Genomic DNA, 72,089 nt, shown 5'->3' on the forward strand with positions numbered 1-72,089 from the left:
ACATATCGGCTCTGGGTCTGTCGGCATGCAGACCAGGAGTAAAGTGAGTAAATTGTTGGTGGAACTCAAAGAAAAGCAAAGGAAAGCTTCTTTGCAAACTGAAGTATGGAAGAAGAATCATTGAGAACTACTGAAGTGAGAGAAGGTAGGCCTCAAAGACTGACAAGTTAATCTACTTTTGATTCTGTCTTTACATTTCTTGAATCTATAGCACATCAAATGGGTAACATGTCAACATAAATATCTACTCAGATTGACCATGGATTTATGAATATGACTGAAAAAATGAATAATATTTGTGAGGATGTCTCTTCTGTTAAGAAAGATACTTCTGTTGTTAAAGCTGATGCTAATAGATGTTTGAATATGGTGGATACAGTTCAAGATAATTTTAAGATAATGGAAGGCACCTTTCAAGACTGTAGAGAACAAGTGGAACGAAATAAAGAAAAAATGAAAAAAGGAAGATTCTTTTGTTGGATGGGAAATTCAGAAGAAGGATTTATTGAAGAAGATAGACTCTTTGGAAAATCAAAGTCGCCGGAATAATGTCAAGATAATGGGAATTCCGGAAGGAATTGAGGGTTTGGATCCAATAACATTTTTTTAAAAGTGGATCCCTGAAGCGTTGGGACTTGATTATTAAATTGTTTCAAGAACATAATGTTACGTATATTGACCTCCTAATAATAAAATCTGAAATTAGGAACTGCCATTCCTTTTAGACTTTTTAAGTTTTTGGGAACAACAAATACAGTTTTTCTTTAATATTAATTCCTCACCAACAATGTCTATTTTGATTGTTTGGGATACTTTGAAAGCCTATTTGAGGAGACAAATTATTTCATACACAGCTAATCTTAGGAAAAAGTCTAATACAGAAAATCTGGAATTGAGTAATCAGATTAAAGAAAATGATATATCATTTACACAAAATAAAGATCTGAAATTATATAAAAAAAAGTTAAACTTAATGTAAAGGTTAAAGCCATGTGTTTTTACCTTTTACTCAATTTTGTGCCTATCCCTTTAAGACATTGTTGTTTGTAGTGTTACCATAGTTACTATGATGATATATGTCCGAGTGGACAGAAAGTTTGTATATCATTCTTCAAAGAATTATGGAGGAGACATAAACTTGAGATATTTTTCTTTGAATTTATCTTAATCATCTTAATTTTGTCCATTTATTCTAATATCTGTTTAAAGATGAATATTGTTATGCTTTGTTTATTCATCATTATGAAAGTCTTAATGCCAAGTTATGCAAGATATTTATCCATTTTATCAATGAATAAAATCTACTTACAGCTGGAACTAGGAAGTTTGATTTATTGGATTAATAAGATAGTAATTTGGAATATTGTCATTTACATCTCTTTGAAGATGACTCGTTTGAAATTGGGAAATACTAGAACTTGGAAAGTGCCATCTATATTTTTATTCAAAGAAAAGTATTGTGAACTTTGTTCGGAAGAAAAGCTCGTAAAATTTGACTGAAAGTATTACAACTTGTTTGAAGCATTTAAACTTTAATGAGAAGTTCAATTTCCTATCTATGTCTATGTCAATTTCCATCATATGTCTATGATGTCTGCCAATTGAGTAGTTTAAAATTGAAAGGCCACCTGTGACCTTGGAGAGATAACATAGAGCTCTGGTTTGCAGAATTGGCATGTATCCCTGAAATGTTATTATAAATGTAAGATACCAGTTTCGTTTGCAGAATCTGGCAGGAAGCCCAGAAGTAAATATGTGTTCCAAAAAAAAAACACCTGAAACACCAGTTTGAGAAAAGTACCACAGATCCAAGACAATTCACCCAGAGAAATCCTCTTAAAGGAACCAAGCAAGATACAAATTTGTTGACTGTTCTCAGGATCCAGGAGAAGAAGAGAAGACAGGCTGCAGTGTGAAGAATCCGAGATGGAGAAGAAGTCTCATTAGGCTAAAGACCTTGAGCAAACAACTCTTCTCAAAGTTAAGCCAGCAAGGCTTAGTGGAACTCGAACAGATGAATGTACGTTGCAAAACCCCACAGGTGCTGTACTAAGCGAAATGCTGAAGATTGAGACACAATCAACAGTCTCTGAAAGTTCAGATGTGAATCTTGATGATAGTATTTTCAGGATTATGAGTGTAGGGAGATCTTCAAAGTCTTCAAAGGTATCTAGAGCAAGTATAGCTTTGTGTGCTTCAAGCATATCTGATATGCATGCTAAGGTGCGAACAGACTTGGCTATTATCTGTGCACAGCATGAGTGGTTGGAGAAAAGACGTGCTTTAGAAGGTATGGAAGCTGAAACAAAGAATCAGAAAAAAGAACAGAATAGATTATTGAAGAGAGAAAAGAAAAAAATTAGATCTAGAGGATCAACGTGTTATGAATATGGCCAAAGTAAAAGCATTAGCTCAGACATCTGCAAGATCTATCACTCAAAGGACAGGACCTTCGTTACTGCTGTGTCAGATACAAGCACAAGAAAGAACAAGGAAAGAAAGAAGGAAGATCAGACTGTTCACGAAAGCTGTTTGTATTGCAAAAATAAACATGCTTTAGGAAAATGTTCATGATTGGATAAAAAATGTATGATGAGAAATTAAAGAAGAATAGAATATGTTTGGGTTGTTTGTGTAAAGGACACATCAGCAAAACTTGTAATAAGTGACTCAGTTGTGATATATGCAGTTTAAAGCATCCCAAGTTGCTGCATACTCAATGAAGTTAAGTTGAGAAGGAAGTCAAACAATCTGAATCCAAGACTATCTAGACCACACGTCAAACTCAGACCCGCGGGCCAAAATTGGCCCGTGATATAATTGTATTTGGCCCGCAAGATCATATCAAATATGTATTAGAGCTGGCCCGCTGGCTGCCGCGCCAGTAGAGTGCATGCACAGCGAATACTACAAATCCCAGAATGCTTTACAAATGCTTTGGCGCCAGCCCGTCAGCCCACTAATTGCCCCCACCTCCTCTCTTTACTTTCATTAGCATCTGCCACCTGTCGCCCAACTCACATGTAATAAACCCCTTACGAAAAATGGCCAAACGAAAGACAGAAAACAGGACCTTTCAAGACAGGTGGGAGGCAGACTCTATGTTCATCATTTTAAAAGACAAACCTGTTTGTCATTGAAGCAAGTTGTTTTTTTTTGACTTGTTGGCTTGTGAAAAAAAATACATTTAAAAGGAGCTTAAAGGCTATAGAGAAATATTATTTATTGAATATTTTATTTCTCATTTGTTAATGCTTCTTCTGGAAAGTGTTTAACCAAAACTATTATTAAACATTTATTTTAATAAGAAAAAGTTTAACATTACATATGTTGAAAGAAGAGAAAACATGCAGATGTTGTTGAAAATTTTCAATAAATATTTAGTTTGGCCCACGACTTAGTCCAAGTTTTTAATTTTGGCCCTCTGTGAATTTGAGTTTGACACCCCTGATCTAGACAGTCAGAGAGGAAGCTTCAGCTTCAGTTCAGACAAGAAGTCTTAGTGGGGCTGGTGACAAAGCTCTCTTGATAGTTCCTATGCAGGTAAAAGCTAAAAAAGGAAGCTTCATACTGAAGACTTGTGCATTTCTTGATCCAGGAAGTACCACATCATTTTGTACTGTTGAATTAATGAATAAACTTAATCTTCATGATAAAAGATCTCAAATCTTGTTGAAGACAATGAATGATGAAAGGAATCTTGAAACTAATATAATTTTAGGTTTGCAGATTGCTGGATTGAATAGCAATGAATTTTGTGATCTTCCAAGTGTATACTCAGAAGACTATGCCTATTAATAAGGAAAATATTCTCTATCAGGATATCAAACAGTGGGCTCATCTAAAAGATGTTTGCTTACCCCAGATTGATGCCAAAATCAAGATGTTAATTGGATTAGATGCACCAAAAGCTCTTGAACCTCTAGAAGTAATAAGGAGTCAAAATGACAGATTTTATGCAGTGAAAACATTGCTCAGTTGGACAATTAATAGACCATTAGGAGGAAATATGAACTATGATCAGGAGTTGTTGAATGTTAATGTTAACAGAATTTCTGTTGTCAAACTTAATGATCTATGGGAACAACCGTTTAAAATTGTTTTCCCTGAATGTTGCAAAGATATTGAAGAACCTTCAAAGGAGGATAAGCAGTTTCTGGATTTAGTTTCAAATTCTGTTAAACATATTGATGATCATTACCTTTGAAGAAGAGAAATTTGTATGCCAGATAATAAGATAATTGCAGAACAGTGTATGCTGAATTTGAAGAGAAAAATCAAGAGAAATTCTTCCTTTCACTTGGAATATACCAATGCCATGATGAACATGATATCCAAGGGCTATGTAGAAAAGATATCAGAAGATATCGTGGAAGGTAAAGATGGTAGAAAATGGTATTTATCTCATCATGGAGTTATACATCCACAAAAGGAGAATCTACGTGGAGTATTTGATTGTGGATCATCATTTCAAGGAGTTGCATTGAATTATCAATTTTTACAAGGTCCAGACTTAACCAATACTTTAATAGGTGTTCTAATAAAATTTTGTAAAATGGGAGGTCACATGATGCGGGGAGAGTAGGAGGAGGCAGAACCCGAGAGCTCCCGGGATTTTTAAGTAAAATTAGGGTTAAAAACCTCAACTGAGTATTTAAAATCCTAGGAAAGAGCTTTGGAAAGGATTTCGAATACAGAATGACGAAAAAGAGCAGGCAGCTAAGTAAGAATATGATAGAATCTTCCCCAAAATGAGAGATGAAGCAAAGTATGCCTCGTGGTGGGAAAAATGGCAGGGCCGTACCGGGGCCCAAAGCGGGAGTTCTAATTTCAAACATGAAACTTACCAGATGGGATGAGCAGGACTCTGATGGAAATGGCCGACAAGTACCTGAAGAAAATTCCCCTGAAGCCTTTGGGGATGGGAAAAGGATCGGGTCCCCCCTTCCTCAATGGGACCATCGGACCGGATGCGCTCGTGGGGAGTATGAGGCCCACGAAGAGGTTGGCATCGGCAACAGTCACAGGGCAGCAGCGCTGAATCCCACAGACATCGGAGCGGCCCGACAGAAAGGGAACCGGCAAGAAATTGGCGTCAGTGCTGACAAAGGGATTGAGTTTAATACTTACCTCTGCCCCAGTAGCAGGTCCAGGATCGAGTTCTGCAGAGCAGCGGGTGTCAGTGCCATCAACAGGGATGACTCCAATACTCACCTCTGCCCAGTAGTGGGTCCGGGATCGAGTTCCACAGAGCAGCGGGCATCGGTGCCGACAACGGGGATGACTCCAATACTCACCTCTGCCCCAGTAGTGGGTTCTGGATCGAGTTCCAGGGAGCTGCGGCATTGAAACTAACAGACCAGCTGGCAGGTGCAGCACTATTCTAGAAGAGATCTCTAATACCGGCAGCTGCAGCAGTGGGGAGGGGCGGGGGGGTTGTCCAGAAATAATCTACAAATGCAAGACTCTAGCAAAGAGTGGAGCGGGGAGACCCGGAGAGAGAACTCTGCTAAAGAAGAGCCAGCAGGGGGGCTCCAAGCCCCTCCCTGCAAGATGTTATTGACAAGATGGGGCACATGGAAAGCAGGCTCTTTAGAGCTGTGGATGAAAGAGCCCAAGACATGGAGTGGGGGAGCTAGACAGGGTCCAGAGCACCCTATCTGGGCTAATGGGTAGGGTGGGTGAGTTGGAGGAAGGGGTGAGTCAGCATGAGGAGACTTATACCCAATATGAAATAAGGTAAAAATATTATTAAAGATGTTTGGAAAAATTTGGATGCCCTTGAAAATTTTAGCATAAGAAATAATATTAAGATAGTGGGGTTAAAAGGTGGGGTGGAAAGGCAAAATCCGACACATTTCTTCCAATCTTGGATCCCTAAGGTGCTGGGAAGGGAAGTGCTGGGAGAAAGGGTCGAGGTGGAAAGGGCGCACAGATCTTTTTTCCCCAGACCTGGTCCTGGACAAAGGCCGCAATCTGTCCTGGTGAGACTACTACGTTAAAAGGACAGTGAAAAATTACTGGGGATGGCAGTGATGAATGCGAAAAGCAGAGGGTTCCCCTAGAAATAGAAGGCAACAAGGTTTTTTCTACTTGAACATTAGCGCGACCCTCCTGAAAGCAAGTAAAGCATTTGAACCACCTAAAAGATTAGTTAAACAAAAAGGTTATGACTGTGTATTAATGTACCCAGCCACCCTAAAGGTATCGATGCCAGGGAGTACAAGAAAACTTATTGCAGACCCAAAGGAAGTGCGTGAATTCACCGAAGGTTTACCTGCAGTAGGAAACATAAAGGAGAAGTAGAATTTGAAGGAAAGATGTTCTAGATTATACTTATATGTTGTCTTACCTTTCTTGGTATTTAAATTGTTAAAGTATGTTTTTTTTAAGAGAGGGGTTATCCCAAATAGCTATAATAGTTTTATCTGTGACTTTTCCCAGGGAGCTCAGGTGATGGAGAGGGGATTAGATGGATGCCGGTGGTGCAATCTTTTTGTTATGGGGAATGGTTGAGAGCTGAAGGAGGCTGTCAGCAAAACGGGAGGGAGGGTGGATGTAGTATGGGGCAGAGGTTGAATTGGGAGGGTTATATGGGATTAAGGGGAAGTATGACTGTGAATGTCTTTTGCACTTGGTTTCATGTTGTTCTGCTCAGTTATTTGAATTATTGTCTTTGTCTTTGTCCCTTTGTTTTTTATTTGCTTATACTCACGGCTCGGGTGGAGCAGATCAAAGGTTGGACGGTAAGAGATTGGGAGTGCATGGGTAGTGGCAGCAAGGGGGAGGTACTTTGGGAAGAACCTGGAGATAATGACTAAGAGCATAAAGGTAGTCTCTTTTAATATTAAGGGCCTAAACAGTCCGGTGAAACAGAAAAAAGTCTTGGCACACATAAAAAATGGGGGTGGATCTGGCTCTTCAAGAGACATATTTAACTGAACAGGGACATCAAAAGTTAAAAAGAGAGTGGGTGGGCCAGGTTATATCCTCCTCATTTGGCTCAAAAGCAAGGGGAGTGGCACTTTTAATAAGGAAGAGTGTCCAGTGCAGGTGCAGAGGGTGACTGTAGACAAAATGGGTTCGTAATGGTGCATTGTCAAATATACTCAGAGTCCTGGACACTAGTTAATGTGTACGCCCCCAACTTTCATGATGAAAAATTTATACAGGACATTTCCCTATATTTGGCAGAGAGAAGTGAAAATATTTTGATAGGGGTTGATTTTAATTTATGCCTGGATCCTGTATTGGACAAGTCCACAAAACATATAACTAGGACTAGAGCAGCAAAAGCCACCATTGACTGTATGAGAGAGTTGAATTTAATAGATGTGAGGCGTAGAATGCATCCGAGAGAAAGAGAGAGGGAGAGAGACAACTCATTCTACTCGAAACAACATGACTCCTACTCTAGAATAGATTTCTTTTTCGGTTCGCCCATTTAGAGGGTAGGATCATGGAAGCCAAGTACAGAGCGAGACTTATCTCAGACCACTCCCCCTTGGTCTTGACTATGGACAAGCCAGCTAAGCAGGACACAGCATACAGGTGACGTCTTAACATTTTGCTATTGAGAAAGCTGGAGTTTTGTAGCTTTATAAGATCTTAAATAAATCAGTTTTGTGAGGACAACTCAACTGCTCCTCTACTCGATAAATTTCTTCTATGGGACACCTTCAAGGTGTACTTGATGGATCAGAAAATTGGGTATACGAAGATGATCGAGAAAAACTATATGAGGGAAGTGGAGGAATTTGAAAAGGACATTACCCAATTAGAGAAGGATTCTCAGGAATCAGGCCTAGAGGGCCATTACAGAGCTCTCACAAATAAGAAATTGGAATATAATATGCTTCAGATGTATAGTATGGAAAAAGCTATTATGAGGTTGAGACAAAAATATTATAAGTTGGGGGAGAGAGCTCATAAGATACTAGTATGGCAGTTGAGGGCAGAACAAGCCTCTAGAACAATTAATGCAATAAGAATGGGGAATGACCAGGTCTCGTACAAACCAAAGGAAATTAATGAGACTTTCAGGGAACTTTATGAAGGATTATATAAATCTGAATTGTCTGGGGACATCAATCAAGAGGACAAGTTCCTGGCCAATTTAGACCTCCCCTGCCTGAGCCCAGAGGATCAGGCAGGATTAGATCTTCCTTTTACTAGGGAAGAAATGGGTAAAGCATTGAGTGCGTTGCAAACAGGCAAGTCTCCGGGGGAGGACGGGTTCCCATCTGAGTTCTATTGAGAATTTAAGGACTTATTAATGCCTCTGAATATGGAGGTGATAGACCAGGCTAGGGAAACAAGGTCCCTGCCAGAATCTTTTATAGTAGCGATTGTTACGATGATTTTGAAGCAGGGTAAGGATCAACTTATGCCCTCTTCCTATTGGCCAATTTCTCTGCTGAATACCAAACAAGATCCTAGCCAAAGCTCTGGCAAATAGATTGGCATTGCATTTGCTGAAATTGATAAACAAGGATCAGACAGGCTTTGTGCAGGGAAGGCAGGGAGCCCTTAGAATCTAGAATCCCCTTAGATGCAGAAAAGGCCTTTGATAGACTGGAGTGGGAATTTTTATTCAAGGTGCTGGAGAAGGCAGGGCTGGGACCAATTTTTCAAAACTGGTTTAGGGTGCTATACCACGCACCCAAGGTGAAAATTGTAACAAAATTTACCAGATCTAGTAGGCAAGGGTGCCCACTCTCACCAGCTCTTTTTGAGCTGGCAATGGAACCGATGGCAGAAGCCATTCATCAGAATCCAGCCATCAAAGGTTATAGAGTGGGCCAGGAGGAACACAAAATTAACTTGTTCGCTGATCACGTACTGATATATTTGACAGACCCTGCGACTTCTCTGCCTAGACTCCATGAGGTTCTGGAGGACTATGGGGAACTGTCTGGGTATAAGATCAATTGGGATAAGAGCGAGTTGATGTCACTGACTTAGGGTAATTATAGTCAATTTAAAGAAATTAGTAGTTTAAAGTGGCCGCAGAAGGGGATCAAACACCGAGGAGTTAATATTGATAGTGACTTGAATAACTTATATAAGTTAAATCATGCCCCTTTTGCTGGGAAGAGTCAAGGAGGATTTAACAAGGGGGATGCCCCTGCCTATTACTCTGGTAGGCAGGGTTAACTGCATCAAAATGAATATGTTGCCAAGATTCCAATATCTTTTCCAAACATTGTCTTTGCCATTGCCCCAGGGTTTCATCAAACAGTTATCACATATGGTTAGGAGGTTTCTTTGGAATGGAAAAATTAACATGGGACTATAGTCTAAGCAGATTGAGATTGCCGGACTTCAAATATTATTGGGTGGCTCAGTCGAGATACATCATCTCCCTTTTTCAGAGAGGAGATTTACCATCCTGGGCACAAATTGATCTGCACCTGGTGGGCGAGAAGATAGCAGAGGATTTTATTTATAAATGGGACATTAGATTGTTGACAGAGAAGAAGCGCAACCCCATATTAAAAGAAGTGATTAGTATCTGGGCCAAAATCAACCAGTATTTGGATATTAACGTGGCGCTGTCACCAAAAACACCCTGGACTCTGAATAAGTTAATACCATTAACAGTGGGTAACAGGATTCTGGACATCTGGCTCCACAAGGGCAATTAATGTTGTTTGAACAGTTCAAAAATAAATATGATTTACTGAATAAAACATTCCACTGCTATCTTCAAATGTCTTTTCTACAGAATGTATTAGGTTCAAGAATGGTCTTACCTGGGGGAAGTCACATGATGGAGTAGTGACCGGTAAGAAAATACCAGCCCTCTCCAGAAAAGTTAAAAAAAAGTAAAGAAAAAGCAAAGCCACAAACACAGAAACCACAACAAATTAAAAATAAAAGTGTGGAGAAAATGGCAGCAAAGATAGAAAAACCTAAAACAACAGGAAGAAAAGAAGAAGGAAAGACATCGGAAGAGAAAGGTGAAGGCCTTACCTGTACGAGGAGGCCCGCCACGGAGAGAGAAGCCCGCTCCCTGAGGTCAGTGGAAACCCCGAGCGCAGGACTACAAAGATGACTCACGGAGCCAAACAGAAGTGCGCAACTGCGCATGCGTGAATCCTCGCGCATGTGTGATGCACGCGACAAAAACACTGACGGGAGGGGGGACCAGCTGAAGAGTGAATCTCCACAGCTTCAACAGACAAGAATAACCCGACAGCAAGACTCCCAACAGGAAAACATAGAAAATAACGGGAACAAGAAGGAAGAGAGTAAAAAAAAGGAAATCAGAAAAACAGCTGATGACCAACCCAGAGGAAGACGACCAACACCAAGACACCATTAATAAAAATAAGAAGAACAAAAATACCCAACAAAATAAAATAAACAACCCAACAAGAAAACCAGAAGAGACAGAGGTAAAGGACACAGATCCTGGAGTGGACTCAGAAGAAGAGGAGGGAGAACACAGAGAAATGGAAGATGAAGGGAAGGGCAAGTACATGGATATTTTTTTTAAAGAATATATGGAAACAGTAAAAGAATGGCAGTCACAAGAATTCAGTGAAATAAAAAGTACACAAGAAAAAATGAATAGATTAGAGATGGTCATGTAAGATGGTCTTACAATGTGTTCAAAAAAAGAAAGCAGAAATGGATAAGAAGGGAAGGTGGTGATGAGGAAACAGAAAGGAAAGATAAACAAAGTATGAAATGGCCATGTTGAACTATATGACTTTAAATATTAATGGAATAACCAAATCAAAAGGAAGAAGCTGTTAAATTTACTAAGGAAAGAAAATATTGAAATAGCATTCGTGCAAGAAACACATCTCACTGAAGTGGAACACAAGAAATTAAAGAGAGATTGGATAAGGACATGTAACAGCAGCATCATATAATTCAAAATCCAGAGGAGTAGCTATATTAATCAATAAAAATGTACCAATCAAAATAGAAGAGGAAATAATAGATCCAGCAGGGAGATATGTAATGATAAAATGTCTGATATATTCAGAAGTTTTGGAATTTACTCAATGTATATTCACCTAATGAAGATCATAAATTTATGCAAGGTATCTTTTTGAAGATTGCAGATACGCAAGGGAATATACTAATAGGAGGGGATTTTAACCTTAATTTGGACTCAAACATGGATAAAACTGGAAAAAGGACTAACAGAAAGAACAAAGTAACCAAATTTATAATTAAATCGATGCAGGAAATGCAACTTTTGGATATATGGAGGAAACAACACCCAAAGGAAAAGAAATATTCATATTATTCAGGTAGACATAAAACATACTCAAGGATAGACCTATTCCTGTTATCAGCCCACATTCAAGGAAGAGTTAAGAAAACGGAATATAAAGCTAGATTGTTATCGGATCACTCGCCCCTGTTATTAGCAATAGAGCTGGAGGAAATCCCACCAAGAATGTATAGATGGAGATTAAACTCCATGCTACTTAAAAGACAGAATTTTAGAGAATTCATTGAGTGACAAATTAAAATGTACTTTGAAATAAATATGGAATCAGTGAAAAATAAATTTATAATATGGGACGCAATGAAAGCATTCATCAGGGGACAGATAATAAGTTATGTAACTAAGATGAAGAAGGACTACAATCGAGAAATAGAACAGTTGGAAAGGGAAATAACAAATACAGAAAAAGAATTAGCAATAAAGAAAGAAACAACTAAAAGAAGACAATGGACAGACAAGAAAATAAAATATGAAACACTACAAACATATAAGGTGGAGAAGAACATAATGAAGACAAAACAGAAGTATTATGAGCTAGGAAAAAAAAACGCACAAAATACTAACTTGGCAGTTTAAGACAGAACAAACTCCTTTTTCTTTTTTCTTTGGCTTGACTTCGCGAACGAAGATTTATGGAGGGGTATGTCCACGTCTGCTGCAGGCTCGTTGGTGACTGACAAATCCAATGCGGGACAGGCAGGCACGGTTGCAGCTGTTGCAAGGGAAAATTGGTTGGTTGAGGTTGGGTGTTGGGTTTTTCCTACTTTGTCTTTTGTCAGTGAGGTGGACTCTGCAGTCTACTTCAAAGGAGGTTGCTTCCCGCCGAACTGTGAGGCGCCAAGATGCACAGTTAGATCATTTGTCAATGTGGCAGGCACCAAGAGATTTCTTTAAGCAGTCCTTGTACCTCTTCTTTGGTGCACCTCTGTCTCGGTGGCCAGTGGAGAGCTCACCATATCACACGATCTTGGGAAGGCGATGGTCCTCCATTCTGGAGACGTGACCCACCCAGTGCAGTTGGGACTGCATCAGCGTGGATTCGATGCTTGTGGACTCTGCCAGCTCGAGTACTTCGATGTAGGTGATGAAGTCACTCCAATGAATGTTGAGGATGGAGCAGAGACAGCGCTGATGGAAGCATTCTAGGAGTCGTAGGTGATGCCGGTAGAGGACCCATGATTCAGAGCCGAACAGGAGCGTGGGTATGACAACGGCTCTGTACACGCTGATCTTTGTGTGTTTCTTCAGGTGGTTGTTTTTCCAGACTCTTTTGTGTAGTCTTCCAAAGGCGCTATTTGCCTTGGTGAGTCTGTTGTCTATCTCCTTGTCGATCCTTGCATCAGATGAAATGGTGCAGCCAGGCAGGTAAACTGGTTGACCGTTTTGAGTTTTGTGTGCCTGATGGAGATGTGGGGGGTGGGGCGGGGTTGGTAGTCATGGTGGGGAGCTGGCTGATGGAGGACCTCAGTTTTCTTCAGGCTGACTTCCAGGCCAAACATTTTGGCAGTTTCCGCAAAACAGGACGTCATGCGCTGGAGAGCTGGCTCTGAATGGGCAACTAAAGAGGCATCGTCTGCAAAGAGTAGTTCACGGACAAGTTGCTCTTGTGTCTTAGTGTGAGCTTTCAGGCGCCTCAGATTGAAGAGACTGCCATCCGTGCGGTACCGGGTGTAAACAGCGTCTTCATTGTTGAGGTCTTTCATGGCTTGTTTCACCATCATGCTGAAGAAGATAGTAAAGAGGGTTGGTGCGAGGACACAGCCTTGCTTCACGCCGTTGTCAATGGAGAAGGGTTCGGAGAGCTCATTGCTGTATCTGACCCGACCTTGTTGGTTTTCATGCAGTTGGATAACCATGTTGAGGAACTTGGGGGGGGCATCTGAGGCGCTCTAGTATTTGCCAAAGCCCTTTCCTGCTCACGGTGTCGAAGGCTTTGGTGAGGTCAACAAAGGTGATGTAGAGTCCTTTGTTTTGTTCTCTGCACTTTTCTTGGAGCTGTCTGAGGGCAAAGACCATGTCAGTAGTTCCTCTGTTTGCGCGAAAGCCACACTGTGATTCTGGGAGGACATTTTCGATGACACAAGGTATCAGTCTATTAAGGAGAATCCTAGCGAAGATTTTGCCTGCAATGGAGAGCAGCGTGATTCCCCTGTAGTTTGAGCAATCTGATTTCTCGCCTTTGTTTTTGTACAGGGTGATGATGATGGCATCACGAAGGTCCTGAGACAGCTTTCCTTGGTCCCAGCAGAGCATAAAAAACTTCTGCAGTTTGGTATGCAGAGTTTTGCCGCCAGCCTTCCAGACCTCTGGGGGGATTCCATCCATACCTGCTGTTTTGCCACTTTTCAGTTGTTCAATTGCCTTATATTTTTCTTCCCGGGTAAGCTCTAGACTCAAGGGCTGTTGAGGGAGCTGGAGCAGGGCGGATTCTTGGACTGAGCAGTTGGCACTGAAAAGAGATTGGAAGTGTTCTGACCATCGATTGAGGTTGGAGATCTTGTCGCTGAGGAGGACTTCACCATCTGAGCTGCGCAGAGGGCTTTGGACTTGGGGTGAGGGGCCGTACACAGTCTTTAGTGTCTCATAGAAACCCTTGAAGTCGCCAATATCGGCTCTAAGCTGGGTTCGTTTGGAGAGGCTAGTCATTTTGGATCTTCCAGAGTTTGCGCTGAAGATGGCTGCATGCGTGACGGAGCCTCATTTTTTCTCTGGCCAGGAAGGCTTTGCAAGGTGAGCCTGGTGAGCAGATCGCTTCTTTACCAGCAGTTTCTGGATTTCCTGGTTGTTTTCGTCAAACCAGTTCTTGATTTTCCTGGAGGAGAAGCCCAGTACCTCTTCAGTGGATTGCAATATGGCCATTTTCAGCTGATGCCAGAGGGTTTCAGGTTTCCAGAGGCAGTTTGCATCCTTGAGGTTTGCTTGGAGATTTGTCTGGAAGTTTCCTCTCACTTCGTCTGACTGCGTTTCCAACATTGAACCTCTTGCTGGGGGCTCCACTGTTCTTGAACTTTGGCTTGAATGGAAGGTTGATCTTGCAGCGAACAAGCCGGTGGTCAGTGTGGCATTCCGCGCTGGGCATGACCCTGGTGTGGAGCACATCTCGTTTGTCTCTTCCTCGCACCAGAACGTAGTCCAGGAGGTGCCAGTGTATGGACTGGGGATATATCTATGTAGTCTTCAGGCTGTCTCTCTGCTGGAAAAGGGTGTTAGTAATGACAAGCTGCTGTTCTGCGCAGAGCTCCAACAGGAGGCGCCCGTTGTCATTGCACTTGCCGACACCATGCTTGCCAAGGATTCCTGGCCAGGTTTCTGAGTCTTTGTCGATGCGAGCGTTGAAGTCGCCAAGGATGACAACCTTGTCGGCTGTAGGGGTGCATTGGATGAGGTTGCGCAGATCAGTTTAGAACTTGTCCTTTTCTGCTGGTTCCGCCTGAAGGGTTGGAGCATAGACACTGATGAGGGTGATGCGTCCCTTGTTTTGAAGGGGGAGTCGCATGGTCATGATCCGGTCAGAGTGGCCTGTCGGGAGGTTTTCGAGTTTGGAGGCAATGGAGTTCTTGACCATGAAGCCAACACCAGATAGGCGTCATTCAGCCTGAGGCTTGCCAGACCAGTAGAGTGTGTAGCCCGCGCTGTGTTCTTGGAGGCTGCCTACATGTGCAAAGCAGACTTCGCTGAGAGTGGCTATGTCGATGTCGAGTCTGAGGAGTTCATGTGCGATGAGGGCAGACTTACATTCAGGTTGGTGGCTGTCAGCCTTGTCTAGCATGGTTCTGATGTTCCAGCATACTAGTTTGAGTTTGTGTGCATCTTTTGAGGGGGAGGATGTGGACATTTCCTCGGGCCTGCGCAAAGGAGCTTTTAGGTGGAGTGCAGTGTGTGCAGTACTGGCCCCACCCTTTACACCCATGGTTCGTGTGCCATGGCCAAGCAACCTGGGACGTGGCAGCGAGGTCCTTGGGTCATAGGTTTTATATCGGAGTGTCCTTCTCCTATGCAGATTGCTTAACCAGGCTGAAGAGGCCTGCCTCCCCTTTTAGGTCGAACCATTTCTGGAGATCTACGACCGCTGTCCACAGTTATGGAGTGGTGCGCCCTGGAATCGGCCTGCATGCTTTTACTCTTGCTGCAGCCGAGTGCTGGTGGTGCAGGCGAGCTTTCTTCTGCCCCTCCTGCTGGGCCCTGGAGCCCCCGGACAGGTGGCTCGATTACTTCCACACTTGGCTGTACCACGCAGGGTCGAGTGGGCAGGAACACACAGGACCACAACCTTTCCCATGCCAGACAGAACAAACTAAAAGAACGGTATTGGCATCAAGGAAAAAGGACAAACAAATTACATATAACCCAACGATCAACAAAAACTTCAGGGAATTCTATGAACAACTACATCAAACTGAAAACGAAGGGAAAGAAGACAAAATAGATGAATTTCCAACTTAAATTGAACTACCAAAATTACAGAGAAGCAAAATAAATTAAGAAAACCATTTGAAATAGAAGAAATACAGGAAATATTAAAAAAACTACCAAACAATAAAACACCGGGAGAGGATGGACTCCCAATAGAATTCTATAAAATATTTAAAGAGTTATTAATTCCTCCTCTCCTGGAAGTAATGAACCAGATTGAAAAAACACAAAACATACCAGATTCATGCAAAACAGCAATAATTACAGTAATACCAAAGACAGGGAAAGATCCACTAACACCAGCATCATATAGACCAATATCTCTACTTAACACAGATTATAAGGTAATAGCTAAACTATTAGCAAACAGATTGGCTGACTGTGTACCAAAAATAGTAAAAGTAGACCAAACTGGATTTATTAAAAAAAGACGAACAACGGACAATATCTGTAAATTCATTAACTTAATCCATGCAGTACAAGGAAACAAAACTCCAACAGAAGCGATTGCTTTAGACGCGGAGAAAGCCTTTGACAGAGTAGAATGGAATTATTTATGCAAAGTACTACAAAAATTCAATCTACCAGAGAAATATATTAATTGGATTAAAGCATTATATAAGGGAACATTGGCAAAAGTGACAGTAAATGGATATATATCAAACCAATTTAAATTAAGCAGATCAACAAGGCAGGGATGACCACTATCACGCTCACAGTTAATGTTAACTATAGAACCACTAGGATAACTGATAAGAACAGAAAATAAAATGAGGGATAAAAATAAAAGAGAAGGAATATAAAATCAGTCTATTTGCAGATGACATTATAATATACTTAACAGAACCAGAAATATCAATAAAAGAATTACATAAGAAATTGAAGGAATATGGAGAAGTATTGGGGTACAAGATCAACACAAATAAAAGTGAAGCAATGCCAATGAATAATGTGGATTTCACAAAGTTTAAGAAAGAATGACACAAGCAATTCAATACCTCAGTATACAACCAAATAATAATCTCGGCCATCTATATAAACTAAATTATCAGCCATTAATGAAAAAATTACAAGACGACTGAGAGCACTGGAAAGATTTACCACTAACACTGATAAGAAGGATAAACTGTATTAAAATGAACATCTTCCCAAGGATACAATACCTATTTCAATCATTACCAATTCACCTAACAGAGAAATTTTTCAAGGAGCTAAAGAAAATAATAAGGAAATTCTTATGGAAAGGGGGGAATCCGAGGATAGCACTAGATAAATTAACAGAATGGTACAAACAAGGAGGCTTACAACTACCAAACTTTAAGAATTATTATAGAGCAGCACAATTAAGATACCTATCAGATTTTTATCAAACAAGGGAAAAACCAGATTGGACCAGATTGGAGCTAGATAAAAGAAAGGAGAAGATACCTGAACATATACTATATGAAAAATTGGTGCAACATAGGAATTCACCAGAATTGCACCATCTGCTCAACATTTGGAAGAGATTCACATAGAAAGGAATAAAATAAATTATCAACTACCAAAATTAATATTGACACAAAATCAACTAATCCCTTTCACAATAAATAACCTTTCCTTCAGAGAATGGGAGAGAAAAGGGATCAAAAGAATAGAAAATTGTTTTTCGGGAAATAAATTATATTCTTTTGAACCAATGAAGGACAAATATAATATAACTCACGATATAATGTTTGCATACCACCAACTGAAAAACCTACTTGAAGGACAAATTGGGAAACAGTCTGAGGTTACCAGGAAGCAACTTTGAATATGTGATAACAGACACAATGATAATTTAAAAATTTGTAACAAACATGTATATTAAACTACAAGAAAAGGAGAATGAGGAAACAAATGGTAAAACTAAACAAAAATGGAAACAAGATCTAAACATAAAGATAAAGAATGAAACATGGGAAAAGCTATGTTTCGGAACTATGAGAAATTCAATAAACATGAGGTTATGCATGATACAATATAATTGGTTATGCAGGCTATACATCACACCCCAAAAGTTAAATAAATGGGACCCAACAGTATCAGACAGATGTTTTCGCTGTCAAGAGGAAACGGGAACAACAATACATGCAATTTGGGCATGTGAGAAAGTGAAAAAATTTTGGGAAGATCTAAACCAGATATTAAATAAAATTACAAAAAGCAATATACCAAAAAATCCAGAGATCTTCCTCCTAAGTAATATAAGAAATAAAGAATTTGGACTTGATTTGGATGGAGCACAAAAAAGATTTATTATGATAGCCCTAGCTGTAGCAAAAAAATGTATTATGTCATCCTGGAAATTAGAAGACAACTTGAGAATACAACGATGGTATATAGAAATAAATAAATGTATTCCATTGGAAAAAATAACATATAATTTAAGAAATAACATCACAATATTTGAACAAATATGGGAACCATACATGAAACACAATAGAAAAATCCTACCACGGACCTCCAGCACCTAAAATGACAGAAGACAACGAAATGAACGGACTCAGTATATAAAAGTAAAAGACAAAAATTTCTCGTTTATTTTTATTAAGTGATGAGATTGTTTAATGGGTTTAGTGTATCTTATAGATTGAACTTTGAATAAATGGGAAGAGAGGGTGAGGGAGGGAGGGAAGGGAGGGCGGAGAAAGGGGAGAAAATGACACTCTATATATTCAAGAGAAAAATGTCTCTATGTATTTTGGTCAGTATGGTTTATAGTGTGAAAAATAAAATTAATAAAATGCAACCTTGTTGCAGTAGCATAGAGGCCCTGATTTGAAGGAGGATCGCAATAAATTTATTTCAGCAATGTATTACCTGTTCCAATCAGAGGGACCCAAACCGGGCCTTCATAGGTCGAGAGGAAGATGGGAGTCGAACATGGGTATTACAATTGATGAGAGGTGCTGGTGCCGGGAAAGCATGACCACGGTCATTAATGCAAGGTACAGGCTGGTCCAGTATAACTTTTTGCACCAATTGTACATATAACCATATAACCATTTTCGGAGCAGAAACAGTCCATGTCGGCCTTTCGAGTCCACACCAGTTCACTAGAACAACTCCACTAGCTCAAACCTCCCACTCACCGCCAATAAAACTCCAACCTCCATGTACACATCCAACCTTCTCTTAAATGACAGAAGGGACCCTGCCGCAATTATCTGATTCAGAAGATCATTCCATTCTGCCACCATTTGCTGAGTGAAAAAGCCACCTCTAATATCTCTCCTAAAGTGTTTCCCCCTTTCCCTTAACTCATGCCCTCTTGTTCCAACCTCCCCTGTCCTCAGGGGAAAGAGTCCATTAAGTCCCCTCTCAGTCATCTACACTCCAATGCATAAAGTTCCAGTCTCCTTAATCTCTCCCTGTAATCCAGATGCTGTAAGCCAGGCAACATCCTTGTAAACCTTCTCTGCACCCTCTCCACCTTATCTATATCCTTTCTATAATTTGGAGACCAGAACTGAGCACAGTACTCCAAACCTGGCCTCACCAATGCCTTAAACAGTTGCAGCATCACCTCCCAGCACCTAAACTCTGTACTATGATTTATGAAGGCCAGCATACCATATGCTTTCTTAACCACCCTGTCTACATGGGAATCCACCTTCAGTGAACTCTGTAACATAACCCCCAGGTCCCTTTGCTCCTTTGCGTGCCTTAATGCCCTCCCCTTAACTGTATATGTCCTATTCTGGTTATTTTTACTGAAATGCAACACCTCACACTTGTCTCCATTGAATTCCATCTGCCATCTTTCAGCCCACTCTTCTAAACAAACCAAATTCTTCTGTAATCCAAGAAAATCTACCTCACTATTCACCATTCCCCCTATTTTCGTATCATCCGCATATTTGCTTACCCTTTTAAATAATATAAATATAATATTAAAGGTTACGGAGAGAAGGCGGGGACAGGGTACTGAACTTTAAGATCAGCCATGATCTCGTTGAATGGCGGAGCAGGCTCGAAGGGTCGAATGACCTACTCCTGCTCCTATCTTCTATGTTTCTATGTTTCTATGATAAACAACAAGGGACCTAGCACCGATTCCTGAGGCACCCCGCCTGTCACAGGCTTCCAACCTGACATACAGTTGTTCACCATGACTCTGCTGTTTATCTCCCAGCCACCTCTGAACCCATGTCACAATCTCTCTACTAATTTCTAGTGACTGAACCTTCCTTATTAATCTTCCATGTGGAACCTTATCAAAAGCCTTAATAACGCCACAGAAAATCAATAGATCAAAACCAGAACTCCCGGATCAATGCTTTAGGTGCGGTGTTGCAACCTGGTTGTGCCAAGGTGAGGCCCTTTTGGGTAGATCTAGGCCAAGTCCAAGAGAAAATTATAGGTAAACTGTTCCCTCAGGACCTAGAGTTGTTCGTGTTGGGAAATATATTGGACACAAAGTTTACAATGAAGCTGTCCAAATTTCAAATCCAATTTGTGTTCATCGCATTGGTGGTGACCAGGAAGTGCATTGCGGTGACTTGGATGTCTGACTCTTTTCTTAGTATCGAGCGATGGAACAAGGAAATGCAAAGTTGCGTTCCCCTGGAGAAAATAACTTACAATCTGAGAAACAAGTACAGCACCTTTCGGAAGATTTGGCAGCCATACATGCACGACATAGGGACATGGAAGTGATTGTTCTACCGTTCCCTGCTGCGGTTTCCTCTCACCCCGACTGATCCTGATCAAGGAAAGTCAAGAATGAGCAGCGACCCGGAAGCCGTCCGTTGAGCCGTGATAATCCCTGTTTCTTTTTTTTTTGTTTCTTTTTTATTATTTGTACTCTTATTCATTTCTTTAATGTTAATGTGTGTAATTGTTATTGACATTGGAGTATGAATGAATCGTTTAGTTTTATAGGTGGGGAGGGGGGTGGGTAATGACGTGGGCTTGTATATACAGTCCTATAGAAAAGGAGTACATATACATGTATCTTTGGCTTGGCTTCGCGGACGAAGATTTATGGAGGGGGTAAAAAGTCCACGTCAGCTGCAGGCTCGTTTGTGGCTGACAAGTCCGATGCGGGACAGGCAGACACGGTGGCAGCGGTTGCATGTATATGAGATTGTGAACTGCCATTGTTGGCAATATGACTGTACAAGCCTGTGTGAAGAATTATAAATAAAATATTTAAAAAAAAGATTTTGTAAAGAGCCTATTGTAATTGTTTCAGATATTGGAGTGATGTTTCATCAATTGAAAGTACCATCAGAAGATTGTGATTTTCTACTATTGTTATGGTGGCCTAATGGCGATTACAGTAAAGATATCATTTATTTGAAGCAACTTTGTCAATGATTTGTGTAAATTCTGCTCTCAGGAAATGTGCCGAAGATAATGAAGAGCTCATTTAGTTGTCAAGCGAGGACCATCATCAGAAATAATTGCCATGTTGATGATCGTCTTCAGTGGTTTCAGAAAAAGAATCAATAGATCTTTATCATGAGTTAAAGGAGATCGGTAATAAAGTAAGTTTCTTCATTATGAAATGGATTAGCAACAGTCGAGATGTGTTGGCTGTTATTCCTGAGACAGAATGAGCAAAGAAAATAAAACATCTTGATTTGGATTGTGACATTCTACCTGTCGAAATATGCCAGGGATGCAATGGTGTGTTCAATCTGATGTTTTCAAATTCAAATTTGTTTTGAAAGAATGGCCTTTGACAAGAAGAGGTATTCTTCAATCGTAAGCTCAATATATGGTTCTTTGGGAATATTGGCACCAATAGTAGTAATAACCAAGAAAATTCTGCAAGAATTGTGCAGAAGAAAATTTGGATGGGTTGATACTATACCAGATTCCATCACACAAGATTGGATGAATTGGTTTGAGAGTCTTGAAATGTTTGAAAGTTTTGAAGTCAACAGATGTTTTAAAGCAACAGACTTTGGAATTTCCACATTTGCTCAGTTACACCATTTTGCGGATGCAAGTGAAGGTGGTTTTGGTCCTGTCAGTTATTTAGTACTGCGAAATAACCAAGAGCAAGTACCTTGTGGATTTGTAATGGAAAAAGCCAGAGTGGCTCCATTAAAGCCAGTCATCATACCTTCAATGGAATTGACTTCCGCTACTAAGGTGAGCAAAATGGACACGGAATTTCAAGAAAAGAATTACAGATGGATTTAGCAGATTTTATGTTTTGGACTGATAGTACATCAGAGCTTAAATACATTAATAACAAAACCATGAGGTTTTGTTCCTTCGTGATTAACAGAATTAATGAGATCGAAAAGATTTTGCATGTTAATCAATGGAGATACGTTAAAACAGTGGATAATCCATCTGATATGTCTTCATGAGGATCAAAGGTTCAATCATTTCTGAAAAGAGCCAACACTTGGGTCTCCGATCCTCAATTTTTTTCGCAATCTCAAGATGAATGACCTCAAAATCCAGAAGAGTTAAAAGAATTTTCAATGGAGGATCCAGAAATCCAAAATACTAATGTGAATATTATTCAAATATCGAATGAAAATGATCTGATTTTTCAATCAATTTGCTATCACTCTTCATGGTTTCATTTGAAGAGGGCAGTAGCATGGATTTGCCACAAGACAGGGTTTCACCTGATGAACCCCTATTTAAATATGTGGGAGTTGATTATTTTTGTCCTTTGCAAGTAAAACAAGGAAGAAGTGTTGAAAAATGAGACGGAGCTATTTTTACTTGTTTGACAATGAGAGCGATTCATATTGAAATAGGGTTATCACTTGATACAGACTCTTTTATCAATGTTCTTTAACGCTTTATTGCCAGATCTGGTCAAGTGAAGGAATTACATTCTGATAATGGATCAGGAGCTCAACTAGAGTTAAGAAAAGAAATTCCAAATTGGAATCAACATCAAATTCATGATGCATCAATTCAGAAAGAAATTAGTTGGATACTTGATGATGATGACAATCTTCAGACAGTATTTATGTGAAATCAAAGCTTTTTTAAACAGTCGTCCAATAATTAAAATTTCTGTCAATTCATATGACATCGAGGCACTTACACCGAATCATCTCTTACTTCTTAAATATAAAACTTTAATGCCTGTGGGTCAATTTCATAAAGAAGATATTTATGCAAGATGCAGATGGAGACAAGCACATTTCATTGCAGATTTATTTTGGAAAGGTTGGGTTAAAGAATATCTTTCATTATTACAAGAAAGACAAAAATGGTCTAAATCTAAACACAATTTTGTATGCAGAGACATTTTAATTATCAAGGACGATTCTGCACTAGGAATTTTTGGTTACTGGGGAAAATTGTGGAAACAATTTTGGACTGAAAAAGGTTTCATTTGGCAAGTGTGGATTAAAACCAAGATTGGGTACTTAAATCAAGCTATTACTAAAATCTGTCTTTTACAAGCAGCAGAAAGTTTTGATTTCTAAACATATATTTACCATATTTACTATTATATCTGTAATAGCAATTATTATATATTAGTCATTATTGTCTATTGTAATAATTAGTGGCCGGAATGTAAAGGTTAAAACCTTATATTTTTACTTCTTAGATAATTTTCTGCCCATTCCTTTAAGAAATTGTTGTTTGTAGCATTACAAACATATAATGTCATATGTTGTAATATCCGGAGAGTTTGCATCTGATTCTTCGAAGAATTTTGGAGGAGACATAAGCTCGAGATAATTTTCTTTGAATTCATCTTAATTCGTCTTAATAATCTTTTGTCTATTTCTTCTTATATCTATTTAAAGTTGAATTTGTTACATCATTATACATTCTGCTTTGTTGTTCATCATTATGAAAATCTCAATGCGAAGTTATGCAAAATATTTAACCGTTTTATCAATGAATTAAAGCTACTTACAGCCAACGACAAAGTTTGATTTATTGGATTAATAAGATAGTAATTCTGAACATTGTTGCTCATGTCTCTTTGAATATGACACATTTTGAAATTGGGAAATACTAGAACTTGGAAAGTGTCATCTATACTTAAAACTAAATCTGATCTTCTTTCTACATATCTTATTGGAAAACAATTGTTGAGAAGTAAATTCACTTTTATATTCATGATGAAAAGCCTAGGAAGTTACTTGCAGGTCAGTTGAAAATACTACATTAATAATATTCAAATAAGAGATGAAACAATGACAACAGATCATTCTAAAATTAATGAGACTATCAAACAATTTTATTCTAGCCTTTATACTTCTGAATTTAAGAATAATTTTACTTCAATGGCAGAGTTACTCGAATGTATAAATTTACCTGTTTTATCACAGGATCAGTATATGAGGCTGGAGGAGCCCATTTCTTAGGATGAAATCTCTATAAATATCTCCTCTATTCAGTCTGGTAAATCACCAGGTCCAGGTGGATTCCCTGCAGAATTTTATTTACTTTTTTTAAAGACTTTATTTATTCATTCAAAAAACAAATAGTATATGACATATACAACAATTAACCATAAACATGAACATTATTTTTCATATATAGGAAAAAAGAAAAAAAAAGAAAAGAAAAGAATACCCCCCCCCTTCAGCCAACTCTCATAAGGAGAGCCATAAAGAAAGATAAAAGAAAAAATATTAAAGGTTTTATAATCTACATTTCAGGAGTTAAATATAACTGATGTAAAGAATTATAGTTAATCATTGCATAACGTGCATTTATCAATCTAGTTACACTATCATAACAGATATCTAACCAATCATCCTCAGAAAAAATAAAACCAGTATCCGCTTCCCAATTACTTTTAGATCTATCCCAACCCTTTTTATCCATGCCATCCTGTAATATTTGATACATAGTTGAAATATAACCCTTCTCTGGTACCTTCATAAGAAAAGTCTCAAATTTAGTTATTTTAGGTAAAATCATATCTCTACCAAACATACATTTTACCAAAGATTGAATATGATAATAGAGAAACAAAGAGTTCTTATCAATACCAAAACTGTCCCTCATCTGATTAAAAGATAAAAATTTACCCTCTTTAAAACAACCTCCCAAATTTTTCACACCTTTAAATCTCCAATGTAATAAACTTCGATTATGTATTGAGAAAGAAATAAGTTGATTATTATACAACAGAGTCAAAGCCGATAATTCACCCCTAGAACCTTTCATTTTTTTTTTATTTGTCCATAACTTCATTAAATGTTTTAGTATAGGCACATTATGTTGCTGTAACAAATTTATATTCCATCTAAACAAAAATTTATGTATTTTAAATTCAGAAATATTTGCCATCTCAATTTTGGCCCAACTAGGGAGCCATTCCAAATCCATCAATGAACTAATAAATTTAAGTTGGGCTGCTTCATAATAATTTCAAAAATGTGGTAAATGTAGTCCCCCTAACTCATATTTCCAAGTTAATTTATTCAAGGCTACTCTTGAAAATTTACCTCTCCATAAAAACTCCCTATCCATTTTATTCAAGTCTCGAAAAAAATATTATCAAGTAAATACAGAATAGATTGAAACAAATATTGTATACGCAGAAAAATATTAATCTTAACTGTATTTATCCTACCCAATAAATTAATAGGTAAATCTTTCAATTTAATCAAATCAGTTTTTTTTATTAACAGAACATAATTTAATTTATATAAACATTGATAATTAACATCCAAAATTATACCCAAATATTTAATTAGATCAGTCCATTTCAAATTAATAATATTGTTATAAACTGAATAATCTCCTTCACTTACTGGTAATACTTCACTTTTTTCCCAATTAACTTTATATCCAGAAAGACATCCATATTGTATTAAACACTCCAAGTACAAAAGTGACTGAGCTGGGTTTGTTAAATACACCAATACATCATCAGCAAATAAATTAATTTTATACTCCTTGTCTAAAACGTTCATACCTTGTATCTGTGTATTTTGTCTTATCAGCTTTGCTAAAGGTTCAATCACTAATGCAAACAAACCTGGTGATAAAGAACAACCTTGACAAGTTGATTGAGTCAATTTAAAAGATTCCAAAATCAAACCATTCATCAATACTCTAGCTACCGGTTTACTATATAGAGCCAATAAAGAAAGGACCAAACATAAATTTCTCCAAAACTTTAAACAAAAAATTCCATTCAACCCTATTAAATGCTTTTTCTGCATCTAAAGATATCACCATCGGGTGATCTGAAGATTATTAAAAATCCTTATTCTTTTCTAAGAAATCATTTTAGGTTCTACTTCACCTTTTTCATTTTCTAAATTGACACATAATCTGGTGATGAGAATTAGATTGAGAATATGGGCTCAATTTAGGAAATGTTTTGGTTATAGTAATTTTTCTCTGGCTAGTTCTATTTTAGAAAACTATCTATTCCTGCCTTCAGTATTAGACGAGGGCTTTATGGAATGATACAGACTTGGTATTAGAAATTTTAAAGATTTATTTAATCAAAATAACTTTGCTTCTTTTCAACAATTATCAGTTAAATTTAAGCTCTTGAATAGACATATTTTTAGATATTGGAAGTTAGGAATTCTGTTCGGTCTAAATTTGATACTTTTCCTCAAATTGCAGATTCACATATTGAGGATTTTGTTTTTGGCCTACAATTTGTTCACAGTGGATTGATATCACATATTTATATTGATTTATTGGATTTAAGATTAGCCTCAATGGCTAAGATTAAAAATGATTGGGAGTGTGATCTTAATATAACTTTTTTAAGATGAGGATTGGGTTTCCACTCTTAGTTTGATCAATGAGTCTTCATTCTGTGCATGAAACTGTTTATTACAATTTAAGGTGATACACAAAATACACATCTAAACTCAAATTAGCTCAGTTCTTTGTGGATGTTCATCCATTTTGTGAAAAATCTATAATTGGTGAAGCCTCATGGATTCATATGTTTTGGGAATGCCCTAAATTTCAAAGATATTGGGAGAATAGTTTTCATTCTTTGTCAATGCTTTTTAAGATTAAATGAGATCTTTGCCCTTTAACTGCACTGTTTGGTTTTTCACATGAACCAGATAAACTTTTGTCAGCATCTCAAGAGAAAGGTTTAGCTTTTAGCACGTTGATAGCCAGATGAGCAGTTTTAATGAAATGGAAGGATGAACTCTGTCTGACTCATGCACAGTGGCTAATACTATACCTAATTTCCTCTAAACCTAGATATGATATGACATCGCATAGCCACTGTGCATGAAAAGTTTCAGTTGGACAAGGTATATGGGGCCCATTTAAAGAATGCTATCATGACTTCAGGTTTTAGATGACGTAGGTGCTCTAGGACTGATCCATTTGTCTTCTAGAGGTCACAACCTTTGTACTTTTCTTGTAACCTTGACTAGAAGGAAGGAGAAGATTTTTTTTTCTTTTAGGTAAGTGGATTTGTTGGTTTAATTATAATTATTCTGTATAATATCCTTTTTATAGATCTTATTAAGATATATTGTGATTTGTTGTAATAGTAATTAATTGATTTATATGTATAATTACTTTAACAGATAATCACAATTAATATTGAAGGAATTTAAAATATGGCACATTGTGTATTTACTTAATTTTATGTTATGTATATATTATTATTTTTCCTTGCATTTTAATATTTTGTGTATGGATGATTATGTTAAACTCAATAAAAATTTTTTAAAAGAAAAGACTTTTGAAAAAGAACCTTATTTAAATGGGGATCTTTCTTTGCCATATATAGGACAAAATAAGCAAATGAAGTGAGTCAAAAAATGATTAAGGATTAAAAATTGGTCTAGACTGACAGATACAAAAATGTAGGTAGAATGTTCATTTTAATAGAATTAATATGATCAATCGAAGAGAAAGGGAAGGAGACAATTTCATTAAAGACAGTTTCACATTGTAATGCCAAGATAAGTGAATTGATCTCTCACAATCTTAAAAGAAAAATTGGAACATACTATTCTATTGTCCAGGAGCATTTATGGGGAAAGGTTCACTCTTATGCAGATTTAACGTATACCCTGAAAACTGACTAAGTGGGAAAGTAAAGCTAGTGTGGGCAGTAAAGAAGTGTCAGGGTTTGACATCTTTCAGTCATCTATGTAAATGGAAACTTTACATTCAGTTCCTTTCCTATTAATCCCTGAAATATCTCTGCACTCATGAAATGCAATTACTAGAGGCTCTAAGGTCAAATCAAAAAGTAATGGATTTAAAGGGCAGCCTTTATGGGTTCCCTTTTGGAGAATGAAAGGTTTTGATTGTTGTTAGTAAGAATTGAATCAGTAGGACATGAATATAGTAATTTAATCCACTTAATAAAACATGGACCATAATTAAAAATTTCCAAGATCGCAAATAAGTATCGCCATTCCACCCGGTCAAATGCTTTCTCTGCATCTAACAAGAGAACACATTCAGGGACTGCAATAGGAGGTGAATACAAAATATCCAATAAATTACGTACATTAAAATAAGAATAATGATTTTTAATAAAACCAGTCTGATCTCCCAAAAAATTGACAGTAAAATGGTCTCCAGCCTATTAGCCAAAACTTTAGCCAACATCTTCATATCAAAATTCAATAAAGAAACGGGCCTGTAGGAGGAGCACTCAGCTGGATCTTTTCCATTTTTGGCTATGAGCTTCATTAAAAGATAATTGAAGATTTCCCAGTTTAAATGAATCAGTTAATGCAGAACCTAATTGGGGTATGAGCATTTAGAAAAAGATTTGAAAAACTCTACAGGATACCCTTCCAGTCCTGGAGTCTTACCTGACTGTAGTGAAAAGATAGCAAAAATTATTTCATCTTGTGAGATAGGCTCTTCCAAACTCATGCAATTATTCAGAGAATGGATGGGAATATTTAAATAGTTCAAGAAAACCATCATTAAACTGCTATCATTAATAGACTCAGAAGTATTAAGCCTACAATAGAATTCCCTGAATGTATCATTTATTGTAGAATGGCCTGAGGTCATATTACTGTCATCCATCTGAATTTTAGTAAGTTGTTTCTCAGCAGCAATTCCCTTCAATTGATTGGCCAAGAGCTTACCAGATTTTTCTCCATGAGTATAAAACTGACTTTTGCTCTTCAAAAGTTGATGTTCAATGGGGTCGGGGGAGAAGATCAAATTTAGTTTTAAATTCAACTCTCCTTTTATATAAATTCCAGATCTTTAACGTGTGCCTATTGTTGATCTTTTAAAAAAAATCTGATTAACTAAATTCAATCTGTCAAAATTAGCCTTCTTTATATTAGCAGTATAAGTGCCCCAAACAATCAAACTAGAAATTGTTGAAGAGGAATTTGTGTTAAAGAAAAAAGTTTTCTGCTCCTCCATAAATTCCAAAAATTCATTATCAGAACGTAAGTAGAATTAAAATGCCAGTGCCACTTTGAAGGAGGAAGATCTGGAAAATTTATAGACAAAATAACAGGAGCATGGTCAGAAATCACTATACTCTGATATTCACATAATTGGGTCTATGAAATGAATTAATTATCCATTAAAAAATAAATCATTCCACAAGTAAATATTGGGACTAGGTGGGAGAATGTATTCAGCATGGACTAGGAGGGCCAAAGTGGCCTGTTTCTGTGCTTTAATTGTTATATGGTTATATTGTTATATTATTATTTAGGTATTCAATGAAAACTGCTGAAGAAAGCCACCTATTTTTAAACTAAACCATTTAAGGCCTCTTGGACAACAGAAATAAAACTCAGAGTCATGTGAGTGATGTACTTAACCCTTTGAAACAGGAGAGATCTAACCTTTCAGAGTCATGTCATCTATAGGACAGAAGTATGAAGATCACATGGTTTACAAGAAACTGCGGTTGGCAACTTGTAAAAATTCCAATAACAGTTACATGGTTTGGAGAAATATATTACCGAATTCATACATTTTTAATTCAGTTCAGGTTGGAGTTGACAGAAGTCAAAACCCTGTGATACAGAGGGGTTGAAGCCTTGTGAAAGATGGGGATGATTTATAGAACCAGAATAGGTTTTGTTGTGTGTGTTACTCTTGGGAAAAGGGAAAACAGAATCAATGGCCTTTGAAATAAGGAAGACCTTATTTAGTTTTTAATTGGAAAAGAGGACAGAATTCTACTGGGTCAATTTTTTTGGTCATTCATCTAACTCTTGTCTGGGTTTGTGAATTTATCATAGAAAAAAAAAGTAGCTAAATTTCCTGTCTCTTTGGAAAGAGAGCAGAATTATGAGTCAAGAGGCCTGAAGAGGTGATGTTTGAAAGCAATTTATAATTATTTCTGAACTGAGAATTTAAGTCCTTCAAGCAAGACTAAAATTATACTGAAGTTTTAAAAATGGACTTTTGTGAATGGGACTTTATTACACTACACACATATTTACATTTTACATTTGCACATAATGTGGTTACATTTAGAATTAAGTAAGAAATGTTATTAATGGTTTAATTAAAAAAAACTTTCATTTTGAATTTTCTATTGTCTGGGGAATTTTCCATTGCTGTTCCTGTGGCTAACAAAATCCCCTTAGTCCCTAAAATAATTGAAAGGGTTGTTAGTTGAAATGGTTGGGGGCTTGCCCATTGCGATTTGAAATATTTGGAGTTTGGAAACTAAGACATTTGGGGTTTTGCGATTTTAAACCTTTGGAGTTTATTAGTAGATTGTTTTTTCCAAGCTAATTTAAAAGGCTATTGTGTGCATGGATAAAGAGCAGCAATGGGATTTGTTAAATGTTCGGCAACGCCAATCTGTGTAGATTTGAAAGTGTAGACTTGGTCAGACTCTGCAGCATTTGTGCATGAGAATGTTTTTTAACCTCAAAACTAAGTATGGCCCAGGTGAAACTTTCCAAACTTGTTCAGATTCTGTAAAAATCACAGATGAGTGTTTTTTGAAAACAAAACTTATGTGTGGACCAAGTGAGATTGTCCAAATGGATATAAAAAAGTTTTTTAAATCATCAAACTTTTCAGATATGAAAAAGGTGAGAAAGGAGGAGTTGTTGCTTATTGCTGAGAGTTGGAACTTGCAGAGATAAAAGGTTTGATGGAAAAAACAGTGATTCAGAAAACTATAGATGAACACCATGTAAAAGAAAAGATTTTTGGAGAGAAGGAGTTAAAGCTGGAGGAGTCACATGATGGAGTAGTGGTCGGTCGGGGAACTCCAGCCCTCTCCAGAAAAGTAAAAAAAATACAGTGAAAAAACGAAGGCACAAACACAAAAACCAAAATAAAGTGAAAATAAAGGTGTGGAGAAAATGGCAGTGAAAAAAGAAAAGCCAAAAGCAACGGGAAGAAGAGAAGAAGAAAGGATGTCGGAAGAAGAAGGTGAAGGCCTTACCTGTCCGAGGAGGCCCGCCGTGGAGAGAGAAGCCCGCTCCCTAAGGTCAGTTGAAGCCCCGAACTCGGGACTACAAAAATGGCTCACGGAGCCAAATAAAAGTGCGCAACCGCGCATGCGCGAATAACACTGATGGGAGGGGGGACCAGCTGAGGAGTCGATCTCCACAGCTGAAATTGACAGTCACAACAAAGCAGCAAGAAGAAAACACAGAAAATAACGAGAGCAAGAAAGAAGAGAGTAAAAATAAATCAAAGAAGCAACAGATGACCAACCCAGAGGAAGAAGACCAGCAGCAAGACACTTCTAATAAAAATAAGACCAAAAATACCCAACAAAATAAAACAAACAAACCAACAAGAAAACCAGAAGAGACAGAGGTAAAGGACACAGATCCTGGAGCGGACTCAGAAGAAGAAGAGGAAGAACACAGAGCAATGGAAAATGAAGGGAAGGGCAAGACAATGGATATATTTTTTAAAGAATATATGGAATCAGTAAAAGAATGGCAGTCACAAGAATTCAGTGAAATAAAAAGAAGAGTAAAAAGTACAGAAGAAAAAATGAATAGATTAGAGATGATCATGTCAGATATAGGAAAAAGAGTGGACAAGGTGGAAGAAAGAGAAACAGCCGTAGAAATGGAAGTAGAGGACTTAAAAAAGAAATGAGAAGAATCTGATAAAAAAGTTAAAGAGACACAAGAGCTGTTAGCTCAGAAGATAGATATAATGGAAAATTATAATAGAAGAAACAATATAAAGATAGTGGGCCTTAAGGAAGATGAAGAAGGCAAGAATATGAGAGAATTTATAAAAGAATGGATCCCCAGGGTCCTAGGAAGACCAGAACTACAGGAAGAAATGGAAATAGAAAGGGCACACAGAACATTAGCCCCTAAACCACAACCACAACAAAAACCAAGATCCATTCTAGTAAAATTCTTAAGATATACAACAAGAGAAAATATATTGGAGAAAGCAATGAGGAAAATAAGAGAAGACAAAAAACCACTGGAATACAAAGGTCAAAAATTTTTTTTCTATCCGATATAAGTTTTGAACTCCTGAAGAAGAGGAAGGAGTTTAATGCAGCAAAAACAATCCTATGGAAAAAAGGATATAAATTTATGCTAAAGTATCCAGCGGTATTTAAAATAGTTATTCCAGGGCAACAAAACAGACTATTCTTGGATCCGGAGGAAGCAAGAAAATTTGCAGAACAACTACAAAACAGACAGAGAGAGGAAGATATGTAATGAGAACAAAAATGACCACAAACTATATGTATGTGTGTATGTAGGTATATATATATACATACATATATATATATATATATATATATATATAAAATATACATATATGTATGTGTATGTGTGTATGTATATATATAAAAAAAATAGAATATAGGTAAGAACTAAGAAGGGAAAGAAAGGGAAGAAAGGAAGTATGGGGGAATTAAGAGAGTGACCTTTGTTGTATATGAAAATTAAAATCTTTTCTGGGGGGGCTGGGTGGGAAGAGTTACGGTCACTGCGAAATCAGTTGACGCTTGCGAGTGAATTCGCAAATCCAAATGGAGAGGGGAGATGTGGTTGCTCGACAAGGGATAAAGGGCAACTCAGGAAGGGGAGGGGATGGTGGGGTTAAAGGAATTTTAGATAGGAGAATAAGGGAAATGTTTTATGTTTTAGAAATGTTGTCTTATAAAGTGTTCAAAGAAAGAAAGCAGAAATGGATAAGAAGGAAAGGTGATGATGAGGAAATGGAAAGGAAAGATAAACAAAGTATGATATGACTATATTGAAGTATATGACTTTAAATATTAATGGAATACATAACCAAATCAAAAGGAAGAAACTGCTAAATTTACTGAAAAAAGAAAAAATTGATATAGCATTTGTACAAGAAACACACTTAACTGAAGTGGAGCACAATAAATTAAAGAGAGATTGGATAGGACATGTAACAGCAGCGTCATATAATTCAAAAGCTAGAGGAGTAGCTATATTAATCAGTAAAAATGTACCGATCAAAATAGAAGAGGAAATAATAGACCCAGCAGGGAGATATGTAATGATAAAATGTCAGATATATTCGGAGTTTTGGAATTTACTCAATGTATATTCACCTAACAAAGAAGATCAAAAATTTATGCAAGATATTTTTTTGAAGATAGCAAACACGCAAGGGAACATACTAATAGGAGGGGATTTCAAACTTAATTTGGATTCAAATATGGATAAAACTGGGAAAAAAATTAACAGAAAGAACAAAGTAACCACATTTATAATTAAATCGATGCAAGAAATGCAACTTTTGGATATTCTTTGGCTTGGCTTCGCGGACGAAGATTTATGGAGGGGGTAAAAAGTCCACGTCAGCTGCAGGCTCGTTTGTGGCTGACAAGTCCGATGCGGGACAGGCAGACATGATTGCAGCGGTTGCAGGGGAAAATTGGTGGGTTGGGGTTGGGTGTTGGGTTTTTCCTCCTTTGCCTTTTGTCAGTGAGGTAGGCTCTGCGGTCTTCTTCAAAGGAGGTTGCTGCCCGCCAAACTGTGAGGCACCAAGATGCACGGTTTGAGGCGATATCAGCCCACTGGCGGTGGTCAATGTGGCAGGCACCAAGAGATTTCTTTAGGCAGTCCTTGTACCTTTTCTTTGGTGCACCTCTGTCACGGTGGCCAGTGGAGAGCTCGCCATATAACACGATCTTGGGAAGGCGATGGTCCTCCATTCTGGAGACGTGACCCATCCAGCGCAGCTGGATCTTCAGCAGCGTGGACTCGATGCTGTCGACCTCTGCCATCTCGAGTACTTCGACGTTAGGGATGTAAGCGCTCCAATGGATGTTGAGGATGGAGCGGAGACAACGCTGGTGGAAGCGTTCTAGGAGCCGTAGGTGGTGCCGGTAGAGGACCCATGATTCGGAGCCGAACAGGAGTGTGGGTATGACAACGGCTCGGTATACGCTTATCTTTGTGAGGTTTTTCAGTTGGTTGTTTTTCCAGACTCTTTTGTGTAGTCTTCCAAAGGCGCTATTTGCCTTGGCGAGTCTGTTGTCTATCTCATTGTCGATCCTTGCATCTGATGAAATGGTGCAGCCGAGATAGGTAAACTGGTTGACCGTTTTGAGTTTTGTGTGCCCGATGGAGATGTGGGGGGGCTGGTAATCATGGTGGGGAGCTGGCTGATGGAGGACCTCAGTTTTCTTCAGGCTGACTTCCAGGCCAAACATTTTGGCAGTTTCCGCAAAGCAGGACGTCAAGCGCTGAAGAGCTGGCTCTGAATGGGCAACTAAAGCGGCATCGTCTGCAAAGAGTAGTTCACGCACAAGTTTCTCTTGGAATATATGGAGGAAACAACACCCAAAGGAAAAGGAATATTCATATTATTCGGGTAGACATAAAACATACTCAAGAATAGACCTATTCCTGTTATCAGCTCACATGCAAGACAGAGTTAGGAAAACAGAATATAAAGCTAGACTATTATCGGACCATTCACCCCTGATATTGACAATAGAGTTAGAGGACATCCCTCCAAGAATGTATAGATGAAGATTAAACTCCATGCTACTTAAAAGGCAGGATTTTAGAGAATTCATTGAATGACAAATTAAAATGTACTTTGAAATAAATATGGAATCAGTGAAAGATAAGTTTATACTGTGGGACGCAATGAAAGTGTTCATCAGAGGGCAAATAATGTTATGTAACCAAGATGAAGAAGGACTACAATCAGGAAACAGAGCAGTTGGAAAGGGAAATAGCAAATATAGAAAAAGAATTAGCAATGAAGGAAGACACAACTAAAAGAAGAGAATTGGCAGATAAAAAAATAAAATATGAAACACTACAAACATATAAAGGTGGAGAAGAACATAATGAAGACAAAACAGAAATATTATGAACTAGGAGAAAAAACGCACAAAATTCTAGCGTGGCAGCTTAAGACAGAACAAACTAAGAGAATGGTATTGGCATCAAGGAAAAAAGACAAGCAAATCACATATAATCCAACGGAGATTAATGAAAACCAGAGAATTCTACGAACAATTATATCAAACTGAAAACGAAGGGAAAGAAGACAAATAGATGAATTTTTAACTAAAATTGAACTACTGAAATTACAGAGGAACAAAATATATTAACAGAACCATTTGAAATAGTAGAAATACAAGAGATAATAAAAAAACTACCAAATAATAAAACACCAGGAGAGGATGGATTCCCAATAGAATTCTATAAAACATTTAAAGATTCATTAATTCCTCCCCTCCTGGAAGTAATCAACCAGATTGATAAAACACAAAGCTTACCAGATTCATGCAAAACAGCAATAATTACAGTAATACCAAAGACAGGGAAAGATCCACTCGCACCAGCGTCATATAGACCAATATCATTACTTAACACAGATTATAAGATAATAGCTAAACAATTAGCAAACAGATTAGCTGACTATGTACCAAAAATAGTAAATCTAGACCAAACTGGATTTATTAAAAAAAGACGAATAAACAGACAATATTTGTAAATTTATTAACTTAATTCATGTTACTACATAATGTTACTACAAAATAAAGCGCCAACATTAGCGGTTGCTTTAGATGCAGAGAAGGCCTTTGACAGAGTAGAATGGAATTATTTATTCAAAGTACTACAAAAATTCAGCTTACCAGAAAAATATATTAATTGGATTAAAGCATTATATAAGGGGCCATTGGTGAAAGTGACAGTAAATGGATATATATCAAAACAATTTAACTTAAGCAGATCAACAAGGTAGGGATGCCCACTATCGCCCTTATTGTTCGCGTTAGCCATAGAACCACTGGCAGAAGTGATAAGAACAGTAAATAAAACAAAAGGGATAAAAATAAAAGACAAGAAATATAAAATCAGTTTATTTGCAGATGACGTTATAGTATACTTAACAGAACCAGAAATATCAATAAAATAATTACATAAGAAATTGAAGGAATATGGAGAAGTGTCGGGGTACAAGATTAACGCAAATAAAAGTGAAGCAATTCCAATGAATAATGCGGAATTCTCAAAATTTAAGAAAGAATCACCATTCAGATGGCAAACACAAGCAATGCGATACCTAGGTATACAAATAAATAAAAACCTCGGCCATCTATATAAACTCAATTATAATCCACTAATGAAAAAATTACAAGACGACTTAGAGCATTGGAAAGACTTACCACTAACACTAATAGGAAGGATAAACTGTATTAAAAGGAACATTTTCCCAAGGATACAATACCTATTTCAGGCATTGCCAATACACTTGACAGAGAAATTCTTCAAGGAGTCAAAGAAAATAATAAGGAAATTTTTATGGTAAGGGGGAAACCGAGGATAGCACTAGATAAATTAACAGAATGGTATAAACAAGGAGGCTTACAACTGCCAAACTTTAAAAATTATTATAGAGCCGCACAATTAAGATACCTATCAGATTTTTATCAAACAAGGGAAAAGCCAGATTGGACTAGATTAGAACTAGATAAAATAGGGGAGAAGATACCTGAACATATTTTATATAAATGGGATGAAAAATTGGTACAATGTAGGAATTCTCCAGTATTACATCATCTGCTCAATATTTGGAAGAAGATTCATGTAGAAAGGAATAAAACAAATTACCAACTAATACTGATGCAAAATCAGCTAATCCCTTTTACAATAGATAACCTTTCCTTTAGAGAATGGGAGAAAAAAGGGATCAAAAGAATAGAAAATTGCTTTTCGGGAAATAAATTATTATCCTTTGAACAAATGAAGGATAAATATAATATAACTCATGATACAGTGTTGGCATACTACCAACTGAAATCCTACTTGAAGGACAAATTGGGAAGCAGTCTGAGGTTACCAGAGGGAAGTAATTTTGAATATGTGATTAAAGACACAATGATAATCAAAAAATTTGTAACAAACATGTATATTAAACTACAAGAAAAGGAGAATGAGGAAACAAATGGTAAAACTAAACAAAAATGGGAACAAGATCTAAACATAAAGATAAAGAAGGAAACATGGGAGAAGTTATGCTCAGGAACTATGAGAAATACAATAAATATGAGGTTACATATGATACAATATAACTGGATACACAGGCTATATATTACACCTCAAAAGTTAAATAAATGGGACCCAACAGTATCAGACAGATGTTTTCGCTGTAAAAAGGAAATGGGAACAACAATTCATGCAATTTGGACATGTGAGAAAGTGAAAAAATTTTGGGAAGATCTAAACAAGATATTAAATAAAATCACAAAAAGCAATATACCAAAAAACCCAGAGATCTTCCTTCTAAGTAACATAAAAAACGAAGAATTTGGACTTGATTTGGATGGTGCACAAAAAAGATTTGTTATGATAGCCCTAGCTGTAGCAAAAAAATGTATTATGTCAGCCTGGAAATTAGAAGATAACTTGAGAATACAACAATGGTATATAGAAATGAATAAATGCATTCCATTAGAAAAAAATAACATATAATTTATGAAATAACATTACAATATTTGAACAAATATGGGAGCCATACATGAAACATAATAGAGAAAACCTGCCGTGGACATCTACCACCAAAAATGACAGAAGGAGAAGAGAATGAAAAGAACTGAATCAGTGGAATTTCTTGTTTATTGTTATTGAGTGACAACATTGTTTGACGAGTTTAATGTATCTTATATTCTGAACTTTAAATAAATGGGAGGGGAGGTAGGGAGGGAGGGAGGGGAGGAAGGAAGGTGGGGAGAAAACGACACTGTATATATTCAAGAAGGAAAATGTATGTATCTTGATCTATATGGTTTATAGTGTGAAAAATTAAAAAATCAAAAAAAAAGTAAATGATGCTGCTCTTGGACTATTCAAACTGAACGTTTTCTCTGTAACACTATGTCCCACACCTTTGTTTTATTATTGCTCTGCCTCCTGTGGACCTGCTAGAAGAGCACACAAAACAAAGCTCTTCACTGTATCGGTACACAACACAGCAAGCCAATGAAGATTCAACATAGTGGCGTCAGAATGATAAAGTGATCTTGGTGACACAAAGTTCAGAGGTTTAAATTGTAATTCTTTGACACACAGCCTGCACCTCATCATCCTTCCACGCCGATGTTCCCATTGGCTGTTTCCACCTGATTTGCTTTCTCGCACAGGTCATGAGGTCACTGTTCTGGTCCGTAACCCGGACAGACTAGCGACAGAATGCAAAGGGATAAATGTCATCGTTGGTGATGTCCTGAAGAAGGAAGATGTCCAGAAAGCTGTCAAGGGTCAAGATGGGGGTCATCATCATTCTGGGAACCAGGAATGATCTGAGTTCCACCACATTGATGTCAGAAGGAACCAGTAACATCATTGAGGCAATGAAGATCCACAATGTGAGGAAGGTGGTGGGCTGCATGTCAATGTTCCTGATATGGGATAAAGAAAAGATCCCCGCACGCCTCTTAGAACTGACTAATGACCACCAGAGGATGTATAACGTGCTGAAGAACTCTGGGCTTGACTACGTGGCTGTGTTTCCACCTCATGTCGATGATGTGCTGCCTCTGACAGGGTCAATCAATCAAAGGGGTGGAAAGGTAATCTCCAAACATGATTTTGGACACTTCTTCCTCAAGTGCTTGATGACTTCTGAGTATGATGGGAAAATTGTCTGTATTTCTGGAACCTATTCGGCCTAGCAAGGAATGGGCTGTGATCTACAATAATACATCTCAACAGAGTAACAAATCAAAATAAAATCTAAATCCATTGTTGGCATTGGAAAAAAAAGAGAGAAGGAGTTAAAGCCATTTCTTGAGAGTAGATCTCTTGAACAGCAGTTACAGATGAGATGGATGGAGTTAGACTAGAGGAAGCTGACAGGCAGAGGCAGTTTGAGATAGAGTTAGCGAAACGGGAGTTTAAATTGCAGAAGCACAAACTTAAACTTGAGGTGGAGGAAGCCAGGAAACAAAAGGAATTTAAAACTGAGATTTTGAAAAATTCAGTTAAAGTTACAACAAGTTATGATGTGCTAAATCTAGAGCTTAAATTAAAGCCAAGTGAAACTTTTCAAAAGGGACAACTACATTTGCAGACAAGTATCACAAAGTGAAATTTGTGACTAAAACACCTTTTCAAAAGGATCACATGAAGAACCAAAATAAGGTAGAAAATAATTGGGTGAAACCTTTTGTTTCATTTTGTAATTATTGTTTTTTCTGGAAGGGAGAGAACAGGAAACAGCACCAGATGCTCGTGTTAAAAGAGATGAGATACAGGGAAGTTGAAAATGAATTGCTGGTAAAATTAGGAAGGAATTCAAATCTTTGTGCCAGGAAATAAGGCTGCTTCTGTAAGAAAGTATCCAATTAAGTTTGAGGATAAAAGCGAAACCGTTGCCAATGAGAGGGATGGAAAAACTGATTTAAATTTTAAAAATCTCGCCAATGGAAAAAAAGTTCTGGACAGATTGATTTACAGGAAGTTTGCAAGATGCAGCAGCAGAGAGAGAAACAGACAGGCTGTTAGGTTCGAAAGCAAGAAACAGATTGTGAGATAAAAGAAACAAGCTGTGGTGAACCATCAGCTTATTTAAATATTTCTTTGTTAAATCAGGACTCTGATTCTAAACTTGAAAATAAGGAACTTGTTAAAATAAGAATCAAATGACATGAAAGAGTTATCCAAGAATAAATCCGAAAAGCATGTTATAAGTAGAGTAAATAAGCTTGATCAATTAGAGAGGGATGAAAAAGGAAATTTAGTACAATAGGAGTTTCCAAGATAAAATGACTTAGGCCAAAAAATCTCCGGAATTGAAACCATATACGTAGTGTATGTTTAGCCATTGGATTATCAATTTGTTTATATAATTTAGTAAGAGTAAAAGGGAGAGCAGCTCCCAAAATAGAGCTAATTGAAAAATTTTGTATCGGTTTAATTTCTAAATTTACCCAATGGGGATTTAGAGATAATTCTGAATAATTCAACCAATACCTTAAGTAACTAATATTAATTGCCCAGTAATAAATTCTAAAGTTGGGTAATGCCAACCCTCCCTCTAGTTTAGATTTCTGTAAATATTTTTTCCCCAATCTAGGATTCTTGTTTTGCCAGATATACGAGGACAATTTAGAATCGACCTTATCAAAAAAAGATTTAGGAACAAAAATAGGTATAGCTTGGAATATATATAAAAATTTAGGTAAGATCATCATCTTAATAGCATTAATTCGGCCTATCATGGATAGGGATAATGGTGACCAATTGGTAAGTAAACTGCCGATCAGGTCCAATAGAGAGAAAAAATTAGTCCTAAACAAATCTTTGAACAATTATCCATGAAATATGATTTACCTCGATCTCATTTCTTTCAATATTTGCAGATTAGGAGTTTCTTAGTTTCGACTTTACCCTCTTTTCCCAATCGGGAGACTACGACTGTTTTAGAGGATATACTATATTCAAAATTCCCTCCAAAAGGTGTGATATCTAAATTATATAATATAATTACAAAAATAAATTCTGGGACTTTTGAAAAGTTTAAAAATGATTGGGAAAGAGAACTCAACCTTCATATTTCTAATGAAAATTGGAATAAAATTCTGCGACTGGTAAACTCTTCTTCTCTATGTGCAAAACATTCACTAATACAGTTTAAAGTTGTTCATAGAGCTCATATGTCTAAAGATAAACTCCATCGCTTTTATTCTCATATCGATCCTATATGTGATAAATGTCAATTGGAAATAGCTTCCCTTACACATATGTTTTGGTCCTGTCCCTCTTTACAGAATTATTGGAAGGAAATTTTTTCCATTATATCTAATGTTTTGAATATTGATTTACAACCACATCCCATTACTGCAATTTTTGGATTACCTATGATAGATTTGACTTATTTATCTCTTCCTGCGGATCGTATGATTGCTTTTCTTACACTAATGGCTAGAAGATCTATACTATTAAATTGGAAAGAGGTAAATCCTCCCACTGTTTTCCAATGGTTTACCCAAACCATACTATGTTTAAATTTAGAGAAAATTAGAAACTCTGTCTATGAATCCCCTTCTAAGTTTGAGTTAACCTGGCGACCATTTATTCAATATTTTCATTTGTGGTGAGTTGATCTGGCTCTGTTTTCTTTCTATGATTATGTATGATAATTGGGCTGTAAGATGAGATCGGAGTGATCGGCGTGGTTTAGCTATATCTGTAGGTTTTTTTTTAAAGTTTTTTTTAAAGTTTTTTTTAAATTCACATTTGTTTTTTCTTCTTTTTTGGGTTTTTTTTTCTCTTTTTTCATATATTGTTATTAATTATATCTTTTTTTTTAGAGATAGTTCACACCCTAAACTGATCAAAAAATTTTTTTTTATGAATTATTTTTATTCTGTAATATTATTGTTTAATATCTCTGTATTAATTCATTACTTACTATGTATTTTTTTTATATCTCTTTGAACTGTATGTGTTTATAAATTATAATAATAATAAAAAGATTGAAAAAGAAAGAAAGAAAGAAAATAAGAATCAAGTCAAATTTACCAGTAGGTGGTAGCTCTGGAATGAAATGAACAGATAACTGATGAAATAGAGATGGGTTTCGCAATACCGGGTATATCCAGTGTGTGCAGGAATGAAGGAGATGGAAGAAAAGTGGGCCAGTGAAAACTGTACAAAATGATTTAAAAGGGTTGGATGTCTGTGACTGTGCTCAGCAGCTGGAAAAGGATTTGTCGCTATCCAGAGAAAAATTAATAGAGAAACAAAGGGAAGGTAGTGATCTTGCTGAAGTTGGAGAGAGAAAACATACTCTGGTGAAGGAATTAAAAAAGTACCTGTTGGATATTATTTCAATGAGGATTTATTAATGAGAAAATGGATGTTACGTGAGATTATTGCGAGTGAAGAATGGGCAGTGGTTCCGAGAACCTATAGAGGTGAGATTTTGAACATGGCTCATAAAACACTTTTAGGTGGGCATCTTGTGATAGAGAAAACTATCATGCAAACAGTTTTTATTGGCTTAATTGAAGAAAAGATGTGAAGAGATTTTGCGAGACTTGTCACACTTGTTAAGTTATAGGAATATCTAATGAAGGTCCCACAGTGGCACCTTTAAATCCAGCAGTTGCATTTTAAAAATCTATTCCTATTTTTGGAGAACCTTTTTCTAAAGTAATTGTGGTCTGTGTTGGTCCAATGCCCAAAACAGAAGCTGGAAATGAATATCTGTTGACTATTATATGGGTCGTTTCCAGGGTTCCTGAAGCAATACCACTCAGGAATATTGAAGCAAAAACTGTGTCTGGGGCTTGAGAACAAAAATTCACTTTCTTTGATTCTGCCTAAAGAAACAAAATCAGCCAGGGGAGGAATTTTATGTCAGGTTTATTTCAGCAGTTAGGTAAAACAAATTACACCATCTGCACTTCATCCAGACTCTCAGGGAGATTTGGAGAGGTTCCATTCAACTTGAAAAACTATGATGAGGGCTTATTGTCAAGAAAATGAAAAGTTAGGAAGAAGGTGTTCATTTACTTTTGTGTGAAGTAAAGAATTTATTACTTGGTCATGAGGTTAGAGGCCCTTTAATGTTCATAAAAGAACCGTGCGTTAATGAGGATGCGCTGTTGAATTTGTTGGATTATGTTTCCAAGTTTAAAGATTGCAGGAAAAAATGTGCAAGGTAGCTGAGGAGAATTTAAAAATGCCTCACGGTAAACTGAAAGTCTGAAATTACAAAGAATTTTTAAACCAGGAGATAAAGTGTTATTTCTGTTCTCCACAATGTCTAATTATCTTAGATCAAGATTTTCTGGGCACAATGAAATAATTTCTAAGTTAAGTTCTAATTATAGCTCCTTTTTAAAAAAAATTATATTAATGTTTCCAAACAATATAAAATTGTATTTAAAGTCACACCCAAAGTAAAAGACAAAGAATTTACATTAATTATTCACACTCAGGTCCCTAATCCATGCGCATAAATGTAATCCCGTCAACCTTTACCACAGTTGGTTCTAGAATAAAATGTACACTTAGCACGTTGATTTCTCAAGTGTTTTTAACCAATAAGTATCCAAAATAACAAAAAGGTGTCCCATTGATGCTAAAAGAACAATGAATGTATACATCTCCGCCTACTCCCCATTTCGATTTGCAGGCTCAGTAGAATAAATAGCCGAAACACATACATGGCAAACTTTAAAATTCCACACACATAACTTGGACTATACGTGTATATATTATAATTATTAGCCTTATTTCCCATGTCCATCTAATAACCTGAGTGCATAAGCATGTAAAACATTTCACGTTCTATTAATAAGGGAATAACTTGTCATCTCTCAAGTGGGCTAATAGTCCAATCATGAAAAGTAGTCCAGTGAGTGAAGATGCCTGTGCATGGATTTGTTTAACGTGGACTTGATGTTACACTCCAAGAAGTACATGATACTTCGCAAATCAACCAACTAGTTCCAATGGCCTGGAAACTACGACGACTGAAGCTGATGGATTTGTAGCAGGCTTCGTCCATCTTTATAGCTATTGAGTTCAGAGTAACTTCATCCACCTGTTGCACCATTGAGATCTTGATTGGACTGTTCTTTGTCAGGGACCTCACCGCCATGCGTGATCTACCAGAAGCTTTGCTCCAGACAGCATCACTCTTGGGATCTCAGAACCACACAAGTTTCTCCACCACAACAAGGTGACAACCAATGGAGAAGAAGTGAATAACTAAGGAAGTGTGGTGGACCTCACTGGAGCCATGGGTCTCCACGGGCCCAGGAATTCCCAGGAATTTCCAGGGAATTAATGATGCTAAGGGTTCTGGGAGCTTCGTTATTTCTGGGAATTACGAGATGCAGGGAGCATGTGGTTCTCAGATATAAAACAACTGTAGAACACCATTAAATCAGTCAGCTCACCAACGTAGAGTGTCTGTGCATTTTTGTTGCTTCACTACTTGCTACATTGGTGACCCTGATGGTCCAAACGACATTTTGGACCTCACTATTGTAATGGATAAATATTTGGGAGAATTTTGGTAATATTCGTGGATTACATACATAGAGACATTTTAAATCAGATCTTATTTGAAAGACTGAATAATTCATATTCAATAACATTGCAGGATCTCTGGAGAATGTGATGCACATTTCACAAGTAGGAGCTAGTTGAACTGATGCCATTAAATGAATGGATTGGAGACACTTTGGCTGTTGGAAGCTCTTTTCAAGGGTTTTGACAGAGTTCACAGAAAGGTCACTCTTGGGATTTGTTTATCTAAGACAACATCTTGACCAAGAGAGAAGAACTCCTGTTGTTTGCTGAAGAAGGTGGGGGTTTGGGCTTTCTGGCAGTTCAGTTGAAGAGAGAGAGAGAGAGAGAGAGAGAGAGGAGAGTGAGAGGGAGGGAGGGAGAGAGAGAGGGAGAGAGGGAGAGTGTGTTAAAAGAGAGTGAATACTCACGGCTGCACCAAGCCAGGAAGAGCTGGTTAGAAACAGAAAGTTCCAGAGCAGTGGATGGCTGGAAGTGCTATCTGTCTGATGTTTCTCTTGGAATAAGAGGAACAGAATGGAACTCTGTGGTGGTAGTCTGAAGAAAGAAGTTACCATCTGGAAAACCCTGATGCGGCAAGTTTTATCAGCGAGACCTTGAGGTGACTAATGATGGTACCTCAGTTGTGGAAATCTTGGAACAACAAATCTCTCTCTGCAAACCCTACAAGTATCTTCTTGAGTGGTAAACATTTACCTTTCGAGCACCAAAGCCTGGTGAACTTTATACATGTTAAATTCTGTACACAGTATAAGAATTGCCTGAAACCTGAGAACTTGGAAGAAAAAGAAGTGAGATTGAACTGTTAACCAAAGAACTTTTCTAAATTTACACACACATTACACACACGTACGCTTAGAATTAGAAGGGGGTTAATTTGAGTTAGTTAAGTATAGAGATAAGTTAAAGTTTGATTCTGTTTTTATGTTTAAAGTTGATTAAAAATAACTTTTGTTTTAAAAACTACTTGTCCTGGTGAATTGCTGCTGGGTTTGGGGTCCTTTGGGCTCATAACCCTATGACTGCTCAGAACTTCCAGTATTTTGGACTTTGCAGTCACAGGTCTGGTTCGAGCAGGCCAAAGCCCAGGTCCATCGGTGCCAGATTACCGCTGCCGCAATGAAGTACTACTATGTTGTTTCATCGCTGGACTGCACTGCAGGGCTTATTGTCGACTTCTTATGCCAGCCTCCAGCCAACGACAGGTTTGAAGCCATCAAAGACCTGCTCATATGTGTTTTTGGCCTTTCCCAACACAACAGGGCAGCACGACTTCTCCATATGTATGGCTGGCCAACCACACTCCTTCTGAACTAATGAATGAGGTGCTCATGGACAGACATAGGCCCTGACTGCTTTTTGAGCAGCTTTTTCTCGAGCAAATGCCAGAAGACATCCGTTTGCTGTTTCCAGACAAAGACTTTAATGACCCCCATCCCTTAGCAGCCTGAGCTGATGAGTTGTGGCACACTAAGCAGCATGGTAGACTTTTGATTGGGTCCATAGTGGGGCCTTGGCAAAGGGCATCAACCCAGATCACTCCGGATAGCGGTGCGGTGCCAGACACGACAGGGCTCAGCACAGACAGAGAGCAGTGTTACTATTACAATCTGAGTTGGGGAGCTGCAGTTCACCTCTGCTGTCTTCCCTGTGTCAGAAATAAAACCTCTCACACATGAGTCTCTTTAAAACTGATGACACGACAAGCTTTATTTACAAGTCTGCAGAGTTGGACTTAACTGGTTTCTCACCAGTTAAGCCCCGATACATACAGTGCATTGATTTTTATACCTTTATTATTTGCCCTTCCCCTTCTTATTAATACTGTTTTAATTGGTTAGTATTACAAAAACATTCTAAGTATAACTGCATTATTAATTATCACGTTCGTTACGTACGCTGTGAACTCTACATTCACTGAATTCTGTTTCTCACACTTCTTATCAATCCTTTGTCTCCTGTATGTCTCTCACTATGACCATGAAAAGATAGGTTTAAAAAAACATATTCAGCAGCTCCTTCTGTCCTTGACTGCTAGTAAACTCTCTGTCCATTCTGGCTTCCCTGTTTATGATTAATCATCACATTTTAACTTAAGTCTTTTTAACCTAAATTCTCTATATCACAATCCACCCCTTTCTCTCTTTAAAATGTGTTGAATATATGTATAGATATGAATGGGGATTCTAAGCTAGGGAAGATAAATGTTTTATGATACATTAATCTCACGCTGAAATAAAAGTCTTACAGGGTCTCCCATCCCCCCTGGTTGCATAGCTTGTTCGACCATGGAAATCACCAGGCTGCGTAGACAGGGAATAATACAGGGCAAAATAAGTAGGAGGAATAAAATACCTCCGATGACCCACAAGAAGGTACGCCACCAGGTTCCTCCAAACCATTTGTCCATCCAATTAAATTGTGGGAAAGGATGCCAGGTTTGAACCGGTACATGGGACAATGTACGAATATTATCAGCGATTTTACGAACAGCTTTTCCATTATCATCAATCTGTAAGCAGCAGTTAGTCAAATTAAGTTTGCCACATACACCTCCTTCCGTGGCTAGGAGATAGTCTAGGGCTAGACGGTTCTGATATATAGCAGAGCGCATTTGACCTTGCTGGGACGCAAGTAATTGCAGGGCTATAGCTGTTTGATTTGTAACAATTTCAAGCACTGCTTGTAAGCGAATTATGCGATTTAACATATATATAGGAGTACGATAACCCCAAGATCCATCTTGAGCCCATGTAGCGGGACCATAATATTGAATTATGCGTTCTGGAGGCCAATCATCTCTCCATTCTCCCAAATGTACCGTGGTAGAGCGGGGTTCACGATGTAATGTATCAAAGACCTTCACGCCTAATTTATGACCGTGATCGTGGGGTAGAAGGAAAAATTCTGGGCAGATTATTCCTAGGAAACAAGTTCCACTCCACTGTGAGGGAAGACGAGTATAAGCTTTATTACCACATACCCAGAATAATCCATTTGGGGATACTCCATACTCCCTTTCCCAAACTCTTTTAAGAACAGGATTTGATTGGTATGGTCCTGTGATGGTGGAAGTGGTACAATTCCAAAACTGAATACTGCTATTAGACAGGGGTAGGCAATTAGTTTTAAAAACAGTGGATAAGAACCAAGTCTGAGGTTTAGGAAACCAAGTGAAAACACCAGGTGAAATGCGAATCCATACAGCCTTGCAGGGACTTTCTCCTACTGGGTATTTGCCGGCTCGTGAGAGACAATAAAAACCAGAGGGGACGTTAGAGAGAGACCAGGTTTCTCTTGATCTCGTTCGGTTAGTTATCCAAATGCGGGAAATCATGGTCAATGAATTGAGAGGTTCTCCCCACCAAGGCCATTGTTCTGACATCCGTGGACCCCCGCAGACCCAACAATTAGTTACATTAAAAGTTCCTGCAATTTTAGTTGCCAGATCTACAAAAAGGTTATCTCCCCCAATTGCATTACCGAAACTTACATGGTTATTTGGATGGACTCTAACTAAGTCCGGCTGTCTTAAAGGGACAGGCAATTTCAAGTGTGGAGTGTAACTTTTCATTGGAACAGTACGTTGGTGTATGCAAAACCAGAGTCCATCAGGGCATGGTGGGCTTGAGTCACCTTTCCAACCGTTAAGAGGGAAAGGAGTGGTATTAGGAATCTGTAAATAATGACCCATATTATTTCCTTCTTTTTCCACACAAGGGGTATATGGATGTTGGGTGGTATTTTCTGCCCAGCATTTCTCAGGAACTGAGGTATGGGAAATGAAATTACCTTCCTTTCTTCCCCAAATGTGGTCCTGAAATAGGACCACTGTATCTCTGCATTTCTTACATTTCACACCTGATAAAGACATAGGCAAACTAAGAAAAATTAAAGAACATAACAATAACATTGTGAATTAAGTCTTTTTGCGAAATCGTAAGGTAAGAGGTTTTTCTCCAGGAATACAAGTCCAATCTGAGTTCGTATCAGGGTCCTGTGGCGCCTCTACAGGTCCCTTAAATCTGGATGCGTGTGTCCACCCCTTCTCTCTTGTTCGTGCTGCAGCTTCTGTAGTTAAGAGAACTTGGTATGGACCTTCCCACTGGGGCTGGAGCTTTTCAGTTTTCCAGGTCTTGATAAGAATCCAGTCTCTTGGTTCCACTTTGTGTAAAGAAAAGTCTAGAGGCGGTGTTTGTGCCAATAGTCCTCTCTTTCGTAAATCTGTAAGAGAGCGTGACAGTGCCTGTAAATAGTTCCTAACAAATATATCCCCTTCCCCAAGGTGGGACACCCCTCAACTGTACTCCAGAAGGGAAGCCCAAACATCATTTCATAAGGGGACAGCCCTACATCTTTTCGTGGGGCAGTACAAATTCTTAATAAGGCTAGGGGTAGACACTTTATTCAAGGCATTTTAGTTTCCACCATTAACTTTGTCAATTGGATTTTTAGTGTTCCATTCATACGTTCGACCTTCCCTGAGCTTTGTGGATGCCAAGGGGTATGTAATTTCCAAGAGACCTGTAATGCATCACAAATCAATTGCTGGATTTTTGAAGAAAAATGTGGACCCCTGTCTGAGTCTATAGAATCCATTATACCATATCTGGGGATTATCTGCTCTAGGAGGAGGCGAGCTACTGTAGAGGCTGTAGTATTTATTGTTGGGAAGGCTTCTACCCATCGGGTAAAGTGATCTATTATCACCAACAGATATTTCCATCTTTGAACTTGAGGTAACTCTGTGAAGTCGATCTGGATACGTTGAAAAGGGCGTATGGCTAATGGTTGACCTCCCATGGTCCCTGTCCTCATTATCTTCTTATTAATTTTTGTGCATAGGTAACAATTTTGCACCTCTTGTTGGGCCAAGGTGTAGATTCCCTTACACACATATTCTCGAAGCACTGTGTCACATAAGGCTTGGGTGCCCCAGTGGCTCTGTTGATGCAGGTGTTTTAAAATATTGCAAGTTATTTCTTTATTTAGAACAATTCTTCCATCTGGTGTTTTCCATGTTCCATCAGGTAACTGGCTTGCGCCCAGCTGATCCATGTTCTTTTCTTCCTTAGCAGTGAAAATGGGAGCTGTCTTTATGCCTTGTCTTATTGGGATTAAAGTCAGCAAACGGACTTCTTGTTGCATGGCTGCTCTTTTGGCTTCTTCATCAGCCAGTCTGTTTCCAATTGCTGTCGGGTTATCTCCCCTTTGATGGCTTGGTATGTAGACCACTGCTATTTCTTGGGGTAATGTTAAGGCTTCTAAAGTCAGAGTAATCATCTGTTCGTGTGCCAATTCCTTTCCTCTTGATGTAATTAGACCACGCTCCTTCCAGATCTTACCAAAGGTATGCATTACCCCGTATGCGTATTTGGAATCTGTGTAAATCGTTCCAATTTTCTTTGCCAGTATTCTGAGGGCTCTCTGCAAGGCATATAGTTCACAGGATTGTGCTGACCAGCTTCCGGGTAGTCTCGTGGATTCTACTACTTTCCAAGTATTTCCTTCTATTATAGCATACCCATTTCTTCTCATTCCGTCAACACATCTGGCGGAGCCGTCAATGTAGAATTCATATCCTTCTCCCAGCGGAGTATCGCAAAGGTCTTCTCGGGTCTTGGTCTGAAGATCTGTCAACTCGACACAGTCATGCTCCACCTCTTTCTCTGTTTCACTGCCGTATAAAAACTGAGCTGGGTTGCAGCTACTAATTTTTGCAAACTAAATCTTCTCCAACCATTAAAATGGTTTCATACTTTAATATACGAGAATCAGTCAGCCATCGATGGGCAGTTTGTGTTAATAAAACACTCACAGAATGGGAGGTGTACACAGTCATCTTTCCTCCAAAAGTAAGTTTACGTGCTTCCTCTACCAACAGAGCAGCAGCCGCTACTCCCTGGATACACGTCAGCCATCCGCGAGACACTGGGTCCATCATTTTGGAAAGGAAAGCCACTGGGTGTCGCTGACCGCCTTTTTCCTGTGTTAAAACTCCCACAGCTGTTCCTTGGTTATGAGTGACAAATAGCTGGAAGGGCTGTTTTAAAGAGGGCAGAGTGAGCACTGGGGCTCGTGTTAGGCGATGTTTCAAGTCCTCGAACCATCCCTCCTCCTCCTGGGTCCATTTCAATGGATAGTCATTTTCATTTGTCAGTTTATCATACATAAACTTCACCAAAGCTGAGTAGTCCTCTATCCATAACCTACAGTATCCTAAGAGTCCCAGGAATTGTCTTATTTCCTTCTTATTACGGGGTAAAGGCATTCAAGTGATTCCCGCAATTCGTTCAGGGGTAATTCGTTTCTGTCCTTTACTTATCTGGTGTCCCAGATATATCACAGTTTTCTCAACAAACTGTAACTTGTTTCTGGACACCCGTAGACCCTTTTTCCCCAGATAATTCAAGAGTCTAATGGTCTCTCCCCTCATTTCTTGTTCCTTGGGTCCTGATAATAGTAAATCATCCACATACTGCATTAGTTGGGAATCATCAGATTGTGGATAGTCCATCAGGATTTGTTCTAGCATTTGTCCAAACAGGTTTGGAGATTCAGTGAACCCTTGGGGCAATACAGTCCACCGAAACTGTCTCCGTCTACCTGTCCATGGATTTTCCCATTCAAACGCAAACATATCTCTACTTTCCTCTTCTAATGGACATGTCCAGAAGGCATCCTTCAAGTCGATAACACTAAACCACTCATGGTCTGGGGGAATCCGACTCATAATAGTATAGGGATTAGGCACCACTGGGTGGCGGGTCTGAACAATAGCATTCAAACTTCTTAGATCCTGAACTAGGCGATAGGATCCATCTGACTTTTTTACTGGGAGTATAGGGGTGTTATAAGGTGACATGCATTCTTCTAATAGTCCGTCTCGTATTAAAGTCTCAATTACCGGCTGTAGCCCTTTTCTCCCTTCCAAAGAAATAGGATACTGACGTTTCCTTACCGGCTGATGACCTGGTATTAATGTGACATGTAAAGGTGGGATGTCCAGACCTCCTCGATTTCCCTCCTTATACCAGACTCTCTCGTCAATCTGCCGTTCATCCTCTTCCTTTAAAGCGCAGAGGTGGACTCGCACTTCTCCGTCCACAGGGAGAGCACCCAAACCTAGGAGAGCCTGTAAGTCCCTTCCTAGGAGGTTAAATCCAGCCGAAGGTAATAACAAGAGGTCTTGTACCCCTTCTCTTTCTTCCAGTTTCACTGTTACTTGGGGAATTATTGATACCATTCTGGGAGCCCCTTCTATCCCAGAAATTGTCAAATTACTTTTTATAGGCTCAGTTCCGATTGGCACAGTTATTACACTACTTCGTTCCGCTCCTGTGTCCACCATAAACACCACCTCTTCTCCCTTGGGACCAATTTTTAGTTTTACCAGGGGTTCCCTCTTATATTTGGTCCCTAACATTTGGAACCCCTGACACCCCTAATCTTCTTCCATAAGTTCGAGGGCACGCAATTCCCTCTTGTATCGGGGACATTCCCTCTTAAAGTGTCCTTCCTCATTGCAGTAATAGCACTTAACGAACCTCCGGGGTCTTCCCTCTCTTGGATATTTTGGATTGTTTAGAGGAAGGTTTTGTTTTCTTTCCCCTCTAGATTCAGCATTCATCTGTCGGATAGTCTGTACCATAACCTTTGTCGCCTTCTTTTGATCTTCTTCTTCTCTCTGCACATATACTTTTTGTGCCTTTTTTAACAGTTCACTTAGGGGTTTTTCACTCCAGTCCTCCTCCTTTTCTAGTTTCTTTCTAATGTCTTGCCATGATTTGGAAACAAATTCAATTCGAATAAGCTGTTCACCCATTGGTGTACTAGGGTCCACACCAGCATACTGTTGGACATTCTTTCTCACCCTCTCCAAAAAATCAGTAGGGGATTCATCTTTCCCCTGGTGGTTCCCAAATGCCTTGGTAAAATTGTGACCCTTTGGCACAGCCTCCCGTATCCCTTTAATTGTCCACTCTCTATATTGTCTCATACTTGCCAATCCCTCGGGTGTTCGTTTGTCCCACCTGGGTTCATTTAAGGGATATTTTTGTTCATGGGGTCTAGGGTCCCCAGGTTGTTCATATTCCCACATGAGGAGGGCAGCCCGTCGAATCATCTGCCTCTCCTGGGGTGAAAATAATGTTCCCATTATTGCCTGCATCTCTTCCCACGTATATGTGTTTGGTCCCAAGAATTGGTCAAGCTGTTCAGCCAGTCCTATAGGATCTTCCAATAACTTTTTCATTTCTTTCTTAAATCCCCGCACCTCTGTACTAGTTAGGGGAACATTCACATATCCCGTTCCCCCTCCCGGTCCTCCCATAGGAACTTCTCTCAGGGGATTTAGGTTTATTGAAAACTTTGATGGTCCTGGACCAGTCTGGGATCTTGTCCAGGGTCGGTTTACCGGTGGAAGTTTAGGGTCCGACTCCCTTAATTCATCCTTTTTATCCCGGCCCCCTTTGGGGCAATCAGATTCATCACCTTTCCCCTCCGGTAATAAGCTTTCCTCGGGCGCAGTAGGCACCGGGGGAATATAAGGAGGGGGAAGGTTGTCCAGGGGTTCCCATTTCTTTTCTCCTGCCACTCTCAATTTAAAACATTCTGTTAAGGATCCTGGCCAGGGAACCCAACAAAATGCATATGCTGACTCTTCTTGATTCACCTTTGGTCTCGAATTTACATATATGTTTAATGCTTGTCTAACCCAATCCTCATCAGATCCAAATTTCGGCCACCAGACCGAGGAACCTTTAATAGGTTGTTTTGACCAAAGGAGACAATATTGGACCATCTTTTTCTTGTTTTTGTCCCGATATCTTTTACTATCCCAATTTTCAAACATTCTCCCCAAAGGGCTGTCAAGGGGAACTCCCAGGAATTGTCCTGAATTTTCAGACGAGCCCTTAGATTTTGATCCTCCCATTTTCCCACCTAGATCTGTTTATCGTTGCTGAGGACCCTCTCGCTCTGGACCCTACTCCCTTCCTCTCAGACGCCTCGTCGGAGGTGCTGTCCCTCCTTCAGTTACCGCTGAGGTTTTCCTGGGGTTGACCCCTCTCTTCTCGGCACTTCGTCGGAGGTGCTGTCCCTCCTTCGGTTACCGCCGAGGTTTCCCTGGGGTCTATCCTAGAGTCCCGCGACAGGGTCCTCACACAACGACAAAAGATCTATACTTAATCTATTCCGTTAGGTTTTTATCCAAACAGGTGTATCCCGTTACACCTGTTACCCAATCCCCACACCACAATCGTAAGTCGTCACTTACCGGTGTCTTCCCGGGGATTGAACCGTCACCCTTCTCCTCTCCGTCTTGTCGTGTCACCCTGTCCGGATACCACTCGCTCAAGCCGCCCGAAGCGACGAGCAAGGGACTAGGAGCCGCTGAACTCAGCGGGGTGCACCGCCTCCGATGTCCCTCTTCTCGCCTCCCCTCACGGCCGGAGTGTGGATCCCGGACGAGCCCCCATTTGTCAGAAATAAAACCTCTCACACATGAGTCTCTTTAAAACTGATGACACGACAAGCTTTATTTACAAGTCTGCAGAGTTGGACTTAACTGGTTTCTCACCAGTTAAGCCCCGATACATACAGTGCATTGATTTTTATACCTTTATTATTTGCCCTTCCCCTTCTTATTAATACTGTTTTAATTGGTTAGTATTACAAAAACATTCTAAGTATAACTGCATTATTAATTATCACGTTCGTTACGTACGCTGTGAACTCTACATTCACTGAATTCTGTTTCTCACACTTCTTATCAATCCTTTGTCTCCTGTATGTCTCTCACTATGACCATGAAAAGATAGGTTTAAAAAAACATATTCAGCAGCTCCTTCTGTCCTTGACTGCTAGTAAACTCTCTGTCCATTCTGGCTTCCCTGTTTATGATTAATCATCACATTTTAACTTAAGTCTTTTTAACCTAAATTCTCTATATCACACCTGCATGCATCTGGGAAACGCCAAGACCAGCCATCGGTAGTGACCGCGATGACCGTCCACAAGAACAACACTCAGACCGACGGTTCTTGGTCAATACTGGGGCGGAGGTTAGTGTGTTTCCCTCCTCCGGCCAAGTCACACATTCAGGAAAGAGGGGCCCTCCTCTCACAGCCACTAACAACAGCAGGATCTGGACGTATGGGTCACGGACAACTCCACTCAATTTGGCTTGTCGCAGTTTAGCTGGTACTTCATCATTGCCACTCCTGGGAGCTGATTCTTTGTAGATCTCAAAGGTCGCCACCTAATTAATTCGAAGACTTTCAAGTCCCTCACCCTGCACCCCATGGCGTTGTCTGCATCTCATCTCAACTCAGTGACACACTTGGATAATGAATAGGCCAGAATCTTAGCAGAATTCCCCAGCATTATTATTCTGCAGTTCACAATGGCCGAACCAAAACATGGAGAAAAGCACCACATTCCAACTCATGGACGTTCCCTGCAGGCTCCAGCACACAGGCTACCTCTGGATGAATTGTAATTGGCTAAAGACAAATTCTGACACATGGAGGAAATGAGGATTTTCGTCGCTCCGACAGCCATTGGGCATCACAGCTGAATATGGTACCTAGGGCGTCTGGAATGTGGAGACCTTGTGAAGACTATTGGCATCTGAACGACATCACTGAGGAAGGTCACTACCCGGTTCCCCATGTACAGAATTTTTCTGCGATCCTTCACAGCGCTAAGATTTTCTCTAAAATCGACCTGGTTCCATCAGATCCCAGTCCACCTGGTCGACATTCCTGCCTTTAATTACCCCGTTTGGGCTATTTGAATTCCTTTTGGATTAAAAGACGTGACCCAGACATTTCAACATCTAATGGACAGCCACCTGTGGCAGCAGCACTGGGCCCATCTCTGTCAACTATGTCAGTGGCTAGATGATCATGGGTTAGTGATCAACCTAGCCAAATGCCAGTTTGGCCTCACATCCATCGATTTCTTTGGCCATCGCATCAATCAGCATGGAGCGGTTCCACTACCTTCCAAGGTCGAGGCCATCTGCAAATTTCCAAGACCCTCTACCATTAAAGGCCTGCAGGAGTTTGTTGGCATAATTAACTTTTACCTGTGTTTCATGCCAGCTGCAGCCAAAGTTATGCAGCCACTTTTTAAACTCTTGTCCGGGCATCCCAAGGAACTGAAATGGGATGGTGAGGCCGCGGCTGCATTCGAGACTGCCAAAGGAGCCACTCTGCTCACACACCCATGGGTCGACATGCCAACGGCTCTGACGGTGGATGCATTGGACACTGTGGTAGGCGGGGATCCTGGAGCAGCTCATCAATGGCATCTGGAAACCTCTGGCTTTCTTTAGTTGTCATTTGAGACCACCGGAGAAAAGTACAGTGGTTTTGACAGGGAGCTCCTTGCCCTCTACTTGACATTTTCGCTACTTCCTAGAGAGCAGAGGTTTCACGGTCTACACGGATCACAGGCCGTTGACTTTCGTCTTTGCCAAGATGTCAGACATGGTCAGTATGACAATGATAACAGCTCACTGACCTTTCAGAGTTTACGACTATGATATAACACATCACCGGAAAGAGCAATCAAGTCATCGACGCGATATCCCGCACCACCATCACTTCCCTCCATTTGTCTGCTCTTGTTATAGACTACACGGCTTTGGCAGCAGATCAGGAAATGGTCAAACATTGAACTGCCATATTTGGACTGAAATCAGAGGACATATGTTTTGGTCCACCAAATGCCTCCCAGCTTTGTGACGCATCCACTGGCCATCCGAGGCCCTTTGTACCTGCTGTGTGGCGACGTCAGGTGTTTGTCAGGTTGTCAATTAGAATGACAACAAGGCTTGTGGTGGGCAAATTCTTGTAGCACGGCTTGTGCAAGCAAGTTGGTGCTTGGGCAGGGACATGCATCCAGTGCCAGACCTCAAAAGTTCAGCGCCTCACCAAAGCCTCACTACAGGATTTTGTACCCATGCAGTGCAAGTTTGATCACATCCATGTGGATATTGTTGGCCCGTTGGCCCTGTCCAAGGGTGCTACTCACCTCTTCATGGTAGTAGACAGGTTCACGAGATAGCCAGAGTTTGTCTGGCTCTCTGACACCTCCGCCTAAACTTGTAAGAGAGCCCTCATCTCCAATTGGAAAGTGCATTTTGGACAACTCATGCATATCTCTGTGGTGCGCTGTGGTACAGCAAGCAGAGACAAAACACAGAAAAGGCTGTACTACCATCTTTAATCCACTTAAACTCTGTTGTACACCAGTCTTGGTGGCTACACATATGACTGCTCTGGGAGAGGCCAGCTCAAGTCTATATACTGGCCAGCTGATTGATAGCCGGCCAGGAGGAGTCAGCCTCCCAGGTGGTCTTCCTGCAGGTACAGAAGTCGCCCTGCAGTAGGCAGGAAGAGCAGCCCAGTGCTGTGGTTGTATCACCACATTCACTCCCTTCTTAAAATGAGTCCTGGGAAGGGGTTATCTCGGTGCAGGGTGATATTTACAAGTTCAGGCGGTCTGGCGGCCCTCACAGGGTTGGATCCTGGTCAATGGTTGGCGAGGATGGAGTAGCCTGAGGGTCGGCTGGGGCCGAGGTGGCCGGGGCGACCGGTGCTGTGGGCTGGGCGATGTCTGGCAGTGAGGGGGTGTATGTGGGGGTCTGGTCCATGAGGAATGAGGCCTTCTGGAGAGGCATGGGAAGGAGGTGGGCTCCCGGTGAATCCTGGGCGGGCCAAGGGTACCCGTGGTGGGGAAGTTGGGCAGGGTACTCGTGGGGGAGGGGGCAGGGGGTTTCTGCTGGTGCCAGATCCCTGGTTGAGATAGTGTCTTCGTGCCCACTGGGGTACCTGGTTGACATGGAGGAGAAGCACTGGTCCTGGAGATATTGGGGGAGTGATCCCAGTTGTCAATTTCCTAGGAAATGAGAGGCGTTCATGAGTGATCTGGTTGGTAGCCATGCACAAGAGTGACCATGTGGCATGGAGTGCCTCGGCGAGGGCCTCTTGCCAGTAGTCAACAGACCAACCTTTGGACCTCAGGGCCAGGAGGTCTGCCTTCCAGGTCACCCTGTTTTCGCGCTCCATCTGCCTGTTGCCCCTCGGGTTGTAGCTAGTCATGCAACTAGTCACAATGCCTCGCGCTACCTGGTATTGGTGCAGCTCCTCACTCATGAAGACGGACCCCTGATAACTGTGGATGAATGCCAGGTATCCAAACATAGTGAAGATCTGCATCAGAGCCATGATAATGGTGGGTGTGGAGGTGTCTGGGCAATGGATGGCGAAGGGAAAATGGGAGTATTCATCTACGACCATGAGGAAGTAGACATTCTTGTTCGTAGAAGGCAGGGGGCACTTGAAGTTAATGCTGAGCTGCTCGAAGGGCCGAGTGGCCTTGACAACGTGGGCCTGTGGCAGGTGAAAGAAGCACGGTTTGTATGCTGCACAGACCCTACGTGACTCGGTCATGGTCCGGACGTCTTGGACGGTGAAGGGGAGGTTCCGGGACTTGATGACATGGTACAGGTGTGTGACACCTGGGTGACATCGGGTGTCGTGCAGTGCCAGCAGTTGGTCGGCCTGCACAATGGTGCAGGTCCAGGACAGGGCGTTGGGGGAGTCATTGAACTTCCCTGGGTTATACTGGATGTTGTAGTTGAACGTGGCCAGCTCGACTCTCCAGCACAAAATCCTATAATTCTTGATCTTGCCCCATGGATGGTGCTGTACATGAAAGCCACTGCACACTGATTGGTGAGGAGTGTGAACCTTCTGCACGCCAGGTAGTGGCGCCAGTGGTGGACACTTCCACAATCACCTGGGCTTCCTTTTCAATGGCAGAGTGCCCAAGGTCTGAACCGTGGAGGGACCTGGAGAAGAAGGCCATGGGTTGCCTCCCTCTTGGTGAGAGTGGCCACGAGGGGAACATCAGAGGCATCGCACTCCACCTGGAATGGGGTGTCCTTGTCCATGGCATGCATCGTGGCATCGTCGATGTCCCGCCTGATGTGAGTGAAAGCTGCATTGTCCGAAAAAAAGGTGAATCCACTGGGAGTAATAGGAGAAAAACCCAAGGCACCTGCGGAGGGCCTTGAGCATGTTGGGGAGGGGCAGTTCCATTAGTGGATGCATGCGTTCTGGGTCAGGACCAATGACACCATGTTTTATGATGTACCCTAGAACGGAGAGGCGGGTGGTGCTGAACATGCACTTCTCTTTGTTGTAAGTGAGGTTCAGCTCCTCGGCGTCTGGAGAAATCTCTCCAGGTTTTCATCGTGGTCCTGCTGGTCATGGCTGCAGATGGTGATGTTGTCCAAGTACAGGAAGGTCGCTCTTAGGTTGTGCTGGTCTACCATGCGGTCAATCTCCCACTGGAAGACAGAGACCCTGTTAGTGACCCCATGCATAACCTGGTGGAACTGGTAGAGGTGCCCTTCTGCCTTGAAGGCAGTAGATGGTTTATCTCAGGTATGGATAGGGAGCTGGTGGTAGGCCAACTTTTGATTATTAAGAAGGCTTTATCATAGGCTATTTCATTGACCATGTTGGCTATTTGGGGTAGGGGCTAAGCATCCAGTTGGGCGAACCGGTTTATGGTCTGGCTATAATCGATGACCATCCTCGGTTTGCTACCCACTTTTACCAGGGACTGGTGCTATGATCTCTTCTGCCAGAAGCCGCCTCACTTCTGTCTTAATGAAGGCTCTTAGCCGGTATGGGCTTGCAGTCTGGCGTCGAGTAGTTGAAGAGGGCGGGATGGGTTACCTGTAGCATGGAGAGGCCGCAGGTGAAGTTGTTGGACTGTGTGGTATGGAGTGTGAGTGGAGAGGGCCGCAGAAGGCAAGGGTGAGGGTTTGGAGATGTCACTGGAAGTCCAGCCCTAAGAGGACTGGGGCGCAGAGCTGGGGCATGACCAGAGCCTGAACCCTTGGTATGCTCCCCCCCCCACTATCAATCCCACTGAGCTGCGACCAAGGGACATGATGGAGCGGTCCTGGGCAGTGAAAGCGATGGAAAAGTTCGTGGGATAGATTTTGAGCTTTAGTGTCCAGGCCACGTTTGTGTGCATGAAACTCTCAGCACTACCGCTATCAAACAGGCATTTTGTTACCTTCCATTGACAGTGATGTCCATCATTGAGCACCCGAGTCCATGGGGAATGTCCCTTTTTAAGGTGATGGACACTAGCACCATCTTCTTGTCCAAGTCGCTGCTCCCCGATGGATAAGGTGAGTAGTGGCCGGTGACTTCTTTCTGGGGTGCAGGGTGCATTGGGAGGGTGATCCAGTATGTGCCCATATTGTCCATGAAATCCCCTCGATGTGGTGCATGTGTCGCAGCAGTCGGGGACCAGCTGGTCGCACGTGTTGTCGGTGCAGTCGGGCAACCTGACTGGCAGTGAAGCCAGAGATGATGTTATCTTGGCAGGCAAAAGTGATGTCTTCGGTGTGGGCAGAAGTCGTCTGGAGGTAGATTGTGGTGCATGGGGTGAGCACACTGCAGGGGTGCAGGTCGGCGATGGGGGCACGTGGCAGCGTTCGGTAAGACTCCCAGCTGGTCACGGAGGGCTGCAGCGCTCCCGACAGGCCTGGTAAGACACACCTTAGCGAAGTGGCCTTTCTTCCCGCATCAGGAGCAATGCGAGTTCCTCGCTGGGCAGCTTTTGAGGATTGTAAGTCTGACCCACACCAGGACCCGCAGTACTTAGAGGGGCAAGTTGCGCCGGTGGCTGCGATTGTCTCCTCCACATAAGGCCCTTCAGTGACAGCGGTCGTTTGCATTTGCCAGGCCAGGGTTTGGGGGAGTCAGGCGTTGAAGACCTCGGCATGATGAGCTGCAGCCTCCAGGGAGCGGACCACCTCCATTATCCTGGTTACAGAGGCCATGTTTTCCTCCAGCAGCTCCTGTCGAGCCCTCCTCGAGCGCAGTCCTCGAGCGCAGCGTTCGCGCACAGGCATCCTTGATCAGTCTTTTCACTTCCCCTTCGGTCACCCCAGTCTCAGCCAGACATAGCCGGGCTAGCTCCTGCAGGGCCCCCAAATAGGCATCTGCCTTTTCACCTGGCTGCTGGGACCTGATGCTCAGCAGGTACTGGGTGTAGACCACATTTGTCGGGGGCTTGTACATGCTCTTCTGGACGGCCATCGCAGGTTCATAGTCCGTGCAGTCCTTGATGGCTGGAAAGCTCATAGGCCCAGCTTGAGCACCATGGGCCGTTTCTGGTTGGTGTTGATCACCTCAGCCTGTGTTAGGACGATCGCCTCAATCGCGTGCTTCCAGATCTCGAAGCATGCCTGGGCATTCGGGTGTTGGAGGTCGATCTTCTGGCTCCCGATCATCGGAAACTTCTGCATGGTCTCTCTTTATAATTTTTACTGGAATAAGTTGTGGTGTGCGGAGGTTGCAGCAAGCAAGCACAAACTCTGAAAAGGCTGTACAACAAGCTTTATTCCAGTAAAGCCTAGAGCATAGAAGAATGAGGGGAGATTTGATGGAGGTACTTAAAATTATGAAGGCCTCAATAGAGTAAATGCAAATAGGTTTTTTTCCACTAAATTTAGGTGAGATTCGAGCCACAGGGATAATTTAAGGATGAAAGTGGAAACATTTAAAGGGAACATGAGGGTAAACCACATAGAAAGTGGTGGAAGTGTGGAACGAGCTGCCAGCTGAAATGGTGAATGCGGGCTCATTTTTAACATTTAAGAAAAATTTGGGCAGGTAGATGGATGGGAGGGGTGTAGAGTGCTATGGATTGGGTGCAGCTCAGTGGGAATCATAGTTTGGCAGAGACTAGAAGGGCTGAAGGGCCTGTACTGTGCTGTAGTTGTGAGGAGAGGCTGGATAGATTGGGTGTTTTCTCCCTGGAGCCCAGGAGGCTGAGACTAGTCCTGACTATAAAGTCATTGATAAGGTAGGTGATTTTTTTCCCATGCTAGGGAGGTCTAAAACATAGGTTGAAGCAGAAAGGGGAAAGATTAAAAGGGGACCTCAGCGGCACGTTTTTCCACATGTGGAACAAGCTGCCAGATGAGGTGGTAGAGGTGATTCAACTGCAACATTATAAGTACAGAAAAAGAACAGGCTTGGTTCACCCATCTAAATAATAACCTCACTCCAGTTCCCTGGCAATGCCCTGGATTATGGAGAAATCCTGGCCACTGCTCTTGTACAACAGTCAGATTACATTTTGACACATACATCTTATCCTACATGGAGCCCGGTCATTGTGTGAAATACCTTGAGATATCTCAACGTTCAGTGTCCCTGCATTACAAATGAAAAACTGATTAAATGCTCTCTTGCACTGCCAATGTGATACAAAGGTCTGATTAAGGAAGGTTACAGAAGGTAATTCCTTCTCTCCTGAGTAGAATTCTCCACATTTCATGGGGATTAAGATCAATCCTTGCAGGAGTGCCTTTGGTTGAACAAAAGCTTCAGGGAACATTGAATGAATGAAGGTCCATGTTCCTTCACGTGATGACCTCACAGAGGATCCATTCATGAGTTGAGAACAAGGCACTGTTCAGTTCAATGACAAGCCACGTGTCTCAGGAACAATGCACGATGCCTCCACATAATGCTGTGGATGTAAACAATCAAAATGTTATGTACCAGAAGTGCCCATCCCATTTGAACAAGATAAACCCCTAATGATTGAGTGGCCCCATGTTACACTGTATGTGTCTCAAAGGCATAAATATTATCAAAAAGGCAAACAATGGAGAGTTTTATTTAAATTTAGAGATCCAGTACAGTAACATGCCCCTCAGGCCAACAAGCCCGTGAACCCTATTATACCCATATGACAAATTAACCTACTAACGCTGCATGTCTTTAGAATGCGGGAGGGAATGCACATGGACAGTGGGGAATTTTGATCTGAGTTGCTGGTTGTAACAAGGTTCCGCGAACCACTTCTCTGACCACGCCAGCTGAAACATTGATGCCATATAGAGTATGGAAAGGACTGAAATTTTAGTTTGATTGTTGACATATTAATATGTACCCTAACAATATTACCTTTGACAGTTAGTGCAATGTGAATACAGTGCCAATGACCCATGTTTGAATCTAGCACTGTCTGTGAGGAGTTTGGATGCTCTCCCCATGTCTGCAAGGGGTTCCTCTGGGTGCTGCGGTTCCCTCCCATGTTCGAAGACATATGGGGTTAGTAGATTAATTGGTCAAATGGGTGTATTCGGGAAGCCCAGGGTGGCAGGCCGGAAGAGCCTGTTCCTGAGCTACAATTCCAAAAAATGTTTATCTTTTATTCAAAGGGAATGAAAATTTAGTTTGATTGCCTACATATGAACATTTATCTTTCCACCTATTATTTTCTAACATGCATTGCAATGCAGGATCATATTGCCATGGTTCCAACTAGAGTCACAGGGTCACAGGTCCTTCTGATCAACACTGACCAAAACGTCCCACTCACACTGGCCCCACCACCTGGATTAAGCCCATATCCCACTAAATTTATTATCCTCCTCTGGGAAAGGCTCTGCATTCACCCATGAGGCAGTTTGCATCCTCGAGCTTTGATTGGAGATTTGCCTGGAAGTTTCCTCTCACTATGTCTGACTGGAAGTTTCCAACATTGAACACCTTTCTGGGGGCTCCTCTGTTCTTTAGCTTTGGCTTGAAGTGAAGGTTGAGCTTGCAGCGAACAAGCCGGTGGTCAGTGTGGCATTCCGCGCTGGGCATGACCCTGGTGTGGAGCACATCTCATTTGTCTCTTCCTCGCACCAGAACGTAGTCCAGGAGGTGCCAGTGTTTGGATCGGGGATGCATCCAGGTGGTCTTCAGGCTGTCCCTCTGCTGAAAAAGGGTGTTTGTAATGACAAACCGCTGTTCTGCGCAGAGCTCCAACAGGAGGCGCCCGTTGTTATTGCACTTGCCGACACCATGCTTGCCAAGGATTCCTGGCCAGGTTTCTGAGTCTTTGCCGACGCGAGCGTTGAAGTCACCAAGGATGACAACCTTGTCAGCTGTAGGGGTGCGTTGAATGAGATTGCGCAGGTCAGTGTAGAACTTGTCCTTTTCTGCTGGTTCCGCCTGAAGGGTTGGAGCATAGACACTGATGAGAGTGATGCGACACTTGTTTTGAAGGGGGAGTCGCATGGACATGATTCGGTCCGAGAGGCCTGTCGGAAGGTTTTCGAGTTTGGAGGCAATGAAGCTCTTGACCATGAAGCCAACACCAGATAGGCGTCGTTCAGCCTGAGGCTTGCTAGACCAGTAGAGTGTGTAGCCCACGCCATGTTCTTGGAGGCTGCCTACATCTGCAAGGCGGACTTTGCTGAGAGCGGCTATGTCGATGTCGAGTCTGAGGAGTTCATGTGCGATGAGGGTAGACTGACGTTCAGGTCAGTGGCTGTCAGCCTTGTCTAGCATGGTTCTGATGTTCCAACATGCTAGCTTGAGTTTGTGTGTATCTTTTGAGGGGGAGGACGTGGACCTGTCCTCGGGCCTGCGCAAAGGAGCTTTTAGGTGGAGTGCAGTGTGCGCAGTACTGGCCCCACCCTTTACACCCATGGTTCGTGTGCCGTGGCCAAACAAGCTGGGACATGGCAGCGAAATCCTTTGGTCGTAGGTTTTATATCAGAGTGACCTTCTCCTATGCAGGTTGCTTATCCGGGCTGAAGAGGCCTGCCTCCCCTTTTAGGTCGAACCATTTCTGGAGATTTACGACTGCTGTCCTCAGTTATGGAGTGGTGCACCCTGGAATCGGCCTGCGTGCGTTTACTCCTGCCGCGGCCGAGTAAAGGGGATGCAGCATTGGTTGAGGATCAGAAAGAAAAGTTCTAGTAGAAATGTTTTAAGACTGGAGAGAACTCTGCAATCGAGTTCACAGTTGTTAGTGTTTAGACTATTGTTTTTTGAGGTGTGTATTAAACTCTGAAATACACTAAACAGTTCTCATTGACCGCTCACGACCCAGGGCTTGGCTGCCAACGGTCAGGCTGTGCGGGCTGCCAGGGTTTGCCTGGCGACGGCGGCCTGTGTTCAGTGCTCGGGCAGCGGTGCGGGCAGGCCCGGTCTCGGCTGGCTGTCTCTCCCCGCGATGTGGCCGTTACCTCAGGCGGACTCAGGCAGGAGAATGTACTGTTTCTTTAATATATTTAATATATTGGTCACATGGTCTCTGTTCCAGGAGCTCTTCCTCTCTCTTCAGAAGTAGCGAATTTGAGTACACGCAGAGCCCGATATATTCTTGTCATAATTCTAGCCATGCCCATCATAATTTTATAAAGCTTTATAAAGTCACCCCTATGCTCCACGGAATAAAGACTCATCCTATCTACCCTCTGCCATAACTCAAGCCCTCCAGTCCCTGCACCATTCCAGCCAATCTCCTGTTTCCAACTTGCTGATTTTCTTTCTACAGATAGGTGAGCAGAACTGCACACAGTGTGCTCCAAGTGAAGGCTCACCAATGCCTTGCACAGCTGGGTCATGAGTCCCAATGTTTGTGCTCAATACCTTGCTCACCAGAGTCACGACTTTCAGAGATCGATGCATCCATATCCCACAGCTTGCTGTTCTCAACACTTTCTGGGGCCAAGCTATTTAATCTTAGTTTGACATTATTCTTAAATTTAAATGTTAAATTTAGTCATACAGCACGTTAACAGGCTATTTCAGCTCACAAACCCATGCTGCCATTTTGAATGGTGGGAGGAAATCGGAGCCCCCAGGAAAAACCCATGCAGACATGGGGAGAATGTACAAACAACCCGGGATTCGATCCCCTGTCCTCATCACTGGCACTGTAAAGGCGTAATGCTAACCTCTATGCAGCATCTCACACTTGTCAGAGTTAAATTCCATTTGCCACTCCTTAACTCACCTTCCCAACAGATCTTCCTCACTGTCCGATTTCCGAAACCAACAATTTGTAAATGTACTAATGGTGTTAACTGCATTGCCATCCAGATCATTAATTTGTTGTCCAAATAGGTGAATGGTGGTATCTGGGGGTAGATTAGGGGAATGGGAAGAAAATACAGTGTGATTAATGCAAATAGGTGCTTCAGGGGAGGGAAGAAGTTGTTGGCTGAAGGGCCTGTCTGTGCAGTAGACCTTTATGTCTCCTTTAGCTGTGCTGAACTGTTGTCAGCAAGGTCCCATCTGATATGAAATGTCCAAGTGGCAGCAAGCAATGATTTGCCTTTGTAAAATGATTAGGTCATTGAACTGGAACAAATTGATTCTCTCTCTCTGACATCGGAACCTTGCGTCATTGCCTTTATTTGCATATTTATTGACTTTGGCTGTGCCTTCAGAGGCAGAGTGTTAAAAAATATGCTCAAGTAAGTGTGGGACAAAGAGAGAGAGAGTGTGAGTCAGGGAGACAGAGGGGTACCAGAGGGAGGGAGAAGGAGAGAGACAGGGGAGATGGTATTTTGGCATGTAGGTCTTTGCTTTATTAATTTGGCACAGTAACAGACCCTCCCAGCCTACGAGCCCGTGCCACCCAAATACACCCAGGTAGCCAATTAATCTACTAGTCCCGTACTTCTTTGGAGCACATGGAGGAAATGTGCGTGGTTGCACGGGGAATGTACCCAGGTTGCTGGCACTGTAACATCATTGCACTAACTATTCAATTCATGGTTGATATATTTTCCTCTTAACCCCTTCTCCTTCCTTTGATTCCCTTCGTAATCAAGAACATATCTACCTCTGTCTTAAATCTCCCCTCCACAGACATCCAAGGCAATAAATTCCTCAAATTCATGCCCTCTGTGTAAAGGAATTGTTCCTCATCTCTGTTCTACAAGGACGTTTTTGTATCTGTCATATCAAAAAGATTTAAATGCTCATGTGAGGTCCTGGTGAGGCCAGACTGGAACATTTTGTGCAGATCTGGCCCCCAGTTCAGGAAGGGTCAAAATCTAGGTGACAGAGAGGTATAAGTAGAAGGCTTTTACTGGGTCAATCCTGGGATAGGGAGTTGTTGCAGACTGTCCCATGGCCTATCGAGTTTTGGAGACTAAGAGGTGATCTCATTGGAAATTACAAGGTATTTTTGTGCAGATGTGGTGTTATGACCCCAGAGGACCCCAAAACCAGCAGCAATAGATATTCATGGTTGATATATTTTTCCTCTTAACCCCTTCTCCTTCCTTTGATTCCCTTCGTAATCAAGAACATATCTACCTGTGGTTTAAGTGGTTACTTAAACAAAAGTGGCTTTTAATGATCTTTCAACATGAAAACTGAATCACACTTTAACTTAACTCTATTAACTTACTTAACTCCCTTCTAATTCTAAGTGCACGTGTGTGTAATGTGTGTGTAAGTTCAGAAAAGTTCTTTGGTTTACAATCCAATCTCACTTCTCATTTCTCCTAGTTCAATGGTTGCAGGCAATTCTTATACTGAGCACAGAATTTAGCATTTATAAAGTTCACCAGGCTTTGGGCTTGAAAGGTAAATGGTCGATTTTCAGAGAGAGATTTGTTATTCCAGGATATTCACAACTGATTTACATCCATCAGCCAGTGTCTTGCCGATGAAACTTGCCCCTTCAGGGTTCTCCAGATGATAACCTTTTCTTTCAGGTCATCACAGAGTTCCTTTTTGTTTTTCTTATTTCAAGTGAAACATTAGACAGCCATTCCTCTCCTCTTGCATGAACCACAAGGGCTTTGACCAGGCCATCTTCCAAATGTGCTTGCCAGCTTGTCCTGGTCCAGTCCCAGCTATTTCTGCTGGTGGTAACACTGTCAAGTGATCTCTGTGTATCTCTCGCTCTCTTTCTCTCACTCAGAGAAAACCACATGACCCTCTCAGAACAGCCAAATTCACTTAGACAGATTGTGGCTCCGGACACAATCTTCAATCATTCATCTGTCGCTTTCCACAACAATAATCCATTGCTCCACAGCATGTCCAATTAACACCTACTTATGAGGCACCCAGATCCGGCCTGTCTGGCTTGGAGCAGAGCTCTGGCATTTTAAATGAGGTCTGTTTTGAAGTGTTTGTATGTGGCCTTCACTGGAAAACCTGTCCTAATTTATCTCCTTTAAAACATATCTATATACAGTATAAAATATAACAATCTATCACAGCGGCCAGGTCTCGCGAGGCTTCCTTCACGCTGTTTATTTTGACGCATCGACCACCCCTGCCATAGGCGCTATTTTGCGTAGATATGCTGGTCCCCACCCTCCCCCCGGCAGTCATCCTACTTGATTTATTCTGACGCCGACTCTGAATGCAGGGGATTTTATGGAAGTGGGTGTTGGGGTGGAGGATGGCTGGTGGTGGCTGGGGGAAAATACCGCTAATAACATTCTGATATCTGATTGTTTTTGGTGAGCTCTAGCACCTACAGATTTAGGACTGCACCCCTAATCACTGCCCACCTTCTCTGTAACCAAAAGCTAACTGATAATTTTCTCTTTCTGACAGTCTCGGTGCTGAGACATTCACCGTTTTCATGTCCTCAATCACCGCTGGCAAATATAAATAAGAGCAAAAGTAACATTTTTATTTTAGATTTTAAGCATCTGGAGATTTTTGACTTGCATTTATGTAGTGACTTGCACAACCTCCTGAAACCCTAAAACAGCTTGGAGCCAAGAAGTGATTTTGAAAGGTTGAAATGCAACAGCATAGTGTGGAACAGCATTGAACTCATGTCCAGGCTGTCCTCTATGTGGGAATGTGGAATGAGGAGAGGCCTCTGCTGCCTCTCCTAGATACTTTACCTGCCCCAAAGATTGGCCCTAGCATATCTTTTCCAAGAGGAGTTACTTCCAAGAAGGCAGTCCCACCTGAGTGCTGCTCCAAGATTTAGGCTGGTTACCAGCCGAGTCCTCAGCATTCTCACGGCAACATGAAGCCAGCCCTACCCCAAGAATTGCTGATATCACTTGATGTGGTCTGAAGCCAACACTTTGTCCTGACCACTCACCTTCATTATAGAATCATGAAATCATGAATGAATCGATAAAATAGAAGCAGGGAAGTTGTTTCCACTGATAGGTGAGACGAGAACTAGGGGCCAAGGCCTCAGGATTTATGGAAGAGATGAGGAGGAGCTGTTCTCCCAGAGAGTAGTGAATCTGCAGTTTCCTCTGCCCAAGGAAACAGTAGAAGTTGCCTTGTTGAATTTATTTAAAACACAGATAGATATTTAGTGAAACATGAAAGTGGCCACGCATTTCAATTCCCTGTCCCATTCCTTCGCTGATGTGTCTGTCCATGGTCTTGTGCACGGCCAGACTGAGACCACCTGTGAAGTGGAGGAACAACACCTCGTCTTCTGACTGGGCCCCCTCCAACCGGACGGCATTAACATTGACCTCTCTGGTCTTCGTTAAACTCCCCCCCCCACTTCTTCCCTTGTAGCCTTCCTCCAGTTCTGCCTGTCTCCTTTCACAGAGACATAATCGATTCTCACCCCTCCCCTTATCATGTCTAATTAGCACCGTTTGTCGGTCTGGATTCCAGCACTGTCTCCACTCTGAGGTTTCCTGTGTTTTGCTCATTCTGCTTATTTCCTGAAGAAGGGCCCGGGCTTGAAATGTCAGTGAGATATCTTTGTCTCCTTTGGTAACTGAGGTTTTAGTGAGGCCTGCTCCCCCACCCTGACGTGTACACGTTCGTCCACAGAGAATTCAGCTCATGTATCCATTCAGAAAAGAAAACCTTCATCATTGAACCAGCCTGGTGCACTTCAATCATCATCCTTTGCCCAGAACAGTTGCCAAGAGCTATGCATTTAGGAAAGCTTTACTCAAGGGAGAAAGTATATTCCCTGGGGCTTCCATTCTTCAGGCCAGATGCTAAATCAAAGCATCAGCTGCATCTCAGGAGGACATAAATAATTCCTTTGGGGAGTTCTACTTATACTTTGACCAATGTTTTCCCTTGAACTAACCCACATCTACAGATTGAAAAACACTGTAATCTACAGCCATGATCACAATGTGTTTGGTGAGACTATGATGTGTAACACATTTCATTATCACTTTAATAATTGTAAGTCACTTTGGGTTATTCTTTGCCTGAATTTGGTGGTATCTAAATTCATATCTAGGTCCTGGAGTTCAATATGTTTGTGTTGCACACCATCAGGAGAAGCAGAGGAGAGGACCACGACGCAAACCAGTCTGAGGCTGAAAGACCCACACGGGCTGTTGGAACCACTACCCTGCAGCTAAGCAGGCACAGCACTTGGAGGGGAGACCGCCTGGGAACGCCAGGTGCTGTAGGTTTCTGTGAGGGGCGCTGGACAAAGTGGTGCTTTTCTGTCTGCCTTATGATGTGTCACATTCTAAATGCAGTATTAAGTGACAATAATGGAGGCTTCACCTTGACCTTTATCTCCGGCTGCAGAACTTGTTCTTACCCTCAATAATTTCTCCTTTCTCCAAGTCATAGGGATTGCCATGTGAATCCACATGGAACCTAACTATGCCTGCCTTTTTATTGGCCTCATGGAGCAATCTATGCTGCAAGCCTACTCAAGCAAGGCCCCTCACCTCTTCCACTGCTACATCAATGAAGGCTGCCTCATGATGAGCTTGTTGACTTTATCCACTTTGCTGCCAACTTCCTCCCTGACCTGAAATTCACTTAGTCCATCTCTAACAACACTTAATCTTTTTGATTTCTCTCTCTCTCTTTCCATCTCGGGAGACAATCTCTAGATAGACATCTTCTACAAACCCACCAACTCCCACAGCTACCTTGACGACACCACTTCACACCCTGTCCCCTGTAAAGATTCCATTCCATTCTCTCAATTCATCCACCTTTGCCGCTTCTGCTCCTAGGGTCAGGTCTTCCATGCCAGGTCAGCAGAGATGTCCTCCTTCAAACACCATGGCTTCCCCTTCACACAATCAATAGCTCTCAGTCACGTATCCTCCATGACCCCCATATCTGCCCTGGTCCCCTCTGTCCCATGCACAACAAGGACAGGATTCCCCTTGTCCTCACCTACTACCCCACCAACATCTGCGTCCAACATATCATCCTCTGCCATTTCTGCCATCTACTACATGATCCCACCATCTTCCCTTCTCCTTCTCTATCCACCTTTCATGGGGAGTACTCCCTCTGTGACCCCCTCATTCACACCTTCCTTCCCACATATCTCTGTGACCACAGGAAATTCTCCACTCATACCCACACCTCCTTCCTCACCACCATTTGTAGCCCCAAGCAGTCCTTCCTCGTGAAGCAACATTTCACTTGTGAATCTTCAGTCTACTGCATCTGGTTTTCCTGCTGTGGTCTCCTCTACATCAGTAAGACTGGACAGAGACTGGAAGATTTGGCTTTGTCCACTGCAATAGTATGGATCTGATCTCCCAGAGGCCACTATTAGGGAGTTCAGAAGACCCCAAAAACCACCAGCAATAGTATGCACCACAACACAGGGTTACTTAAAGAAAAGTAGTTTTTAATTAGATTTGAACAAGAAAACAGAATTAAACTTTAACATTACTTAACCTATCTAACCCACTTAATCCCCCCTTTAATACTAAGCACAGGTGTGTGTAATGTATATTTAAGATTAGAAAAGTTCTTTGGATCACAGCCCAATCTCACTGGTTACAGGCAATTCTTGTTCTATACACAGGAGTTAGCATTAACAAAGTTCTCCAGTCTTTGATGCTTAACAGGCAAATGGTTACCACTCAGGAGGGTTCTTGCTGGTTTTCAGAGAGAGATTCCTTTCCCAGGACATCTGCAACTGATTCCTTCTCAATCAGTCTTCCTGATGAAACTTTCCCCCTTAGGGTTCTCCAGATGATCCTCTTTCTTTCATGTCACCCTTCAGACCGCCAGTCTTCTCCTTTGACCAGGCAGCCTTCCAAAGTTTGCCAGCTTGTCCTTCTGGAACTGATTTCTGTGACTCTCCTCTGTTTCACTCCCTCCCCCCCCCTCCGACTCTGAGAGCAAAGCTATTCTGACTTGCCTGCAAAGATCACATGCTCTCCCAGGCCAGCTGCTGAATGTTGCTACTTTGTTGCTCCTCTGCAAAAAGCATTCTGCAAAAGTCCTGCAAATATTGTGTTTTAAAATGTGTGTGTGGAAGCTGCTCTAACAATTCCTCCCAAACCACCTCTAGAAACTCTGTCACAACATCCATTTCAATTCTCCATCCCATTCCCTTGCTGACATGTTGGTCCATGGTCTTACGAACTGCCAGAATGGGATCACCCAAAAATTGGAGGAACAACACCTTATCTTCCACCTGGGCCTCCTGCAAGCAGACGAACTTCACATGGACTTCTCCAGTTTCTGTAAGCCCCCCCATCTTTACCTAATTCTCTCTGTCTCCTCTGAGAGAGCCATTAACAATCCTCTCTCCCTCTCAATTCACACCTTTCTATTAAATTGAAATGTATTAAATTTTACATTTAGACCTACAGGCCATTTCAGCCCATGAGCCGGTGCCGCCCAATTACACTACATGACCTACGGCCCTAGCACATTTTGAATGGTGGGAGGAAACCGAAGCCCCTGGGAAAATCCCACACAGACAATGAGAGAACGTACTATTACAGAGTTCTGTGTTGTCTATTGTCCTATGTGTGGTGAGGTTTTGTGTTGGAAAATGACAGTTTGCCTTAGAGAGCCAAGGTGAAGGTGGACTGCTAAGAGAGTGTGAGACGGACTGGGCATGTGCAGAAAATGATCTAAAAATTTCTGAACTTGGACGACAAACCACCACTGGGTGGTGCTGTGGAGTGGAAGGAGGCCCAAGCAGAATAATTGAATCATTGGCAGTTTAGAATGTTGGGCATTTTAAAAAGGATGAACATTCCGAAGGCAGCCAGAAGGATCCGGACCAAGCCTTTGTTGCTCTCTCTGCAAGCAACACAAGAAGATCACTTCGAATTGTGCTCTCTCTCTCTCTCTCTCTCTCTCTCTCTCTCTCTCTCTCTCTCAAAGATCTTTTGGCTTCAGTTTACCAAACAAACTGAATTTTGTTTTTACAATCTTTATTTCGATTGAAATCGAAGTTTTGATAGT

At 40.9% G+C, this 72,089-nt stretch overlaps 1 protein-coding gene and 1 pseudogene across 1 annotated transcript; one reads left to right on the forward strand and one right to left on the reverse strand.

The window, feature by feature from the left end:
* Positions 1-29,429: 29,429 nt before the first annotated feature.
* On the forward strand, positions 29,430-38,765 carry LOC138756864 (flavin reductase (NADPH) pseudogene; annotated as a pseudogene).
* A 6,994-nt stretch (positions 38,766-45,759) lies between these two features.
* On the reverse strand, positions 45,760-54,030 carry LOC138759104 (endogenous retrovirus group 3 member 1 Env polyprotein-like). The gene is made up of 2 exons (XM_069929014.1): positions 53,357-54,030; positions 45,760-48,303 (listed from the first exon to the last, which is right to left on the reverse strand). The coding sequence occupies exon 2, from the start codon at positions 47,990-47,992 to the stop codon at positions 46,289-46,291; it is 1,704 nt and encodes a 567-aa protein (XP_069785115.1). The 5' UTR covers positions 47,993-48,303; positions 53,357-54,030; the 3' UTR covers positions 45,760-46,288.
* Between the last annotated feature and the right edge of the window lie 18,059 nt (positions 54,031-72,089).

The sequence above is a fragment of the Narcine bancroftii genome, chromosome 3 (genome assembly GCF_036971445.1).
Source record: "Narcine bancroftii isolate sNarBan1 chromosome 3, sNarBan1.hap1, whole genome shotgun sequence".
NCBI lineage: Eukaryota > Metazoa > Chordata > Chondrichthyes > Torpediniformes > Narcinidae > Narcine > Narcine bancroftii.

What these genes read in the sequence shown, in the direction of transcription:
- LOC138759104 (XM_069929014.1), bottom strand. Translation starts at nt 47,992, where the DNA reads ATGTTATTGTTATGTTCTTTAATTTTTCTTAGTTTGCCTATGTCTTTA.